The following is a 72,089-nucleotide window of genomic DNA, read 5'->3' on the forward strand; positions in this document are numbered from 1 at the left end:
AAGAGTTTGTTTTTTTTGTTTTTTTATCATGAACAGTGTTGATGTTTATCCAATGCTTTTTCTCTATCTATTGGGATGATTATGTGGGTTTTGTCTTTTCTTTTGTTGATAAGGTGTATCACATTCATTTGTGTATTTTAAACCATCCTGGAATGAATTTAGTCTGGTCATGGTCTTTGATGTGTTGTTGGACTTGGTTTGCTAATTTTCTTGAGAATTTTTGTATCTATATTCATCAAAGATATGGGCTGTAATTTCCTTTAGTATCCTTGTTTTGATATACATTTGTTTCTAGTTACTACCTTTGGGCTATAATGAAAAGTTCCCTGAAGATGGCCTCTAAGCTGACATATCTTTGGATATAAAAATTCCTTTTCCTGCTTACCAGCTTTCTCCAAAGTAACTAGCAGGTAAAAGACTTACTAATATAAATCCTTGCTACTAAAAGTACAGTTAATGGACTAGAAGCATTGGTTTCACCTGAGTGCTTCTAGAAATGCAGGCATGTGGAGCCAAGAAAGTAGGAGCTGGACCTATGCAATCAGAATCTTCATTTCCACAAAATCTCAGGTAATTTAATTTCCATGCATGGAGAAATATAAAAGCATTACTCTAAGTGGTATTTAATGAGAACTTTTTTTGTTGTTCCAGAAGGAAAAAAATTCTTTTGTTGAAAATTGAAATTCAGTAATGACCACCTTCCATTTAAAAAAGGTGAAAGATATAATCAACTGAATGCAGAGTTTTAAAGAATAGCAAGGAGAGATAACAGAGCCTTCTTAAATGAACAGTGCAAATAGAGAAAATAGAATGGGAAAGACCAGAGATCTCTTCAAGAAAATTGGAGATACCAGGGGAACATTTTATGCAAGGATGGGCATGATAAAGGACAGAAGTCATTACCATGACTTAACAGAAGCAGAAGAGATTAAGAAGAGGTGGCAACAGTACACAGAAGTATACAAAAATGGTCTTAATGACCCAGATAACAATAAGGTGCAGTCAGTCACCTAGAGCTAGACATCTTGGTCTTCAAAGTCAAATGGGCCTTTGGAAACTCTACTATGAACAAAGCCAGTGGAGGTGATGGAATTCCACCTGAGCTATTTCAAATCTTAAAAGATGATGCTGTTAAAGTGCTGCACTCATTATGCCAGCAAATTTGGAAAATTCAACAGTGGCCAGAGAACTTGGAAAGGTCTGTTTTCATTTCAGTCTCAAATAAAGGCAATGCCAAAGGCTATTCAAATTACCTTATGACTCCGCTTATTTCACATGCTATTAGTAGAAATGTCATGCTCAAAATCCTTCAAGCTAGGCTTGAACAGTACATGAACCAAGAACTTTCAGGTGTACAAGTTGGGTTTAGAAGAAGGCAAAGGAACCAGAGATCAAATTGCCAACATTCATTGGATCATAGAAAAAGGAAGGGAATTCCAGAAAAACATCTACTTCTGCTTCATTGACTATGCTAAATGCTTTGACTGTGTGGATCACAACAAACTGTGTTAAATTCTTAGAGATGGGAACACCAGACCACCTTACCTGTCTCCTAAGAAACCTGTATGCAGGTCAAGAAGCAACAGTTAGAAACAGGCATGGAACAATGCACTGGTTCAAAATTGGAAGAGGAGTATGTCAAGGCTGTATATTGTCACTCTGATTGTTTAACTTGTATGCAGAGTATGTCATGCAAAATGCTTGGCTAGATGAATCATAAGCTGGAATCAAGATTGGCAGGAGAAACAGAACAGCCTTAGATATGCCGATGACACCACTCTAATGGCAGAAAGTGAAGAGGAACTAAAGAGCCTCTTGATGAGGATCAAAGAGGAGAGTGAAAAAGCTGGTTTAAAACTCAACATTCAGAAAACTAAGATCATGGCATCTTGTCCCATCACTTTATGGCAAATAGAAGGGGAAAAGTAGAAGCAGTTACAGATTTTGTTTTCTTGGGGTCCGAAATCACTGTGAACAATGACTGCAGCCACGAAATTAGAAGATGCTTGCTCCTTGGTAAGAAAACTACAACAAACCTAGACAGCATATTAAAAAGCAGAGACATCACTTTGGCAACAAAGGTTGAGAGTCAAAGTTATGGATTTTCCAGTAGTCCTATACAGATGTGAGAGTTGAACCATAAAGAACACTGAGTGCCAAAAAATTGATGCTTTTGAATTCTGGGACCCTTGAAGAGTCCCTTGGAAAGCAAGATCAAACCAGTCAATCCTAAAAGAAATCAATGCTGAACATTTCATTGCAAGGACTGATGCTGAAGCTGAAGCTCCAATACTTTGGCTACCTCATGGGAAGAGCTGACTCATTAGAAAACACCCTGATCTGGGAAAGACTGAAGGCAGGAGGAGAAGGGGACAACAGAGGAAGAGATGGTTAGGATAGCATCACCAACTCAACAGACATGAATTTGAGCAAACTCTGGGAGATAGTGAAGGACAGGTGAGCCTGGCCTGCTGCAGTCCATAAGGTCACAAATAGACATGACTAAGCAGCTGAACAACAAGAACCAAAATATTCTTAATTACTTAAACTCCATCCTTTCCATTTCCCATTAAGTCTTTACCGAAACTAAGTCTTTTTGGTAAAGACTTACATCTCCAACCATCCCAGGCTCCATCCTGCAAATTCTTTTTATGATCTTCATATTTTTCATTTGGTACTTTCTAAACTTACCCATTCAGGAAAAAAAGGTGCTCTGTTCTTCCATTTAGACCCCCTCTCATTCATTTCAGCAGCTAGCATGGTGGCTTGAACACAGTAGCTTTCAAATGTTTGAGTACACAAAGCTTTAAAATGGGAGTAAACATGAAACTCTGACAGTACTTAAGTTCATTTTATTTTACGTGCAAACTTTGTAAGGGATTTGCCCATTGAATCAAGCTATTTAATATTGTTTATCAAATTTTGGGTTCTTATATAGTCAGAAAAGAACTCTAAGTGGCTACAAAGCTGATCAGTTAAAAATCATTGATATCTGTATTAATATTAGTATAAATATCAGTGTTTGGTTTATATGTATCATTACTATTATTAGAATCAGGTAGTCAAATTGCTGAATTTGTCTGAGAATTTGACTGAATTTGGCCAGAGAAAAAGTAATATTTTAATGTCTGTTCTTTGTAGCTTAACAGTACAGTTTAAAGAGAACTTTTGACTCAGATGGTAATAATTAAGACTACAGAACTAGATGAGACCAAGAGGCATCAGTGCGCATTCTTTCTCCATGGTGGTCTAGTCTTAACCACATTTTTGAAAGCATCGTAGACGCCTTTTCAGGAAAAGAGAATTTTAGCCTAATAGATTATATGCTCTAATTCTTTTGGATCCTGTTACTTATCAAATCTAACCCAAATTCTTCATGTTGTGGTTCAAGAAAATAAATCACTAAAAACATGTTAGGCAAAATAAATACTTTATTAATTTTTTTTTTAGAAATCAGCCTTAGTGTGATGTGATAATTCAAACATTTAAAAAACCTTTTAGATATTCTTTCAAAGTATATTGTTAACCTCTCAACCACTTTTGATTAAAATTTCACACAAAGAAATATAATAGGAGTTGAAAATTATAAATGCTAAAGAATAATTCTAATAACATCTGGTTGTTACTTTACACATTTATTTAACATATACAAAACCAAATAGGAAACTACCTTCCTTTCCCCCCGACCCCGCTCCCCCCATAAAACAAGCAGTTCTCACTGGTTAAGAATGAATTAAAATTTGTTTATGAGAAAACAAAAATCTAAATTACTTCCATTATGAAAAAACAAAACCAGCTTATTCATTTCTATCCATTCAAGTCACAGGCCCCATTATTTTGGCAATACTCTACTATTTAGTCTAAAAGAAGAAACATGTCCTTATAATAAAGAAGTCTGGACAATGCAAAAAGTACATAGTGTTTAACATAAGACATGTTTCCAAAACAAACAAACAAACAAAAATCCCCAAACTACATAAGCTACAATAAAATTACAATTGTCTTGGGTAAAATAACAATGCTTACAGTGTAAGAACATTAAGTAGTTTTAGGTAACATAAATTCTATCCTACTGCTATTAGTAACCTCCTCAAGAATTAAAAGCAGTTTTTACAACAGGATAATTTTTCTTCTTGGAAGTGACACTAATTAACAGCAGTGGAGGGAGTATCATTGGTTGTTTCAAGCTCTCAAAAAATGAATCAGTTATTGCACAGTAAATACCTCATAGAGGTCAGTGTTTTAAGAAGCTAGTCTGAAGAAATATGTTATTTATAAGTTGGTTAAGTTTGGAAGTTTTCAAGTTTTAAAATTAATTCTACCTAGGCAATCAACTGGAAAATACTGACATACAAATAAATATTAGGTTTTTCAAATGACTACGGTTTTGATAGTTTAGAAAAGAAATAAAGTCAGCAAAGTGCCTATGTTTCTATGTTTTTTGAAAAGATATGCACAGAAGAAATAAACATTGTATACAGTAGCGCAGCTCAGCAGCAAGTATCTTCTGAAGCACAAATGACACCCCCACCAGTGTATATCCTTGATAACTCCAGTATCACGCAGCTAATAGGACCCACACAAACCTTAAAAAAAGAAAGAAAAGTAAAAATTAAGCATTTTTCAGTTACTACTGAAAAGTCTTTAAAAGGAAGGATGAGAATAAAGATCCTCCATTATCTATTACGACATGATTAGATATGAGACCTAATGTACTGTGTACAATGAGACCTATGGGATATGTTTCTTTAAAAAACACAAGACACTAAAAATTTATGATTAAGTCTTAAAATCTTGGACACAACTGAAGCAACTTGGTATGCATGCATGCTTGAAATCTTGATCCATCTGAAGTAATATTATAATCAGGGTAGTGCTATCAAAATTCAGGTTTGAAGGTCCCAATTTCCCCAATTCCAGAATTTATTTACTATAATGAAATTTCAATAAAATGATAAAATATCAATATCACTTGGAGGTTTGAGATAATGAGATTTGACTCACTTACACTTCAAATGAGGTTATAAAAGGTTTTCACAGTGTAAAATAACATGTTACATACTTCCTAAAAATAAAAATTTAGCTAGGGGAACAGACCTATATACTAAGAAAAAGCATTAAAAACTAAGTACTAAGTTGCTGCTGCTAAGTCACTTCAGTCGTGTCTGACTCTGTGCGACCCCAGGGACTGCAGCCCACCAGGCTCCTCTGTCCATGGGATTTTCCAGGCAAGAGTACTGGAGTGGGGTGCCATTGCCTTCTCCAAAGTACCAAGTTACATTTAGCTAAACAAAGAAATTCAGAAAGATTTACCTATAAATTCCATTAGTGACTATCTTGCTTAGAATTAGATGCTTTACTTGAAGATACTGCTGCCAGAAGTCCACTTACAATTTCCCGTCTGATTTCCCCAACAATAGACTCTTTAATCTAGAATGGAAAAAGAAGAAAATGAGAACTTAACAGTATCACTATAATCCATTTTATTCTGTTATCAGAAAAAACAAGTAAATAACATTTAATTTCTACAGTCAGCTAAACTACAGAGAAAACTAAACCTTCGTGTAAATCCTTCATGAAATAGAGACAGAGATCAGGGAATCATATCCATCTATCCTCAAACTCAGATCACGTTCTGAGATCTTGTCTGTTGCTGCTGCTGAGTCGCTCCAGTCGTGTCCGACTCTGTGCGACCCCATAGATGGCAGCCCATGAGGCTCCCCCGTCCCTGGGATTCTCCAGGCAAGAACACTGGAGTGGGTTGCCATTTCCTTCTCCAATGCATGAAAGTGAAAGGTGAAAGTGAAGTCGCTCAGTCGTGTCCGACTCTTAGCGACGCCATGGACTGCGGCCCACCAGGAGATCTTGTCTAACATAATTCAAATAACTCCATTACAAAATAACACAATTCTCAAGTTGAGAGCATTAACAAATGTTAAAACTTCATAGAAAATTTACCCTATGACACAAAATAACCTGAAAGAACTGACTAAATATTATGTTCACTTTTATGTTTTTTTCTTTAATTAATATCTATCTACCTAATGGCAGAAAGCAAAGAGGGACTAAAGAGTCACTTGATAAAAGTGAAAGAGCAGAGTGAAAAAGCTGGCTTAAAACTCAACATTCAAAAAACTAAGATCATGGCATCTGGTCCCATCACTTCAAGGCAAATAGATGGGGAAACATTGGAAATAGTGACAGACTTTATTTTCTTGGGCTCCAAAATCACTGCAGATGGTAAATGTAGCCATGAAATTAAAAGATGCTTGCTCCTTGGAAGAAAAGCTATAACAAACTTAAGACAGCATATTAAAAAGCAGAGACATCAATTTGCCAACAAAGGTCCATATAGTCAAAGCTATGGTTTTTCCAGTAGTCACGTGTGGATCTGAGAGTTGGACCATAAAGGAGCCTGAGCATGGAAGAATTGATGCTTTTGAACTGTGGTGTTGGAGAAGACTCTTGGGAGTCCTGTGGACAGAAACGAGATCAAAGAGGTCAATCCTAAAGGAAATCAACCCTAAATATTCACTGGAAGGACTGATGCTGAAGCTGAAGCTCCAATACTTTGGCCACCTGATGGGAAGAAGTGACTCACTGGAAAAGCCCCTGATGCTGGGAAAGACTGAGGTAGGAGGAGAAGGGGACGACAGAGGATGAGATGGTTGGATGGCATCACTGACTCAATGGACATGAGTTTGAGCAAGCTCCAGGAGACGGTGAAGGACAGGGAAGCCTGGCGTGCTGCAGTCCATGTGGTAGGAAAGAGTCGGACATGACTGAGTGACTAAACACCACCACCAAAACAACCATAAACTCTAAGTCAGTCAGTATTTAGTTGTACGGTACGTTTGTCCCTGACTGAAAATTTTGCTTTGGATGAGGATTTACATGTCATTTTATTTTTTGGAAAACGCAAACAGATCTAGAGGCAATGACAATTCCCTCGAGATTTTCGTCTCCAGGTGCCCAAACACTACACATGCACACCTGCATCTTTTTCTCTCTGATTTGTGACCCCATGGAGTGCAGCCCACAAATCTCCTCTGTCTATGGGATTTTCCAGGCAAGAAAACTTGGGTGGGTTGCCATTTCCTCCTCCAAGGGATCCTCCGGACCCAGGGATCAAACCCACAGCTCCTGCATGTCCTGCATTGGCCACGGATTCTCTACCACTGAGCCACCTGGGAAGCCCAGTGCATCACCCCTGAGTAACCCTTTCTGAAGGCTTTACATGTGTGTTTCCTCAAATAAACTGATAATGCCTTCCTGAATCAGCACTCAAGACACACTCAACCAGCTTTTAAAAATTCTACATTTCCAGTTTCCTGCCAGCCTGATCTCCTTCCTAAAATGTTCCTAAGTACATCTTGAACACATCTCAATGGAAGTCTTTCCAAAAATGGCTCTGTAATAATGTCATGCAATATATACATTACATAATATATATATATATATATTTATACATAAATATTCAGAGAAACAAATGTTCCTTAACTACCAGCTATCTGTACTGAAACATATTTAAATAAATAAAATCTTCTCATTTTACCTTCTACCAGTGTCTCTAAATTTTAAACATCAAAGGTCTGTTAAGTTCACAGTCCTTAAGATTTGTCTTTTAAACAAATACATATTGGATACAAATATGATACCAGAATTTCTGTGCCACAGCATACAAGTACAAATGCAGCGTGTTAAATTAGATCCTCTGTAAATCCATATTTACAAAAGACAATGAGTTAGCAGAGTCTTTCAGTCCTGTTGTCCAACGCACATCTCATCACACTTCACTCAAAAATTTTTTTTCATTCTTCATCATTCAAAAACAAACTAGCCCAAAAGTATTACCTATAAACCAAAAAAGTGTACCAATATTTGGGGGGTGGGGATGGGTACAGACATCACTGCAGTAAAACATAAAAAGTCTCTACCAAGGATGTTATTATCTAGGTGGACCCAGAACAAACATTTCATAAAATATTAAAAAGGAAAAAATGTTAACTCATTAGTGATGTAAGAACAGAATAAAAAATGAGAGACTAGTGTGGGATAAGAGAGGAAAAAGTTATCAGAGAATAGCAAATTTTAACACAGTGAGATGAAAAAGTAAGGCCAACTGCAGACAACAGTGAGGACGAGAGCAGCAGCAAGAGCACCGTAAGAGAGCAGAAGGGAGCCCAGCTGATAAGACAGTTCCCACTAGTGAGAGAGCAGACGGGAATCAGAGCAGGAAGGGAGCGCTCGAACCGAAGTTCATCAGTGTGTGCTGGCACATGGTGAGCGCTCAATGAATGTCTGAATAAATGCCATCAACGAGAGAATGAAAGAGTATCACACAAAAAAAAGAACAGAAAGTGAAAAACAAAGCACTACATATAAGCACTGGAAAATGACAAAATGCCTTTGATAATTTATTGAAGTAATAAATGTATGAACAAATAAATTAGTTCCAAAGTCTCCCACATTACAGAGGTGGGGAAGGATAAGCAGTGAGAAAATCAGTGGAATGGAAGGTGAAGTCCATTTTATAACTTCCAAAAAGTAATATCCACTGAAGACAGACTACTTGAGATCAAGGAAGGAATGCACATTGGCATATTAACAAGATGACAGCAAACCTAAAGTGTGGGACAACACATCCATTTATTAGCCTCTACTGAGTGCCTCCTGTGCGGCAGCCATTATTACAGAGATCACTAATAGCACTGTAGTAAGAACACAGGCAAGCTGTGTATTTACCAAAATACATATAAAAGTGTGCCAGATGAAATACACTTACTCAGAGGCATGGACCAAGCCTAGGAACTTCAATGAACAAAGAAGAAAACTCTACACAGAGCAATCTATCTTTATACTCTGACATTTAATTCTGTTCAATTTGCTTCTGTGGACACATGCTCATTTATTCTATTAAGTAATCTTTTTTACTTACTTTTTCTTTTGGTGTTCTCTTTCAAAAGAATTCAGTATTATAAGTAATGAAAGCATTCTTTTAAAAAACTTCACATACGGTGAAATAAATGGAAACAAAGGCCTGACGGACATCGTTGTTTTCACGCACCCATGAGAACAAATAAGAAAACTTCCCTGGAAGTGTTTGCCAAACATGCTTAATCCTCACCAGCAAAACTGTTCAACCCAAGCTGAAATCTTCCCTGCCTGAATAATGGCTTTGTTTATGGGGTTAGAGACCCAGAATTTGCTGGGAAGACAATTCTGTTTTTCTTGGTAGCTGATACAATAAGTGTTTAAAAGAACTGGAATTCAGTACTATTATATTTAAGGAAAATGATCACCCATTTTAAATGAGCAGAATCAAGACTAATCTGAATTTTAAATAATTTGCAAAGTTTAACAGAACACCATTGTAACTGAGCTAAAATGATAATAACCCAAATGATTTTTTAAATTATAGATGACATTAGACTAATTTATCCGTTAACATATGCTTTTAAAGTGCTTCAAAAGACTGTTGTTTTTTTTAAGGACATCAATGTTCCTCTTATGCCCTGTTTCATCTACTATACAATTTGCTTGGTAAGCTTTTTTGGAGACAGTTAAAAGGGTCAGTGTTAAGCTAAAGTTCCTCCAAACGATGTCAAATTCTGAATCAGGAAGTTTCTAATTAACAGTAACAAATTCTGAAAAATTCTTCAAACATTTGTCTCACATGTCAGCCCTTCAAATTATAAAATCTCCCATATTTAATAGGGAGGTTCTTATAAATGATTAAGTAATTCTCTAGCACCACCACACTATGATGGGAACAACCAAGTTTTCTGTATATGCTAAGTTCTACCAGCCCAAAAAAATCAATGTTCTGGTTTAGGGATGCTGTGAAAGTGAAAGTCGCTCAGTCTTGTCTGCCTCTTTGCGACCCCACAGACTATCCATGGAATTCTCCAGGCCAGAATATTGGAGTGGGTAGCCATTCCCTTCTCCAGCAGATCTTCGTGACCCAGGAATCAAACCAGGGTCTCCTGCATTGCAGGTGGATTCTTTATCAACTGAGCTATGAGGAAATCACTTACAGCACATATCAGGCTCCATTAACAACATTAAAAATGAGGACTCAAGCGTACATTAAGAGCGTATTTATGCCAAATGACTATATAAAGTTCAGTTTCCAAGGAAATTTTTCAAACCAGAGCAAGCTAAGGGAAACAAAAATACAACATTTTGTGTCAAGAGAGATGCCGCTGCTGCTAAGTCGCTTCAGTCGTGTCCGACTCTGTGCGACCCCATAGACGGCAGCCCACCAGGCTCCCCCGTCCCTGGGATTCTCCAGGCAAGAACACGGGAGTGGGTTGCCATTGCCTTCTCCAATGCATGAAAGTGAAAAGTGAAAGTGAAGTCGCTCAGTCGTGTCCGACCCTCAGCGACCCCATGGACTGCAGCCTTCCAGGCTCCTCCGTCCATGGGATTTTCCAGGCAAGAGTACTGGACTGGGGTGCCAGATAGGGAGTACCTTAAAACTGATTTCCTCAGTTAACAAATACGTTGTGGAGAAAAATAATTACTGCAGTTCAGTTCAGTCACTCAGTCGTGTCCGACTCTTTGCGACCCCATGAATCGCAGCATGCCAGGCCTCCCTGTCCATCACCAACTCCCGGAGCTCACTCAGATTCACGTCCATCGAGTCAGTGATGCCATCCAGCCATCTCATCCTCTGTCGTCCCCTTCTCCTCCTGCCCCCAATCCCTCCCAGCATCAAAGTCTTTTCCAATGAGTCAACTCTTCACATGAGGTGGCCAAAGTACTGGAGTTTCTACTCAAAAATTGACCTTTGACGTGAAACACCATCAGTCACACCTAACTAACTGAGCAAGGTGGCTGTATAGAGACTGCTAAATATTAGCCAGACACAACCAACCTACAAAATAATTACATTTATAGGACAAATAAATTTATAGAATTAAGATCTTTTAAATTTCAAGTTGGTAATTCATGTCATGAAAATAAATTACGTACATGCAGTGTCTTCTGCTATTGACAGAATGCTTGTTTTGTAAGTGTTAATTTGTCTGAATGTCAGCTGAACCTAGGAACAGAGTACCCAACACGTACAAACATTAAACAGCTACTAGATTTCTTAGTTCACTGTGTTATGAAGCACACCTAATCTGCATCTGGCATTACAATTTCTGTTGGATTTCATTATCTCCCCCCTCTACCACTTCACAGTAACTCACAAGTAACTTATTTTGCAGCCCTTCCAAAATCCAATTCCAGAGGCAAATTTCAGGTCTTTCTCAAGGCAGCATCACACTATTGAAGCATTTATTTCTTAACAAAACAGTGTTACTGTTTTTATTAGGTTTTCACCTTTTCAAAAATATATCACTGACAAAAGTTTTTAATGTTATACTTCTAATACTACTTTCCCCATGAGCTCTGTAGTTTTTACCGCACAAATATGCATAGCATGATTTTTAGGAATGCCTATATTAATGTCATAAAGAGCAAAACTGACTGTATTTTCAAGGTACTTCTCAAGCTGCTGTCATGCAGCTGTAAATGATGGCACCTCATACATGAACTAGTCTCTGGACCCAGAGAAGCAATGGCTCATTTGAAAAAAAACATTTTGGTATGTTGCCACCATTCTTAAAAAACAAACAAACTTAATTTTGTACTGGGTACAGCCCATTAGCAATGTTGTGATAATTTCAGATGAAGAGTGAAGGGACTCAGCCATATATATACATGTATCCTCTTTCCCCCAAACTCCCTTCCCATCCAGGCTGCCACATAACATTGAGCAGAGTTCCATGTGCTACAAAGTTACCATTTTAAATATAGCACTGTGTCCATGCCCATCCCAAACTTCCTAACTATCCCCCTCTCCCCTCCCCCTGCCAACCATAAATTCAGTTCTCTAACTCTACAAGTCTCTTTCTGTTTGTAAGGAAGTTCAATTGTATCATTTCTTTACAGATTCCACATACAAGGGATGTTATCCTATATTTCTCCTTCTCTGTTATTCACTCAGTATGACAATCTTTAGGTCCATGCATGTTGCTGCAAATTGCTGCCACCATTCTTGACCTATAACCACTAAAACTTTGTTCAATGTTACTCACAAATTAATTCTAAAAATGTGTTACACTCACATTACTGAACTTATTGGAAGTACAAAGATTAAAAAGAACGAGCTTTTAGAAGATAAGCTGACTCTTATCTCTCTGGTTCATTTTGGTATTTTCCATTTCTAAATCCTTCCTTCTCAATACATTATACTAAATGCTTTTCTGTATGATTTTTCAACTGTTCCTTGAGTTAATTCTATTTACTTTCCTACTAGACTTTAGGCTTAAGGATTTCATGGTCTTACATCCATTTTTCTTTTCTCCTTTACAGAGCAGGTACTCATTAAGACACTTGTAAACCATTTTTTAAAAATACAGTAGGCTATTCTTCTTTTTACTAATGGAAAGAATGAATGATCCTTTTTATCATGGATTTTAGTATCCCAGTTGGAAAGAACTATGAATAACTGCAGTTCTTCCTCAGAATTACTCTTAAGACAGGGACAGAATGAAAAAATAAATTCAACACATGTAATTTTTATCTTATGCACTCTACTGAACTTAGCATCCAAAGACACAATGTGATTTGAAAAAAGGAAAAAAAAGTCATTCATAAATATGTATCTATAGCAGTCTCCTTTTTTAAATGATATCCATACTGTTCCTTACTATGTGATCCTGGTGCCAAAAGCAACTATTTTACTAATTTCTCAAATATTTTGCCTTTGATAACTAGTCCTCCTAAGTTGCTGCAGTCCTTTCGGTAACCTAGAACTATTGCTAAATGTTTCAGGTCTGCATACTGCTAATCACACAGGGTAAACTTTAATCCTATATTTCTATCTTTGAATGACTTACTTAACCTTAATTTCTACAGGTTTCTACTCACTAAACCAAGTAGATTAAATGCTTCATACTTCTTAAAATCTCAACTGACATTATAAAATGGCAGATTTTAATCTTGGAAGAGATCTAAACTATAATCCTTAATTTTACAAAGGTGGAAACAGAGGTCTAAAGTCCTCGTCACATGTTCACCTATTTTGAAACCTACACATACCTTCTTCACCAGAGTGAATATAGAGAGTCACAATTATTTCACATGGGAGTATGAAATTTGCAGAAACAGCATTACAAACATAATTGACATGAGCTGGATCAATGGGAAAATTACTGAATACAGTGAATCAGAGGAGTGTCTTATAAATAATTAATGTTAAAACCTATTCAAAATAAATTAATTAAGCATAGATTTTACTCACCTCCCTTATGACTTGCTGTAACTCATCTTGCTCCACATTTTTATGCACTTCCTCAGCAGCTGGCAATAATGAGACTTTTCCATGTTCTTCCTCCACTTCAGATTTAGGTCCTACAGCTTCTGAGGTTTCTTCAGTTGCTCCAGCTTCCTCAGAACCTTCCACATCTGGAGGTGTCTGCACAGATCCTGTTCTAGAAGGAGCAGTTGGTGTTAGGGCCACTGATGCTCGGAATAATTTCTTGCTTGGTACCAGATGGGTTTTGGGTTTGCCCACTGAGTCAACAGGAGGTACTCCAGTTCTTCTACTGGCATGAGAGGGACCAGAACATACAGAAGATGACTCTGATGTTGCTTGGGAAAAAACAGATTCTGAGCTTTCTCCAGGAGGAATTTCAAATCCCATTTCTCCATGGCCCAGGCCCAATTCAGACTTTAGGTATGACTGTTCCCGCATCAGTTCAGTGACCTAGAGATCAGAAAAACTGTAATTCTTCTCTCTTTAAATTAAGATTGGCAGTTAAAAGAAGATTAATATCCTCGATGCTGCCCCAAATCATTTAACTTGTAGAGACATGATTCGAATGCACTCATTTAGTTACTAACCAATTTCATTTGCAAAAACAGCATGAAAAATTCAAATTCACAGTGAGATCAAGCCATAAAATGTTTAACTAGGCTATAGCTGGATGAAATTTTACTTGGTTCCACATGGGTGTCCAAATTACTTACAAAGAAAAGTAACCAGTAAAAAAAACTCATAATGCCCTCAAATGAACTAATTTATTTAAAATACAATAAAAATCAATCTTTGTTCAAAATGTAGTCATCTTAAAGATCCAATTACTTAAAGAACCTGGAATCAGACTGTGAAAGCACATTTCCTGAAATATAAATTACTTTTTATGATGCATTATTTCCTTTAGGCCATGAAGATAAATCATTATTGCAATTAACTGGCTTTCTAGTGGCCAAAGATGGCAACAGACTTCAAGAAATGCCAGACTCACTTCTAATCAAATTAACTAACTTATCAAATTGTGTATTTAAATTTTTTTTATCTACATTAGGAAAACTGTGTGTTTATGAAATATGATATCATTCCCTTCCCCAGTGATTTAAAAGGAAAGAGGCTTACTGGTTCCATTACATTCAATGGAGAAGGGCATGACAAGTTATCAGCGCTTCTACTGCCACACATTCCCTGAAAAAGCAAAACAATATATATATATGTGTGTGATATATGTGCGTGTGTCTGTGTGTAGTTTTTTCAAATTGCAAGTGCTTTATAATAAAATGAGCTAATTATTGCTCTAAAGCAGTCCTTTGTGTCACAAAAGTCAGCCTCATCTGTCACAGGACCCTATAAAATGTGTTACTGTGACTGAAAGTTGCATAGAAGATGTTCTGATTCTCTGATCTCACCAATGCACATTTCTCAGATCAAAACTGTCGATGAGATATTCATTGACAAGATATGCTTAGTCTGTGCTATACATATATATACACACACACACATTCTTTTTCTACTTGCTATGTGTGCATATATACATGTGTGTTCAGGCAATTGTTTTTAACAAAATCAGTTATGTTCAATTAACAAAGAGAAGAGTTCACTGTTTCAACATTTCAAAACAATATATTCTACAACTGAAAGATTTTGGCAAAAATAAGAACACAATTGTTGAAGTTCAAATTGCATGAAAAGGAACATTAGGAGTAAGAAGAGTGGTACAAAATAAAGAGAGAGAGTGTTTGTCTCTATTCTCGTTTGTATACGTGTTTTTCTGCTTTTACAAAGATCTTATTTGATTTCTTAAAAAACATACAGAATGGAAAAGAATCCAAAATAAAGGAAAAATGTAAAGGGAACAGTTTTTTTTTCCGAAGGCAAGAAAGGAGGGAAAAAAGGTTACATGAAATATATATGTGTGTGTTCTTCAGTTATACACAATGAGTAACATCTAAATTAGTCATATGCTAACCTATTATCATTTTTCCCTTAAAATTCTTAAATTTTTGCATTGCTCTTTATTCTCTATTATTAAATTACAATTTTTCAATGTATTTATATATATAAATAGGTTAAATATTTAAGAGGTTAACCACAAGTTACACATTTCACTGATTTGTGGGAAAGGCTCATTAAACATTGCATGTCTCTAATGCCATTAAAATACATTGTTTTTAAATTAAGGCATTTGTCCTAAATTGTGTGGAATGCTATTAACAAGTTCTGAGTGAAAAAACTGTAACAACCCAAGGTAGCATACCATGAGTGCCGAGGGGCGGAAGGGTGAAGGCACGTGCACAGGGCGGAGCTGCTCCTCCAGCCCCAGAAGGCGCTCCTCCAGCTGCAGCTCCAGATCCTGCAGTTCCATTCGGACTGAATTTCTCAAACTCTGCAGCTGATCAACTTCATATCTATTAGGAGGCACAGAGTTTGAAAAAAGCAGTTTGGAAACTCAGTATCACAACTCCCACAAGCTTTTGGAAGTTACTGAAACTCCAAGTTCTATAGATTAGCACAACAGCGTCTGCAATGAGTATAACCATTATAACTGCTTTTTCTTCCTCTAGCTTCCATCACAAATATTCCAGACAATAAGAAACAGATTCCAATCACTGTCTTCCTCAGTTCAATGAAGGCAGAGTTTACTTAGCAAAACACTGTGCCCAATTTTATTTATACTGGTTCACAGACTAGATAAAGGGTACACAGCAGTGAAAATAAAATTCAGCTTCCCAAAAAAAAGTTAACAATGCTTTTTAGAATGAAAAATATTTTAAGTCAACATTAAGACATATGAACTTTTACCTTTCCTCCTCAGTCATATGATGATAAACCATGGTTTGCTGACGCAGCATTGCCAATTCTAAATCCATCATTTGCGTTCTAAACAAATTCAGACTCCGCCTCATTACTTGGAGCTCCTGAAAAGTATTCTAAAATGCAATATAACAGCATTAACTTCTAAATCACACAAATTATTCTGTAACACAGAGATTTAAGTAACAACTTACTTCATAAAGAGGTAGAACAGATGATTTCTGAGTACTATACGGAGCAGCAGCAAGATCAGGTCCTCTCATCATAGGGTACTTCAAAAGAGTGAAAGTCTGATTAGAAAGCAATGTTAAAGTGACTAGTTCCACATCATCTAGGCAGAATTTGGGGAGTACATATGTTTCTCTTTGGGGCATAAAACAAAACCTAAAATCACTTTATGTTATAAGCTGAAATCAGATAAATCAGTCACCAGTACCACCTACTATTCCTATCTGTTTTAGTTATAAGTCAGTGTATTTGGAACAAGAAAGAGGCAAAGGAATACATATAGTTTAAAAGCTATTAATATGTCTTACAGGACCTCCTTCTTGCCTTGAGAAAGTAGAAAAATAAAAACAAAACTCAGAAATATAGACGCAGTAGCAAATGTCATTCTGAGATCACAGAAACTACTGACTTGGCTGAAGAAAGCAGCAAGCAATCACCATACTCGCTCAGATATCTGAGTGCCTACTATGCATCACAAGGTAGTGAGAAAGGTAACAGGAAGATAGAAGGCATTCCCAGCCTTCAAGCATTCTCACAGTGGAGAAGCAAGGAGAAAACAGAAGTAGAAATATATACATAATATTGGCTGGGGTTGGTGTGGGGACTGCTATGATGAAAACAATAAAAAATCCAGATTAGGTTAAGTGTTCTCAACAGTGGCCACACTTGAGCTGTAACAGTAATTAGGGCTTGGTCAGGTGAAGAACGGCAAGGGCAGGCCATCCCAGGTTAAAAAAAAAAAAATGCGGCCATGTATTAAAAAAAAAAACAAAACAGACAGCTAGGGACACACACCTAGGTCGGAGCCTGCACGCGTACATGGAGCATGCTCACAGGGAATGGGCCTGGAGACACAGGCAGAGGCCAGGTGATACACAGCACCTGTCTCCCGAGGTGGGGTGGAGTGAGGACGGGGAAACCAGCTGAGTTACTGGTGAACGCTGAACAGAAAACCACATCAAGAGCAGAACAAGCTGGTCGGGACAGGTGGAACATGAAGGTGTAGGTAGACAGGACCCCGGGAATCCCCAGCTTCCCGTAACTGCAGCTGAAAGGTTAATTTCTCATTTGTAGACAGAACTACATTTTGTAAGGAGGAAAGAGAGACACCCACTTTCTGGTTAGACTGAAAATCATTAGTAGAAGACAATCATCATGAGGATAAAATCTCTACTTAAAAGTGTGTTTTACTACGTAACTTGAAAGGTTTCCAACTTTCATTTTTACTGTCAAAGGGGCTTCCTGTCTACTACATCATCATGAAAAGGAACGGATCATATTCACTCTAGGCTTCTCGACTCTTAGCTGAACACCCCGTTCATTACGTTGCACTATCATTTTCTTCGTTTCAACTGCCTCATCTAAGTAGCTTAGAAAGAGATTTAGAAAGGGAGTGTGAAAGGCAAACCAAGAGACAATTCTTTCTCAAAACTTATTTTGGAAATTATTCCCATCCCACTAACAAATCTGAGAGCAGTAACTTTAAAAGTGACAAGACACACAGACTAGATTCACACGTTTACCTGATTTTTTTCTCTTCTTTTAACCCAGTGGAAGCAGACTAATTCTGTACCAGGAGACCAGCATCAGGAGTCAGCAGATGAAGGAAAAGCTTAGTCAGAGAGCAACGGGTGGAACCAGGAGAATACACGGCCACACAGAAGCCAAGGGAGGAAAACTTAGAAAGAAGTGGTGAACACTGTCAGATGGAAGAGAAAAGGACAGACAGCGCTTGAGAAGTTTTCTTTTTTAATGACAAAGACAGCTTGACTAAGACAGAGACAATGGAGGAGAGGCTAAAGAAAGGAGGACACCTAGAAAACAAAATCTCCTCTCTAGAAGGGAGGGAGATTGTGAACAGAGACATTCACCTTGTTCAGAATGTTACAGATTCTCCCTTGAGCTAGGAAGGAAGAGGCTGGGAGGAGGTGGGGGGGGGGGGGGGGGCAGGTACAGATAAATTTAGGGATGTAGGAAAATGAGGCTGAGGCGGTTACGTCTGATGGCTCCTAGCTTTTCAGTGAATTAAGAGGTACTCAGACCAATAAGAGAAAACAAGAGTAAGAAAGATACACTTGGTTTCATACCTGTGAAAGATTCTGCAGTGAATTTCTAATATCATGCAACACTCTTCGCAACTGCATCTCAACTGCAGAAGGGGGGTTCATAGAGCACGGTCGGTAAGGGGAGGCAGCGTGTCTGTGTGAGTAAGGACATCCGAGAGCGGATGGGAAGGCACTGCAGGCGGTGCCTGCTATGCTGGGAACGCTGTGAGTGCTCAGAGTCCTCATGTGTTCACACAGGGGCCTCTCCTGCCACTCGGAGTGGAGAGAGTGCAGGGAGCAGGCGGACTGAGCAGACAGCGCACAGGCCGGGGTCCTCCACTGATGGCACTCCTCCAGCCGGGTCACTTCGCTCGGGGCGGTGGCGTCCTTCTTCCCAGATGTCGGAGAGATGAAAATAGTGGATTTGACCGAAGACTGACCATCGTGCTCTATCACTTCTCTTTCTAGTCTCTGTTCCTCCTCCTGTGTATACTTGTAGGTGAAGGATGGTGGGCTGCATCTGGTCTCTTTTCCAGGGGACAACCGGACATTGACAGATGACACAACCCTTACGGGGCTCAGCAAGGTGGTTGGTAAAGACTGAGACCTCCTTAGAGGATAGCCAGCTTTTGCAAACAGGTACCTCTGTTTCAACAGATCTTTTGACTTTATCAGACTACGCCCCACTCTTTGATTAGACAGACTACAAACCTTCATTTGCGCTCTTTGTAAAGCTGTATTAACTCTGTCCACAGAAGAGGGAGACCCCGTTGTATTTTCAGCCCCTTTCTCACTGCATTTAGCTTCAATAGAAGCCAATGATTTAAGAATATGGTGGGTGGTATACTGGACAAATTCACATTCACTGCTTTTATCCACATCACGTTCAGCACTTGCTTCCCTTAGTAATTCCACAGGCTGTGCTGGAGACACATCCTCTTTCCTTCCAGTGATTTCAGTAACGTGATCCCCTGCACTCCAGGTGGACTGCGGATGTCCTGTGTTCTCAACAGTCTGGCACTGCAGGGAATCCAGGCCGTCTGACCTTTTCTCAGCAACTGCTGCTGCCTTTTCTCTTTCCATCTGAGGACACGTGAGAGACTCCTCCTCTGACTCATTAAAGTAAGGCTGGTCTTGTGCTGTTGGTGTGACAAGGTCTTCACCAAAAGATGTGACTGTTGTCTCACTGTCGCAGCTATCTGCACTACTCCCCATGGCCTGCAAGGACTCATGAACCTGCGAAAGGAAAACAGGTAGAAGGACGGGGAACTCAAATGAGTTAATTTTACTTACGCTGATAAGCATTAACAAAACACCAAACTGCTATGAGGCTTCTACACTTTCGGGGCCTCCCACCTTGGTTTTGGCGCTGGTGCTGCTCGAAACTGCTCTCAGTGTCCTTGATCAACAACTCTGCTTTCTCACAAAAAATATTCCAGATCTTCACTATTTTCCTTAAATACCCCCTTTCAACACCCATCTCCTTTCCTTCCTGGAAGACGAAATGGCAACCCACTCCAGTAATCTTGCCTGAAAAATTCCACAGACAGAGGAACCTAGCGGACTACATTCCACGAGGTTGCAAAGAGTCGGGCATGACTGGGCAACTAAGCATTCCATTCCTTCCAGCATATGACACTGACTCAGAGAAAATGGACAAAAATATCTCAACTTCTTCCTCAATACCTACAAACTTCCCTGTACCTTACCCCATCATTCCCTCCTCTCCATTCTGAAAGAAAACTGTGTCTCTTTTCAAAGCTAATCCCTCCAATCTGTACTTCTGACCACCTCCTCTCAAAAGTTAGGGTATTTCTCCAGGTTGATCCCAGACTTTTCTGCATCAAGCTCTCTTTCTCTTAGCCAAACAACTTCCCTAAATCATTACTGTATAAAAAAGACAAAAAGACCTATAACCCTTAGCTATCATCCTTATTTGAAAAAAGAACATAATTCGTATCTTCTCTGTCACTGATTTACTCTCCAATCACGCTTCTCATTCAGTGCATCAGAACTACTCACTCAAGTGCTCAATTTCAGAATTAAACAAATTTTCATCTTTTCACTCCAATGGCTACAGCTCTCCTTTTAACAGTTTCTCCTCCATCTCTCAGTTTTTATGGCTGCTGCGTTACTCTGAGTCTCCTTAGAAACTTCTCCTCACTGTCTACTCCTTAAATGCTGTTTCTAAGGTACTTTTTTAGGTTCTTTTTTTCTCTTATTCCAGTTTTCTTTAAAATTTCCTTACAGATGTTTTAAACACTTTTCATGTACATTATGTACTGCACACATAAACTATAAGCTCCTTGAGGAGAGTTTAAGACATGCCTGATTTCTGGATTATCTAACACACTATAGCATAAAAGTCAAGTAATATTGAGCAAGCTATGGATCCACAGTTTTAGTTAGTTATTAATTAATTATTATAAAATACTGAAATACAGGCACAGATTGTAAAGAATCTGCCTGCAATTCTGAAGACCTGGGTTCGAGCCCTGGGTAGGGAAGATCCCCTGGAAAAGGGAATGGCTACCCACTTCAGTAATCCTGACTGGAAGATTCCATGGACAGAGGAGCCTAGCAAATCCACTGGGTGGCAAGGAGTTGGACAAGACTGAGCAACTAATATTTTCGTTTTCTTTCATTGAAATACAATGATGGTAGAAATTTTTTTAAAAAAGACAAAATAGGTTAAGGATTAAAATACTATGTTTACTGGTGGTCCAAAAATGAAGGAGAAGCTTTTTGTTGTTGTTGTTGTTTTTAAATATTCAGTCAGAGAAAGATGAAGAATTAGTGTAACTTAAAATTTATAGACAAATGCTCAGATAATAAGACTAAAATTCTAGAATGCAGATGTTATCATTTGAAAAATAAAGATTGCACAGATTGTCTTAAATATATAGACAGTGAAAAATCACCTAAACATAAAGAAGTTAATAATAACGCCTACTACGATAGGAAATATTACCTGAAGATGATTAAGCGAGAGGCAGTCTGTCGAATCTTCAGCAAAACCACTGCTATCAGAGTGCTGACTTGCAGTACGTAATAGTTGATCTACCAAAAAAGAAATGCAGTTATACAAAACTGCTATATAGGGCTTCAGTGAGTACCTTTATTACATGATTTCCAAAAGATACACAGTACACAACAGTGACTCTTTCTTAGAAAAGTATGCATTACTTATGCCAAATTGTGGCTTCAAAGCACAGGAAGTGACTTGAATTCAAATAAAACTGAATCACATCAGAAATTCTCAGTGTTTAGCTCCAAATTAAGCTCTAATTATAATGTATTTTGGTCTTACCCTTGGAGAACAACCTGCTGAAATGAAAAATGGCTCTAATAAAAATTGAAGTCCCAAATAAACCATTTCCATTATGTAAAATATGTAAAGACACTTAGGCGAAATCAGAAGTTTAAATGCAGTGTATAAAAACACCTATGAGCCTCCCTGGGGCTCAGTGGTAAAGAATTCACCTGCCCATGAGGAGACAGTGTGAGCCCTGGTCCACAAAGGCCCCACACACCACGGAGCAGCTCGGCCCAGCGGCCACAGCTACTGAGTCTGTGACCTAGAGCCCATGTGCCACAACCACTGAAGCCTGCATGTCTATAGCCTGTGCTCCGCAACGAGCGAGGCCACTGTGGTGAGAAGCCCATGCACCGTAGCTTTCAAGCAGCCCCTGCTCGCCACACCTAGAGACAGCCTGCGTGTGGCCACAAAAGACCCAGCATGACCAAAAATAAACAAATAAAATTCTATGTATTTAAAAAACACCTATTACCTTCCCAATAAGAAAATAAAAATACAATTAGGCCAACAAATTAATAATTTATATACAAGGAAACTTAAATGTCTCTGATGTTTCAAATGATGCAAACATTTGTAAGTTATGAAACAATTATTTCTTAGCTGGATGAAAATCACATAGGTTCAACTAGAAGGTAATATTGTTAATTTTTATCATTCCTGGTTAGTATAACCTAAAAAAATTTTTTTAAGTAACTAAAAAATCCATGATCACATGCCCAGTCACACTGTGAGCACCACAGTGGGGGAGACTTTACAGCTGTTACATTTACTGAGGATGACATTTCATGACACAGTCAAGTTCTGCAGAAGCAACAGGCTAAATAAACTGTGTTTACCAAGTCGACATTCATTTAAGATTAGAATGATAGGAAATATTCCACAATATGTTTGAATAAAATCCGAAATTAATTATTGGTTGCCTGACTTTGAAAAATATTCTAATTACCTTAGGTTCAACCTGGAGCAACATGAAATGGAATAATATTTTTCCCATTAAAAATGTAAAATAATTCTGTAATGTTTTAAGTCAACACAACTGCATAATTAAATATAAGGAACTGATCCATATCTTGATAAGTTTAGGTAAATTGTAATAACTATGAAACTGAATTAGAGTAAGCTGTTACCACAGGTACTAACCACGCAGTATATTATCTGAGAAAATGATGAACATGCCACAGGAGTCATCACCATAATTATATGTTTGCCCATCTTTTTAAAAAGAAGAACTAGATTGTCAGTGTTCCGAAAACAGAAACCTTATTTACTCCTCTTTGTATCCCAAGTAACTAGAGCAAGCCAACAATAAAAACGTATTTGCTGAATTAATCAATCTCCATAAAGTTATCTCCATAAAGCAACAACAGACTTAAACAGTTGCTTAGAGGATTTAGAAGTGGAACTGCCCAATCTGCCTGGGCAAAGGGCAGTTGCCAAAGAGCCCAGGAAGCCCTGACCAGCTTCCCTCCAGTCCTCTCCCCTGAGGTCTGTCTTGGCCACCGTGAAGCTCGGCCCACGCCAAGCGCACTCCTCCGCAGTCAGCCCAGTCTGGATTCACACACACAGCAGGTCAAGTGTAGACTGCCTAGGCTTCAGAGCAGACGTCAGGCAGCGGAAAGAACAAGGAGACCGGGGACAAGTTCTGGCTTTATCGCCATAAGCAGTAACTTCTCTCCACAGAAAATGAGAGAACAGTTCTCCTACCTTACAGTGTTGCTTCATAAACTAAGTAGAATGTAGGTGAAAGCATTTTTGTAAACTATAAATCACAACTGAGATTCTTTAGTCAGACATTTCCATTTCACAAAAAACACAGTTTACCAAAGAAAAAGGCAGAATTAAAAAGAAACAGACTTTCGTCCTAACTGAAGAGGTAAGACATTATTTCTTATTAAAAACTAGGAAGTTAAAGCAAACGTTAAAGTGAGAACACAACAAAAGGTGTAAATTCTATTTATCCAGTATCACAGAGAAACAGTACACCTGTATACTCTGCTAGGCCAAAGAAAATATTGAACATCTTTGGCAATAAGGAACCTGTTGGGCTGTCCTTAACATACCCACTGAACGTTAACTTGTGACATGAGTTGCGTCACTAAACCTCTATTGTAAATCCCGGGACTGGATCTGAGATTTAGATTACTGCAGCTTCAAAAATTCTATTACCAAAGTGGGAAGTATTTTCATACATGCGCTGTGTGCATTTTTACTAACCTTGTGAGATGAATATATTACCAGTGATTCAAACTCTGCCACTAGGATTAACATACTTGCATATCACATCAAAATTTGGAAGGCTACTTTCAAAAAAATGACTAAAACACTATTGTTCTTTCTCCCTCTTTCATGCATATACACAAAACTATTTTACTGTTAATTTACAAAGATGTGATTCAAAAAAATGTTACCATTTTTAGTTATGCCACCAGAAATAAGAGCTCCTACAGCAGACAAGAGGAAGAAACTCAGATGTGAATACAAACCACATTCCATCTTTCCCGCTACAGGAAGCTTACTCCTCAAGGATCTTAAGGTAATTATACTGTTTTTATCCCCCCTTTGACACAGGGCAAGCTGCTTTATCCAATGCATCCCTTTACCTATCTAAAGCAAAGATTCCTGGATGGCTATGAACTCTGCCTTACAGCTCAGGAACACATATATTTATGGACTCACAAAGGGAAAAAAATTAAGCAGTAAAGTTCATTTCGTGTCTGACTAGAACTGTGGCGACCTAGGGAGAGTGGGGATCTTGTTTGTCAGTACTGTACGGCAATAAAAAAAGAAAATTTATATGCAGATTGTTTCATACGGAGTCACTCCAGAGATCAGAAGAGAACATGTAATTTCCTATTCTAGGAACATATATATGAATCTTTGCTTTAAAAAAAAACACAAAAAAAACAGGGTGGCTCAGCATGTGTGAAGTTTTAAAAATAAATACTCCTACCTTCAGTGGTCATTTAACTTCTCTTCTCCTTTCCTTTCTCCCTAAATCTCCAAAGGTTTACAGCTTTAAAGATGATCAGACATGTTTTTCTTGTTGCAAGTTAAAAGTGAAAGACATTGATTCAAAGGGTCTTTGGTCAATAATTAATAACTCAAGAGAAGAACAGTACCTACAGCAACTCACCTTTGATCTAGTTTGAATTTAACTAGCTTTAACTATCACTGAGAAACTGGTGTTTTCTGCCAGAGGCACATTCATGTATTATACCTAGGAGCTAGATTTAAGTAATGAAAAACCCAGAGGTGGTTAATACAAGTCTATATCTCAAACATAAGCATGTAAAAAGTAGGCCTGACTTTGTTGCTCTATCACTTCCCATCTAGCCCTTGTGTAGAACTAAAACATTATTTAGAATACACATAATTGTGCAAGGAGGTCATTACAAGATAAGTGAATTAAAATTACTTTATGAGCACGAAAGTCTTCAGGAAGATACCAAAGATTCTACAATCAAACCACGATGAAGCATGCACACCTATGTTCTTAATTTTCTTTTTATTTTTATAAGCACTGCAAACACTGATCGATAAAAAAAAATACCTTTTCCACATCACCCAAAGACACTGCAGTAATGTGCTTAGATACCAGTGAGTATGGGTTTACTTACCTCTTTTTGACTTGTTAAGACCTAGCTGGTAAGTGGTTGGAACATGAGGAGCTTCCCCCTCTGTACTTTGGACCTATAGAAGAGTTTTAGGTAGTTAAAACTTGAAGAATCTGTGGCAAAGAAGACTACTTCTTAATAATCATTTACTAACAACCAATCTAACTAAGAAGGTACCAATGCTTTATGTATTTAAAAAGTGCAATCTATCTCAAAACTTTTATAATGTCCCACATCTCAATTTTGTGATCTATTTTTCAGTTAACAACAGGACTTTAAGTTTATAGCTAACAAAGAAAACTAACTACATGTGTAAAGTATAATACTTCATTAAAAATAAGTTGCTATTAAATGAAAGACAGAGCCATAAGAAAAAGTTCTTCTCTAAATGTTAAACTTAGAAGTGTAAAGTCAGTCCCAGAGAAACACTAATACACTCACTGCAGTACACTGGCACACACTTAAGGCAATTACAAGTCTTGCATCTTGAAAAACAGCACATCATGCTCCCATTGCAAAAATCTTACAAAAGTCCACACATTTTCAGGTTTCACATAACCACTGATGTGTCAGACAGCTTTGTCTTGACATAAATGTTCTTTTAAGACACAACTTGGAAGTTGTACGCGGACAAGCAGGTTTCATTACAGAATTAAAATGTGAAAGATCTCAGCCATAAATTCTCCATGAAAATTATGTTCAAAAAGATACCAAACCCACAGAAGCTGTCCTTTTATGCTGTCTTTTTGTTTTCCTACCTAACAACTACGTAATTTAGGAACTGCCTGATTCTTCACTCATCATACCCACTCCTCCAATATTCTATCTATCCTAACAACTTAACTGTATCCTAAAAGTAAATACTTGTGGGAGTGTAATACTAATGCCCAACAGTTTACTCTGTAATGATTTGTACTTAAAATACTAAACAACATCCTAGTAAAGTGGGAAAACTCACCAAACATTTGGGCTTTTGGCCTTGAACAAACTGGAAAGTAAACAGCAAACAAGTTTTAGACAGAACCCCATTTTTGAGCTATGAATCCCATTCCAGAGTAAGAAATATTCCATAGGAATGAGAGTGGAAAAGCCAACATGAAAAACTTGAAAGGTTAAAGATCTTATTATCCAGTTTTAAAACTGCTCTGATTTGTGCTTTGTTCTTAGCAGTAGCAGCAGCTACATAGTTGAACATGAATCCATGTTTATCTATCTTCTGAAAACTGAAAGCATACTGGTCATTTAAAACCATCACCTATAATTATATATAAATTAGTTTCTACTATTCTTTGTTATTACCAAAAAATTATATTCTTCAAAGCAGCAGACATAAGTTCAACAGGAAAACCATTGTTTTGTGTGCAAAGAAACAAAATTCATTTTCTTTTTATAGTCAACAGAAGGTCTATTATTAGCCTCTATTCAGGCCTAGCCTACTTCAAAGAGTTTTCTGTAAACCAAATATCAAACAGACTGAAAAAGTGTAACAGAAATCCAAAAGTCTCCTTAATTTTATTCTAAGAATCTCAGCTTAGGCGAAAGATTATGATCTCTCATTTTTAAATGCAGAATTATCACGTATTCTATTCTTTGTGTGTGTGCTCAGTAGTGTTCAACTCTTTGCAACCACATGGACTGTAGCCCTCCAGGCTCCTCTGTCCATGAAATTTCCCAGGCAAGAATTCTAGAGTGGGTAGCCATTTCCTTCTCCAGGAGGTCTTTCCAACATCAAACATCTGTCTCTTGCACTGCAAGCAGATTCTTTACCACTACACCATGGGAATTCCCTATTCTTTAGATTTATAAAATTAGTCACAAGATAACATGACTTTAATGTATATGTATCCTCAGTGAACTATCCTTCAAGATGCTACTTCAAAAAAAAAAAAAACTCCCTCTCTCCCTCCACTACAAATTCCATAATTCCATAACTAACAAAGAAAAAAAGAACAGGGTCCTTAAAAATGAGCTGACAGTATCATATTTTACTAATAAAGCCACTAAACTTAGGATCCTTCCTCCCACTTACGCAAAATCATCAATCACTTGGAAGACAGAAAAAGACTTGCTAGCAATAATGGTTGAATTTCATAGCTTATTATGTTTCATTATTAGTTACAGTTGTGCAGAGGAAAGCATTCAAATTCAACATGGGGTGCCCCACAGAAAATTATAACCCAAACACAGACCTTGAGATTTATTTGGCAAGATTTTTCCTATTCCATGGTTTTAAATCCTCAGTGAAATTCTGATCATTTGCTACAAGTTGATCTTTTATCAACTATAGCTAAATATTGATAACTGAATTGAGCGATGGATAATGGGTATTCCCTCTACTATTTGATCTCTGGGTAAGTTTGAAGCTTCTCATTAAAAAAAAAAAAAAAAACACCACTAAACCAAAATGATAAAATCACTGGGTCTCAGTGTCTTGGGATTTAAAGCTGTAGGAAAACAGCTTTAGAATAATCCACACATTTGAGTTACTACATTTTAAAAATGTCTTAATCAAACAAAGATTTCTTTTTGAATCAATGTCCTGCTACCATGCAGATACCTAGTTTGGTTTTTCAAAGCTTGTCACATTCATCTTGACTGAAACACATCTTCTTAGGCACAATACTGTTGTGCTGTGTTTTATACAGCAGCAACACATAGAATGTTCTAACTCAAAGAACCCTTCCTCTAAGATTTAAAAAAACTTATACAGTGAAAAGGTCTTCCCAGGTGGCACTAATGGTAGAGAATCCACCTGCCAGTGCAGGAGATATAAGGGACATGGGTTCAATCCCTAGGTCAGGAAGATCCCCTGGAGGAGGGCACAGCAACCCACTCCAGTATTCTTGCCAGGAGAATCCCATGGACAGAGGAGCCTGGCGGACTACAGTCCATGGGGTTACACAGAGTTGGACATTACAGTGTCTTAGCATGCAAAAAAACAAAAACCAACTTAGTACAGTAAAAAAACCAAATTGAAGCTTCAAAAATCACAATCCTAATTTTTAATGATACCTCAAAAAATTCAAAGGAAAGCGTTATTTTCCCAAAGAAGTGGCAAGAAGCTGCGCATTGCATGACTTGAGTGCTTGCCAGTGTCTGACCCTATTAACCAGTCGGACTGTACAAATTGTATGGCATAATCAAAAGGAGTAGGTTTGTACAAAGACCCAAATTCAAGTCTTATTCTGAAAGACCAATGGAACAACTTAACTGTCAGGTATTTGACTGGTTTGGGATTACTTTAACTCAGGCCAATAAATGTAATAATAAGAATCCTGAAATTTAATGGCTAAAAATAAGTAATGAAGTACATAAGTTAAATCAGTAATCAGTGTGAAGACAGGATTAGAAACATTTACTAAAGCGTCAGTAGGTTAAAAAATTGCATATGCAGCCAATAGTATCTTAATTTAAATATAAACTTATTTATAAAGAGACACAAGGCAACTTATTAACAGAAATATGTAGATAAAAGCTCTCTTTCCTTTAACGTTCAAAGTATAAGAAATTTTTCCTTTACACCTAAAAGATGAACAATTGCTTATAGAGTAAAATCATTCTGGTTTAACTGTGAATCATTCATACTACTAATCTGTGGCTCTAGACAGTTACCATGATGTATCTATTCAAAATAAATTATTTTAAGAACACAAGAATAATCCAAGCAAGTCATTAAGAATTAGAAAACTCAAGAGTAGGTCTTCAAAACTTTCAGATACACTGAAACTAGCCTGCAAGATAGTTTTTATAAGGCAAACTGATTTTTAATTGAAGATAGTGTCTGGCCTTTTTTTTTTTTCTTAAGAGACAGTCATTTTCACTCTCCAAGGCCTGGCTCAGTCTTGTCATCTATTTAACTCCTTTTACATTTAAATAGTTCTCTCTGTTCCTGGTGACTGTTAGATCTTACCTTCTGCCTCAAGGGGACCAGGCAGCTTCATACACAGAGCCACATCTGCAATTTTTTCTCCCACCTAGTTACCTAGAGCAGTTGGCATTCAAGTAACCTGAAAACTGGCTTACTGGGAGACAGTGTGTGTGCTCTAGCTTATATTTATTCGCTGTTTTTACCAAAGGAAGAAAGTTCCCAAAGGAATCAAGCCTCAGGGGAAAAGAGTGCAAAAGAAAAAGTAACAACCTACTTTGAATGGGATCTAAAAGTTTGCTTTAATAAGATTGTTCTCTTCATTTGTCAGTATGATTCAACAAGCTTGGGAGAAAAGGAAATTAAAGAAACACACTATTTCCTTTCTTTATCCATTGTTCTACAAGCTTTCTTTAAAGTTCCCAAAGGGATTAAAAACACAATTCTAAGAGGTTTTTATCCATATTTGAAATATATCTGAAGAATAAGGATTATCCTTAAAATTCCCTGCATTTATAACATAGCTATGATTGACTATGTATTATTTTTTGAAAACAGAAATCTTCAGTTATTCTTAAACCATCCGTGCCTGTAATCTTGGACTTCAAAAAAAATACACTTCCATGTGAAGTTACTTTCTTCAGTAACTGCTCTTGCCAGCAGAGGGAGCAAAAAAAAAAAAAACCCCTGCCCATAAAAAAACAAAGTACATCTATCTGGCACTTAATAAACATTGTAAAGAACTTTTGTGTATGGTATCAGTAGCAAAACTCTGGCTTAGAACTCAGGAATTCTAGAAATTAAAAAGCAACATGGAAGAGTGTTTTTTCATCTGAGTCACTCAATCAGGTCTACAAGTAACCAGCAAGTATTTGCACTCTATTCGATTGTCATAGAAGAAGGGCCCTAAAGGAAGGCAAGAAGTTACGCTTTACGAATGCTAGGACAAGTTTAGACCAAAACAAAGACAAAAGAGTAACTGAACAATAAAACGGAACAAAAGGTTCTATTAAATTGTCATCTTCTGTTCTTTCTAGTCCCATACTCAGCTGCCAAGTCGCTTCCGTCGTGTCCGACTCTGTGCGACCCCACAGACAGCAGCCCACTAGGCTCCTCTGTCCCTGGGATTCTCCAGGCAAGAATACTGGGGTGGGTTGCCATTTCCTTCTCCAATGCATTAAAGTGAAAACTGAAGTGAAGTCACTCAGTCGTGCCTGACTCTTCGCGACCCCATGGACTACAGCCTACCAGGCTCCTCCATCCATAGGATTTTCCAGGCAAGAGTACTGGAGTGGGGTGCCATTGCCTTCTCCGAGACCTAGCCTCAAAATCTTCACACTTTCCCTTCCACTGAGATAACATTAAGAAAAGCTTGCCCAAAGGCACATAGCAATTCAGTGGCCCAAACAGAACTCAAACCCATCTGACTTCCAAGCCTGTTATCTCTAACTGTTATGCAATATTGATCTGAGTTTGAATACACTCTCTCAGGGCATTCTCACAGCATCCAGCTGTTAAAACTGAGAAAGAAAAACAATGGAGACAGAAGACCTAGAGGAGCCATTATACTGACACCACATGGTCCAGTGACATCTCGGTTTGTGAAACAAAAAACCTGAGAAGTTAAAATCAAGATGATTTTTTTCTAGCATACATCCATTCACCACCTTTCATCTTAAAAACATTTGGCGGCACTGTTTTCCCTAACTCACTGTTTGAAACAGTCCTCAGTAATTTTCCACCTACCTCTTCCATTTCAAAGGAGTCCTTCTGCTGTGCCATTATGTTTCTTATGGATGGGATCATCAGTGGTGCACATGGCTCTTTTTCAGGTGTGGACAAAGGGACATTCTTCAGCTCCCCGCCATTTTCCAGCTCACTATGACTGGACATGTTGAAATCACTACCTAAATCAGATTCTAGAATACCAGATTCCTCATCCAGTTTATTCTCATGACTTTGAGTTTCTTTACTTTGCCCACTTTCAGCTTCATGGTTAAAATTACTATTTGCTTCACCAGAAAGTCCATCAATGTCAGAATTCTCCATAAAAGCTGCTGAACCACCTGATACCTCTTCTTTAACTGTAGCCAACATAGAAGACGACTCTTTCTTCTTCATAATTTTTTGAGACTTCTGATCGTTTTTATTGCCACTTTCTTCCATCACTGAAATGTTTACGATCTTTCCTTTGTCAACGGCCAGGGAAGGAGTACTACCTTCTCCTTTCTCTGTTTTTTCAACACATAAGTTTAGTTTAGATAGTGTTTTCATTAAGCGATTTGCAGTGTTACTTCGGGTTAAAGGTGGAGGCGAGTCTGTTTCCTTGTTAGAGGTCACTGAGGACATACTTCCAATTCTCTGCAGGGGAGTCCCAGAGACTTGGGAATATAAAGAAGAAAATGCGTTGGCCACAGTAGTAAGCACTTCAATTTGACGAAAACGGCCTACAAAAGTAAAAAAAAAAAAAATATATATATATATATACTACACACATATTATTAATTAAACCATTATTATGGTTCAGAATTTCAATAATTGAACTACTTAGATCACAAAGATTATGAAACTAGATTTTTTTCTTTATCTAACACTTAAAACCTCTATATTTACTGTGGAGAGGGAGAAAGATTTTTCACTCTTAAGTACTAGAATTAACGTTTTAAAAAATCAGAAAGAAGGACAAAGCATAATGACAACACAGAATAAAACGGACAGAACTGCTACTGATCTATAGCTGTGACTCTCTTTTGAGGTGTCGAACTCTCCCAAATATTAAGTATATAGAGGTATATATTTTATACCTAATGGGAGGGAGCTTAGATTTACAGATCTCTTAAAACTAATCCAAGGACCACGGAGGTTCCCACTGTTGGGGATTTCTGATCAACAGGAAAAAAAAAAAAGGCAGATTTACTGTGAAAAATCATCAAATCAGCCATACCTTTATAGATTTATAGGAAAAGCATCTGAAAGTGACTGACCTCAACTAATAGTAAAAGGCCTCTCCTTTATTTATTTTCTTTTGGAACAAAAGCAATCTGGAGATATGTATAAGGTTCCACAGGTAAGTTACATTCTCTAATGTAACACTTAAGTGGAGAATGGGGTGGGGGGATAGGTAAATTAACTTCTATAAATAGAATAATAAAAATTTAGAATAAGCAAACAGCTATTGTATTAACCTCAATAATTAAATTTCCACAGTTATTCTTAGAAATTAGTAAGGCTTTAAAAACAAGACCACCTTGCTGTGTAGATGCCATAATTTCAAAAACAATATGCTAACATTTAAAAACCTTACTTGTTAAAGCGTAATTTGGATTTTCTACTTCCATCCGTTGCATTTGTGCACTCAGAAATACTTTAATATCTATTCCTCTGGCAAATGATGATGAATTAAAAAATCTGGAAGGAATTTTGGAAGCAATATCTGGTTCATCTCGTCCAAATCCAAGATTATAAAGAATTTCTTCAGGGTCTTCCTCATAAAGTTCCAACAATTCTGAAACACTAAAAAAGAAAAAAAGAAATATCAAGATGTAAAGTAAGGTTATAGTCCACATCATACTATAAATGAATTCACATCCCTACTTTCCTGTGAAAAGATCCTCTACCCCTTCTACTCTTTAAACCATTATTTATTTCAGTATCTTTATACATTATGCTCCAAATGCGATTAATAACCCTTAAAAGGAGTCTGTTCTTTCAAGCTGTTAGTTTTGAGAAAAAGAGCTAAGCCCTAAGAACACCCTCAATAAAGAAACTGTCTGATTCCTCACCTTATTTTTTTTGTCATTTTAAGAGATGTCCAGTAAAGCAGCTAAACAATTAGAGGAGAGATGAGGGAGAATAAAGAGTAAACAGATTAAAGAAAAAATGAAAGTGGAAAATGGACTAGGAAGTTGGTACAACTTTGGTACCAAGGGACACCCTGCAGAACTTGAGTTTTTCTGCTATCTTTCGCTGTCCTGGAAGAGGCAATACAGGTAACAACTGATCTCAGAAAGGTGAGGGAGGAGCTTACTTTCAACTTTTTTCTAACCACTTGCACCCAGGAAGCAGGAGGAGTAAAGTAAGGAGAATTTGGATTTCACAGGGATCAATTCCTGCTCTAATTCTGTTGGGAACTGAACATTCTGTAACCCTTATCTCTCATGCCAGTGATAATCCAAGCTGAGACTCACCAGAGAAACGAGGAATGTTAGAGACAGAACGTGAGCAGAAGGAAATTTCAATTTGTTTCAGAGAAAATGTTCAAATTTCAAAACAATAATCTGGACAATAAGTTGGTTGCTTATGCATATGTATTTATTTTTATATTTTAAAGATCTTTGGTTTTATATGAAGATAAATCTATGTTTCAATATCAAGTTTTAAATTAGAAAGATTTATTCTGATATTTATATCAGAGTAACTCAAGACTCTAGCAGAATGGAAAATTTTGGAAGTAGAAATTATTCCACTATGGAGTTCCTCTCTCACAGGGCTCAAAATACTCATTATGGATTCCAGCAACATTATTAACATATTTGTTAACTTTTACTTAATTAAAAAAAAAGATACTTCTGTCACTTATGTTGATCTATGAAACACTCTGGATTCCTTTTGACTTCATACTGTCAAGCCAAATCCAAGGCTGAAAAAGTGATCAGATTAGGTCATCTACAACACAATGTAATTGCAGTATAAGCTCAGAAGTACCTTGAGACTGTCCCACTACTTTTCCCAGAGCCAGTGGAATTCATACTCCTCCCTTTCTGATGAAACTGCAGTCTTCTCTCTTTGGCCAAAATATTACTGCTGTAAACAAAAGTAGATTATATAAATTTTACCTCCACAAATATTCCTAATGTTTAGAAAGGAAAAAAAACAAACAGCTACATACCAATTATCAATTTGAGCATCAATTTCATGAAGGTGGTTCGCTAAAGGTAAAAAGAATAAGTGGAAAGCACAACTGTTAGCAAGACAATAACTACTGTGATACAATCATTTAAAAAGCAAATTAGCCAGATTATTATTGCTAAATGTCTAATGTACCAAACTCTTGTCCTGGCACATTAAATCTGTGTCATTAAAGATAATATACAGATAGGTAAGAAAAGAATCAGTGGCTTGTGGAGGGTGCTTTTGGTTTTGTTTGTTAGCAACATAAAACTACTTCCACTGAATGTTTAGAAGACATATAAATAACCAATTAAATGTAATAGTTTGAAATAAGTAGTAAGAAGGTATGTGGTATGTGTGATTCTAATTACTAAATTTTAAAACTGTTAATAAAGAATACCTAACAAGTAAGAACATGAGTTAGCATTATTTAAGTGTTCAATAACAATATCTATTTCTAACATGGCTTTTTTAAGGCTAATAATTCACTCCAGTTACAGCCAATTTTTCTTGCATCTACTTTGAAAATTTCTACTCATTTCAACATATGTTTTCCTATAAAAGTTGCCTTTCAAGTTTATCCTAGACTTACAAGTTCTAAACAAATAAATGCTATTAATGTTTAAGTCTAGAGTAAGTTAAATTTACTGTATTTAAATTTTATGGACAAATATAAAGAATGAAATTATTAAAAGTGTATCTATTTTCAGCACATCAGACTTTTTCCTTTTTTCATTTCTGATCTGCAGAGCCATGGCAATTTCTTATCCAACAGAAATGTGTCTAACACATAGCATTCAATAAATATTTACTGAATGAATGACAATAATCTTGAAGCAATTTTCAGTAGAACAGCATAATAGCTCCACTTTTCTCTGAGACATCCTTTTTGGGTCTGGCTTCCAATAAAATCATTCAATATGGATGAACAGGCAGAGCACAGAGTTTTAGGGTAGTGAAAAACACATTATATGATATCATAATGATGGATAAATGTCATTACAATTTTGTCTAAACCCATAGAATGTACAAGACCAAGAGTGAACCCTAGTGTAAGCTATGGATTTGGGGTAATTATGATGCCTTATTCTAGGTTCATCAACTGTAACAAATGTACTAGTCCGGGGCAGCGGGGATGTTGACAACAGGGAAGCTATGCATATATAGGGCAGAAAGCATATGGGAAACCTCTGTACCTTCCCCTCAATTTTTCTGTGAAAAGAACTGTTTAAAAAAAAAAAATGAAGTCTTAAAAAAAATTCCATATTGTGAAGCTACTAAGATAGTTATTGAGTGCTATTTACAATAACATTGGAAATGTATTTTAATACTGATTGGGGAGCAGTAGGTTTAAGCTTTACAGTTTATTTTATAGAGTTCATTCCTGGAAAAGATATTAACAGAAATATAACTAACATATTCACATATTCTACAGTTTTCAGTGTTAGATGGCTCTTAATAAGTAATCTATCATACAGATTGACTTCAAACAGCAAAAGATCAAGAATATTAAATTCAGTGGGTAAATTCACTATACATCAACTTATAATTCAAAAAGATTTAATAAAATCCTTAATTCTTTTTTTATAAAAAGCACTCATTAATAACCCAGCTATATAGTAACCAATAATTTCAAAATACCAATAAAACAATAAAAAAAATTCTTAACTTTACATTGTGAAAGCTTTATTATGAATCTGCAGGAAAAGATAATCTGTGAAAATTTAAACATAGCACAATACACTTTTAAAATCCTAATGCAGCTTTGAACCGACATCAGTACAATGATTTCTAATTAACTTCTAGTAACTCTAATTTGTCTTTTCCTTTAATCTTCTAAAAATCTGGAAAAAGAGGAAGCGAGGAAAGACAGGAGGCACTTGAATGCAAAAAAAAAAGACAAGCTGCAGCTGTATACCTCACACTAAAATAAGTTTCACTGCAATTTTCTCACATATAAATATTTAAGCTTCCTTTTGTGGGACAAGTCTTCCCTCAGTTGTATCACCATTATTTGCCCCAAACAGTTCCTTTAGAGCATTAAAGTCCAGTGAAAACCTTTGAGTATTTCACAATGGTTTTCCAGAGCCATTTCTTCGGGTCTCCAAAAGGCTCTCACTAGATTAACACATAAAAGTTTCTGTAAAATGTATCTGAGCCACTTTCAAGAACTTTAATTGTGAGGGTCATAAACCTGAAAACATGTCACTTTCTCTTTTTTTCTTTAATTTTAAAACTATATGAAAATACAGTTCTTCCAAACATACCTTCAGCTCCCAATGACAAATCATCTTCAAAACTTCCCCCATTTCTCACAAGCACACCTGAAAGAAATATCAGAAGATTCATCCCAGTATTCTGTCCTTCCTGACCCCCCACATAAAATCGCTGTTTTAATTTAAACAAACTGACCAAGCAAAATATAAGACAGAGTAAAGCATTTCAGACATGAATGTCCTCATAAGTTACTCTCCTTATAATTGCAGGAAGAAGACACACGTTTCATTGTGAAAGAAACCAGGTAAAATTGCTAGAAGCTAGAATCTACTGGCTATTTTATACTTAATAAGCCTTTAAGATGTTGAATTAGATAATGTATCTTACCCAACAGTTTCACTGAAAACCAGATTCCGATACAGTCATTTCTTTTACCCCCTTATATTAAGTTGGGAGCTCAAGCTAGATTTTCCTGATACTGTAAATAGTTTTTATATACCTTGCCACTACCTGCACATTCTTATTATACTTTGAACTTTGGAATTCCACCTTGCACAGGTGGTAAAACTTCAGGTGTGGCAATTTCAGTTCATGTAAGCAAAGAAATGCTACACTAAAGCTGACCTAATTCACTCAATATATATTTTCCCTATGTTTACATATCACATTTCTATATTTAATTAGTCTTTATATTATCTAACTGAACAATAAAAATAACGAGTTTCACATTGTGCAAAGGCTTAGTAATTTGTTTAAACTCACCACAGTTTTTATGGTTCATGACAAGGTTTCTCCCTTTCGGCTTTTATCTTAGAACTGCATATTTTATAAACATGAACATCACTTTTATAATTTATATATACACATACACATTCACTTTCACTCCCAGGACAATAAAGTAGGACCCTCATAAAGAACAGATTTAGAAAGGTAACTTTCTCTTACCCTTGAGAGTACTACTGCTTTGTTCATCCAGTGAGGCTCCCAATGGGGTACTGAAATCACATAAACATATCAGCCTTAGTCTTGAAAAGCTGTCTGGAGAGCTGCCACTGCACTGCCCGACACTTTAAAGGGTTATAGCTAAGCAAGCTTCTAATCACAGTTTAACATTTCTCCCAAACACACAGGGAATGCAAGTGGATTACATAAGTAATATGCTACCAAGCAAATACTGCTACCAAGCAAATACCTATCATCAAGTCAGCTCACCAGGAATGATTTAATCACATGTCTGATGTGCCAGCAATTAAGAGCAAGAATGGCAATTACAAATGATATGAATTGGCATTTTCTTTACAAAAACAGAAAAAAGAGAATGACAGTAGGCATTTAGAAAATGTCTGCTCCTCCCAATCCAATCCCTTCTCTAGAAATAGGAAACAGAATTAAAAGAAAACAAATCTTTATCTCAATAAAATTAAAAAGTCAGAGTCTAGTTAGAAATAAGGCTCAACAGTTTTCTTAAATCTCATCCAGCATTTTAGAGCGCCACTCAGTCCCTCCCTTAGCCCAACTATTATCTTTTCTGATACAGTAGAGAAGTTTGGAATTCATTTTATGCTTTTAAACTGAAAAAATACATATATTCTTCATTTAACTCTGAAAAGATTACTAAAAAGTTGGCTGAAGAATCTATCGTAAGAATTAGCCATTACTAAAATTCTTTCACATTCTTATTGTTCAAACAAGTCTTTTAAATGCAAAATATCTCTTTCTCAAAACTAAGCTAAAGAAACAGATTATTTTATTATAAAAGTTCTACTTTGTGTCATAAGTCTTTTGTCAGTAACAATTTATACCTGTTATAGATTCACCCCGGACATGGAGTCTATCATAAAAATATCAGTTTCAAAAAAATATTACTGAAATGCCAATGTTAAAAGTTTCTACAAACAAATATACAAGCAATGGCAGTTCTTTAAAAATCAGTGTTTTTGAAATCTAAAAGGATAAGCAGTGACCATAAAAGCTCTAAGTTTTTGCACATATTTTAAAAAGCTAAACTTTATGCCTTCAAAAAGTCATTCCTCTTCCATGATGGCTTCTTGGGTAGGACAAAACATTGCATTACTCCTGCAGATATCTCTACTGGCCTGGGCACCAACATAAGATAGCAAATGAGCAGACTATAACTGGCATTCTGCTTCAGAAACAAGTCTCTCACTCTCATAATTGCTCTTACAAATCTTATCAAAAACTCTATCTCTTCTTAGATGCTACTTTATTCAAGCAATGTGTTTCCACTTAGCTGGTGGGGGGGGGGGTGGATTTTTAAAATAAAGACTCCCTTTAAGGAAAAACAAGAAGGTATCTTTATTCAGGATATAGAAAGCAATAAGAAACAAAGATTACTTGAGACCCTATCATGGGGGAATATGCTGTCTTTAAATCACCTGTACCTAATATACAAAGTAGACTAATTCTAGGAAGGATCCTAAATTGTTATAGAAAAAAAAAATGCAGTCACGTATACCCTACAGTCAAATCTGTGATGATTAAAACTCACAGTAAAAGACTGTTTGTTCTAGCTTTTCAGAGTACAAATGAATGTCCCTTTTGTACAGAATAGGTGCAACAGTAGGGAACAAGAAAGAAATTGATGAAAGAAATCCATGAGGGAAGACGCAAGAGAATTTAGAAACAAAACTTCAGGAATTTTCAGAGATCACATGTCCTAGTGAATGTTAACATCTGCCCATTACATTTATCTGTAAAGATACACTTATTTACTGTCTGCTTGATGTGATCTCATACAATCTTAATTTCTATACGTCATAAAAAACATGATTCTTCTCTTGCTCTTAAACATTTTTTTGTGTATTTTTACAAAGAGGATCCATATATCTCATATTTCAGAAGGGTCTGTGATATCCAGAATAAAAGGAGTCCAATAATAGAGTGTTCAGCAAGGCTCCAAGCAATTCACCAAAACAGGATACCAACAGAGCAGTGGCCAGTATTTTGTCTCTTTAGGGAAGAAAAACAAACTGGCATATATAAGAATCATTTCTCTCTCCTCTCCCAAAAAAGACTTCCCAAACTCTGGTACTTGGACAAAAAGGTGAAGAAAAGCCCCAGCTGAGATGGCAAAAAATATATACAGAAGAAAATACCTTAACAAAAGTTAAAAAACCTACATTCTTCACAGCAGATTTTGTAAGTAGCAAATAAGTTGGAAAAAATAATTAAAATATGAAACAGGCACATTTTACTGTAGTAAGACATGATCAATCTCCTCTGTACTTTCAAACATTTCTGTACCAGCTATCAAACCATGTAATTAAACTGATTTATGTAGCCTGAATGTCTTCAAAGCTCTATTTCCCTTCTGTGAATTCCAAGGCCATCTGACAAATCCACGTCCAAGGTGTAAACTAGAACAAAATTAGCTAGTTTTAATAGCTCTCCAAACAGAATTAAGGCACCAGCATAAAGTTAAACCCCAGTTAATGTAGTTAAGTAAATTAAACTCATTTAAAACACATTTGAAAGGGAAATGACTCTATGCCAGATGTACAGATGTCAAAACAAATGCAAAATAAAATACTGTGTGAAATGTGACAAGCCTTTCAAATAAAAACGGGCCAGCATAATAATATGACATGACTATCTGTTTTAGGTTTCTGATGTCTGATGCTAACATCATGCTCCGGAACTGAAGTCCTAACAACTGTAAAGTCAACATGGTCACCAAATAATCGGCGCTCACAGCACTTCCATTTCTAATCGTTTAAAGGAGGAAGCTATCCGCCGGCTTACTTTCCGGTTCAGAGCTTATGAGGTTCACGGGACCCACAGGGACGGCGGCCCGAGTCACTCCGCCCGGCCGTCCCAGCTGAGTGGATCTCCCCCCGGACGCGAGCGAGGACTCACCGGCAGTCCTTGAGCCATATCGCGATCTTCTCGTTGGGCACGTTTCCTGCAGGACAGAGGGGACAGCTCGTTACCGACCCCCGGGGAACTCTGACCACGGGGTCACCCTGGATACCCCCAGGGAGAATCTTACTAGGGACAAAATGCAGCCTAAGCCACACGTCGCAGTGACCACCTGAAGGGAAATGATGGCACCGGGGTGTCTGTGTTGACGCTGGAGACGCCTTGCCAAGTGCGCGCGTTTAAAGGTCGAAAGTGTCCCCTTCCCCCTGCCTGGAACCCAGGAGGTCTTCCAGAACTCAGAGCAGTCGCCCAAGGCGCACGAGACTTTCCTCCGCCAGCCCGCACTCCCCCGAGCTCCCCGCCCGCCGCTGCCCGGCCGGGCGCACGGACCTCTCCCCGCGGCGGCCGGCAGCTTCGTTCCGGGGAGGTCGTCCTCGTCCTCGTCCTCGTCCTGCGTCGTCGCCTCTGTGGACAGGTCCTCTGTCTCCGACGCCTGCCAGGAGCCGCGGCACTTGGCCCAGGCCTTCCTCCTGCGACTCGCCACTTGCCACTCGAGTTCCTCCTCCGCCTCCGCCGACGCCACCAGGGGCCGGTCCATGGCCACACTGGGGGCTCCGCAGCCCCAGCCGGAGCCTGTGAAAGACGCGGCGGCGGCAGGGACCCCCGCCCCTAGCTGTCAGCGCCCCGCCGGGCTGGGGGCCCCGGGGAGCCGGAGCCGGCGCGGGAGGAGGAGGAGGAGGAGGAGGAGGAGGGGACGGGAGGGAGGGAGGGAAGGAAGGGGAGGGAGGGGGCGGAGGGCCAGCGCTTCACATGAAGCCGGCCGGGCGCGGCGCGGGAGCGCGAGTGGCCCGAGCGAGCGCGGCTGGGAGCCGAGCGCCTGCCAGCCCCCTTCCCGGCTCCCCCGCCCCCGCCTCCGCCTGACGCCCAGGGGCCTGGCCGGCAGCCGCGCGTCAGCGCGCCCCTCCCTCGGCGGCATTCCACGCCCCCTTCCGGCCGGAGGCGCGCGGGGCGGGCGCGGCGAGCCCGGAGCGGGCAGACCCGCCCCCGAACCCCCGCCCTCCGCCCCCGGACCCCCGCCCTCCGCCCCCCGCCGCGGCTTTTTCGCCTGTTTGTAGGTTAATAATCTTTGCTTCCTCTCAAGTTCTCCTCGCAGCCTAAAAGAGAAGGAATGTGGAAAGGCCAAGTTTCCCTGAACGCCCTTCTTCACCTCAAAACAAGTGTCTGCTTGGGCTCCCTGAAAGTTACTCTTCGAGGAGTCCAAAGAATTGTGTACAAGGAATTGTGGAGAAAGCTAGGGAAAAGAGGCGCATAATTGGTATTTGTCAAAATGTCTAAACAGGAAAGACTAGACTTCGTGGAGTGCTACTTTATGCTTAAGAATGTTATTTAACGTGGCTGTTATGTGTGAAATTGAATTAAGAATGATTTAAGCAGGAAGTTCCACGTTGAAATTGGACATAAAGAGGTGAAGGAAAATAGTGAGAACGTCTGAGGAAAGTAGAAATATTTGAATTTGGGTGCTACTAGATACAAATGCTGTCAGGGTTTGGAATTACTTTAAAAACGAGTTTGAGCATTTCCTTTTGTTGTTTTTAAACTCTTACTAGCAGAAAGACTATAAAATACTAATCAGTATCATATCCAAGATCCAAAATCGCTTTCCAGAGACATCAAGGTATCATTCTGGGCCTTCTACTGTAAAGTTATGGGGGAACTAGAACAGGGGTACTGGTATGTCACTGCCTTGAAATTTCACCATTAATCTATTCTTTGAGTCTCAAAAACTTTTGTTTTCAAGAGCCCTATAACATACTACAGCTAACAGTTGAATTGCCCTGCAAAATAGGCCAGAGTCTAGCTGCCTGTAGGAAAGGTAAGCAGGAGAGCCAGCGTGGATGGTACCTGGAGAGAAGGCATTGAAAGGGCTGGTTCAGAAGTCCCAGAGAACCAACCTTGCTGTGTTCAGTTTCATCTGGGGCCCAGAGGGACCCCAACTTACTTAGCTCTGTCATTGCCACATGCTGTTGTTGACTCTATCCTAGCCTCTCAGTTCATTCCTTTTCTTTCTGTCCAATACCTCCATGATCTTCAAGATCCAGCCAAGTCAGAAATTTTTCTGGACTGCATCTTTCCACCACCTCTGGTCACATCTTTTCCACAGTTCCCTGGTATGTACCTGAATGTCTGTCTCATTTATTTTGGGACTGAACTTGTGCAGTAAATAATATGACTGGCTTCTAAGGGTATGTCTGGCTTCCTAGGCAGCCTGTAAAGGGAGACACCAAAGAACACTATTCTATATTCTTCCTGCATCGTTTACACTTTTAGCACAGTGCCTATCCCATGAGGAATATTGAGTTCTCAAGGTAAATTTTCTATGCTTCACATTCCTCAGAATGGACAGTCAAATGGATAAAATACTTGACTCTATGTTGTATCTCTTTGGCCTATTATCTTTAGTTTTGTTGTTTAAATACTTTTAAACAACGAAGAATTTTTGAGGATAATGAACCACATTTTATATTTAAAAACCCAGCCACCAGGACCTCCCCTGGCGGTCCAATGATTAAGACTCTGCGCTTCCGAAGCAGGGGGCACTAGTTCCACCTCTGATTGAGGAGCTAAGATCCAACATGATGCATGGCATGGCCAAAAAGAAAAAAAAAAACACCAACCAATTCAAATAATAAAGGGGGGGAAATGCCAGCGGATAAGCTTAGAATAACATTAGATAATAGCTTTAGTGCAACAAGTCTTGAATTTCTAATCCCACAATCATGTTTTATTCTACATGATGATTTTTAACCTAAAACACTGAGGGTATAGAAGTAATAGAGAAGGAAATCCTTGTCACAGCTATTTTGAAAAGTAATGACTTTTAATTGTATTCTCAACTTTGAGATTTTACAAAATTTCCCGTGTTTCATTTATTCAAAAATGAATAGCACACTACACATGAGGAGAGCTGGTCTGTTTGCTTGCTTCTTCAAGGATTTTTTTTTTTTCCCAAACAGCTACTATATTGTAGACCAACTGCCACTACATTTTGCAGAAGTTCTACATAAAGAATAATGTTTGAATTACTAATCCCCATGGGCTTCCCAAGTGGTGCTAGTGATAAGTCCGTTCAGTTGTTCAGGCGACCTCATGGACTACATGGACTTCATGGAGTGCAGCACTCCTGGCCTCCCTGTCCATCACCAACTCCCAGAGTTTACTCAAACTCCTATCCATTGAGTTAGTGATGCTGTCCAACCATCTCATCCTCTGTCGTCCCCTTCTCCTCCCACCCTCAATCAGGGTCTTTTCAAATGAGTCAGTTCTTTGCATCAGGTGGCCGAAGTATTGGAGTTTCAGCTTCAACATCAGTCCTTCCAATGGATATTCAGAACTGATTTCCTTTAGGATTGGCTGGTTGGATCTTCTTGCAGTCCAAGGGACTCTCAAGAGTCTCCTCCAACACCACAGTTCAAAAGCATCAATTTTTTGGTGCTTAGCTTTCTTTATAGTCCAACTCTCACATCCATACATGACTACTGGAAAAACCATAGCTTTGACTAGATGGAGCTTTGTTGGCAAAGTAATGTCTCTGCTTTTTAATATGCTGTCTATGTTGGTCATAACTTTTCTTCCAAGGAGCAAACGTCTTTTAACTTCATGGCTGCAGTCACCATCTGCAGTGATTTTGGAGCCCCCCAAAATAAAATCTGTCAGTGTTTCCACTGTTTCCCCATCTATTTGCCCTGAAGTAATGGGACCAGATGCCATGATCTTAGTTTTCTGAATGTTGAGTCTTAAGCCAACTGTTTCACTCTTGTCTTTCACTTTCATCAAGAGGCTCTTTAGTTCTTTTTCACTTTCTGCCATAAGGGTGATGTCATCTGCATATCTGAGGTTATTGATATTTCTCCTGGCAGTCTTGATTCCAGCTATGCTTCATTCAGCCCAGCGTTTCTCATGATATACTCAGCATCTAAGTTAAATAAGCAGGGTGACAATATACAGCCTTGATGTACTCCTTTCCCTATTTGGTGGTAAAGAAACTGCCTGCCAATATGGGAGACTTAAGAGACAACAGGTTCAATCCCTAGATCAGGAAGATACCCTGGAGGAGGAAGTAGTAACCCACTCCAGTATTCTTGCCTGGAAAATCCCATGGACAGAGGAGCCTGACAGGCTACAGTCCATAGGGTCACACAGAGTCAGACACGACTGAAGTGAATACTAATGCCTACAAGGTGGAGGAAGAAAAATATTTATACTAGATGCAGATAATCCCATCCAGCATGCTATAGTGGAAACAGTAGAGTCTTTGGTGTCAGACTGAAGTTTGAAATCTGTTCCTATCTCCTTCTGTCTCTTGTATGGCCCGGGGGTAAAGCAGCTGATATCTCTAGCTATCACATTCCTCATCTTTGAAATAGTGGTCATGATAACTGCCTGCCCAAAGGTGAAGTGAGGATTACATGAAACAAAGTAGATGTTCAGTGAAAGTAAAAGAAAGTGAAGTCCCTTAGTCCTGTCCAACTCTTTGCGACCCCATGGATTGTAGCACACCAGGCTCCTCCGTCCATGGGATTCTCCAGGCAAGAATACTGGAGTGGGTTGCCATTTCCTTCTCCAGGGAATCTTCCCGACCCAGGGATCAAACCCAGGTGTCCCGCATTGCAGGCAGACGCTTTAACCTCTGAGCCACCAGGGAAGCCCGCAGATGTTCAGTATCACTACTGAAGTTGGCATATTGCACAAGACAAAAATCAATCTCATGTGGGGATTTATTCTTATAGTAAATAACATCTACGTGCTTTTGCAGCTGAAATTTTTAAACATTATAAAGTCAGGCTAGGACAGAAAACCAACTCCAGTTAATTTAGCCAATTTTAAATAGAAAGCATATATCAAAAGTGAAACATTATGCTCAGTATAATTCATTACTGATAAAGAAGGCTGAGTGCGAAAGAATTGATGCTTTTGAATTGTGGTGCTGCAGAAGACTCTTGAGAGTCCCTTGGACTGCAAGGAGATCAAACCAGTCAATCCTAAAGGAAATCAACCCTGAATATTCATTGAAAGAACTGATGCTGAAGCTGAAGCTCCAATATTTTGGCCACCTGATGGAAAGAGCTGACTCATTGGAAAAGACCCTAATGCTGGGAAAGATTAAGGGCAGAAGGAGAAGGGGACAACAGAGGATGAGATGGTTGGATGGCATCATCAACTCAATGAACATGAGTCTGAGTAAACTCTTGGAGACAGTGAAGGACAGGGAATCCTGGTGTGCTGTAGTTCATGGGGTTGCATACAGTCAGATGTGACTTAGTAACTGAACAACAACAAGGCCTTAACATATTCCTCCAAATTACAAAACAAGATTTACTAGTAGGAAAACTGGCTCGTAGCTCAGTTGGTAAAGAATCTGCCTGCAATGCAGGAGACCTGGGTTCATTCCCTGGATCGGGAAGATCCCCTGGAGAAGGAAATGGCCACCCACTCCAGTATTCTTGCCTGGAGAATCCCATGGACAGAGGATCCTGGCAGGCCACGGTCCCTGAGGTCACAAGACTCAGACACGACTTAGCGACTAAGCCACCAGCCACCATACTAAAGCAGTTTGGTTCTAGTTAAGGTATTGTTTCTTCAGTATTTACATAATTAAAAATTTTATTTTGTGCATCAAAATCTTAATAATTCAGAATCTGATCAGAAAGTGGTATAGTGTTGCAGTTTACCAAATTGAAATATAAAATACTGCACTTTTTATTTAATCTGCCATTCTATTTACTTAATACCTTCCAGATCCCTTTGTCATAATAATAGAATTATCTGGAGGAAAGAATTCTGTATAAAGTAAGTTTGGTGAACTCTGCTTATTCTCATCTCTCCCAATCCCAACCCAGTCACAATGAATATTAAAGACCTGAGAAGTCTTCAAGTTTTTTTGTTTTTTTTTTAAACTGTTTAAAACTGTTTAACTTTGCTTAACCCAGCCTTTCTAAAGTTCATTTCAACATGAAATCTTTGGACCCCCTGAAGGAGAAGGCAATGGCACCCCACTTCAGTACTCTTGCCTAGAGAATCCCATGGATGGAGGAGCCTGGAAGGCTGCGGTCCATGGGGTCGCGCAGAGTCGGACACAGCTAAGCAACTTCACTCACTTTTCACTTTCATGCATTGGAGAAGGAAATGGCAACCCACTCCAGTGTTCTTGCCTGGAGAATCCCAGGGATGGGGGTAACCTTAGTGGGCTGTCTATGGGGTTACACAGAGTCGGACACGACTGAAGTGACTTAGCAGCAGCAGCAGCAATATAACTGTTAACATTTCCAGGGATACTAGTTTAATGATTTATAGTAGGATAAAGAGGATGAAAGGAAAATGTTTCTGAACCAGTGACTTCTTCAAAAACTTTCAAAGATTTGTTTACAAATCATATAATTAAACTATGCAGAAAGGTGGTTAGTGTGCCTTAGATTGTTTTTTTATATATATATTTTAAAGTCATTATTAGCCATTAAAGTATTTCTGGTTATTATATATATTTAAAGTAATAAAATTGAGTATTTAAGGTCTATAATCTAAACCTATTACCTTTTGTCTGGTTTTTTCCGCATTAGCAAAAACTCTTACTATACTAGTTTGCTGTCCTCATAAATACGTATTAACATAGCAAAATAATCTATTTTGATTTGCCTCATTTTCCTGAGTATACATCAGAAGATACAGGTGTTAATATCACTGGAACTTTGCCTTACAAATTATTTATATAATCTGAGTAAATTTATATACTTTCTAATTTTGTACAAATTAAAGACTTGTCATTTAGCGCTCATTTCACCATTCCTAGGTTACAAGGTCTTCAGTTTGCCACACAGTGCTAAATTTACCCTCTCCATGATAAAACCTTTTAGTCTTCTTGTTTTCTTTTCAGCGGCTCAATTTTCTGGTGTTTCTGAGCAACAGGTAATAGATGGCTCATCTATTCTTCATCAACAATGACATGAAGCAAGATTATATAACAGAATAAGCTTTATTTGTTAAATTCATGAAGGAACTCAAAGACGGTTTTGAAAATTTTCGTAACTGGACATAGTAACACATGGGAAAGCCAATATGTATTTAATCATTTGTGAAGCTTTAAGATCAATCCTTTTCTTCATTTCTTTTTCAGTCCTGCCTTAAAATATTGCTTTTAAAGGACTCTGATGTTTTGAATCGTGAAAGCTTTGGAAAAGGTATATTTATTGATATCAAATGCTCAGTCTTTGCCACTTGAATTAAACATATTTCTATGGTACACAACAAAACAGGAGGACGTCATTATTGCATTTTGCAGTTTTCACAGTTCTTTTATGTGATCAATTTACTGATATGCATTTTCTTCCTAATTTAAGATTAATTACTAGCTCTTATGTTACCTATATGATTCTTCCTATTTAAAGGCATTTAAAACTTTTAAAAAATTATTTCACTATGCGTATATTTGGAATTATATGTTTATTATAATTGTAACCTCTCCTTCCACCACATTTTATGAGGATCAAAAAAACAGGTTGGTAACTAGATGAGCCATGTGTCTATATAATACTGATAATCTATAAAAGCTTTAAATGGTACAGACCTCACAAATGGTTCTTTAAAATATACAGCCCCCCCGCTCCCCCCACACACACATACAGTCCTTTTAAGAAGTAATTCTGATGTGTTCCTGAACCTGAATAAACTATAAACTGCACTGACCTCTCCTACCACATTTCCCCTCTCTAATCTCCCTTTTGCAGCCCCTTCATGCCCATCTCAGAACAATCTGCATTCAGAACAGGACCGTTTACAAGTTGAATGGAGTTATTTTGGGTGAGTCATTGAAAACACAGTACAAAACCTTTCCTCACTCACCAGAAATGCATTTTCAAAATAAAGCCAAAGAGAACAAGGCTTGGCAAGTTTGAGGACAAAATGGGGAGAGAGCGGGGTTTCTGCCAGACTCAGCCAGGATTTTGCTCAACCATTTTTGGCTATTCTTTACGTTCAGCTCCACCAACTTTCCTTACCATCACTAACCAAAACATACAAGATTGAGCAGGTAAGCCATCAAAACTAGGACATTCAGTTTCAACCAGCTCTGCACTGGTAGATAGTAGATCCCTGAGAATTTAGTGACAGTTTAAAATCCCCCCTTTTGTCCCCCTGAATTCAGAGGTTACATACTTACTTAATAACTTCTTTTCTCTGATTAAATCATTTTGACAAATAATGATTATAGGCAATTTTTAGAAAGTTGTGTATCCATTCAGTATGCAATCTTTTAAAGTAAGAGAAGTTTTATGAGAGTTAATCCAAGAATAAGATATTAAAGGAAATAGAGCTATAGAGACAGAAAATAATAAGCTAGTTCCTAAGAACTTTTAAAATTGACTTAATATAAGTCTATACAATGACTTGATAAATTTGGGGGCTTTAATATGCAGGTATTCAAGATTCATGCAACAATGTAAGGTCTTATTTATTTATCTATCTATAAAACATGTCACTCACCTTTTATCCTGCAGAGTGCTTTCTAGCTGAAATACAAGTGATTACTCTTCTACAACCTATTACAAATCAGCTGAAGCTTACATCTCATAAATGAAGAAAAACCTAGAATCTGCAAGGAGACATCCTTAACATAAAACGGTAATTTAGAACTCTTTCACTGTAAAATTTGGTAGTCCCTGAAAATCATGTTTGACAAAGGTTGACCCAGTACATTACTGTGTGCTAATTAATACATCCTGTAGAGGATCCTACTCTTAAAAGGGGTCCCTGTTCACAAAGAGTCTATCCCCAAGTGGTGGGGACAAGCCAGGCTCTAGTGGATATAATTATGCAAGTATTCTTGAACTCCCTGCAAATTATCAGTTTCCACAGTCAAGGTGACAATTATTGGTTAGGCAGAGTGAAAACTCCGTGTTTGCAAGTTAAGCTGGCTATGGAAGCATGAGGGTCATAATAAACAAACACATATTTCCTGCTCTAGTTAAAATACAGTAAAGAACTCTGGTTTCCCACATTTTTTCCTTTTGTGATTAAACAATTGCTTTAAAGTTATAAAATAAGTACTTACATGACCTTCAAAGCTTATCTCTCCTATCTAAGAATGAGTTCATTGTATTTAATTGTATTGAAATATGATCTACATATGATCAAAGGTTAAAGGACCAAATATCTATTGGTGGGAACCTCAAACTAAGAACTTCTTCACAATCTTATTTCAAAACAGAAAAATAAACCAAACCTCCACTAAAAATTTATTTGAGGCAAGAAAGTTCATTACTGTTGTTTCAGTGGCATATTTGGCCTGGATTCCATTAGTATTAATCAAACAGCTTAAAGTTGTGTTTGTTAATAGACTGTTATTAAATGAAAGAACTACAGGGTAAAGGTCAACACACAGGTTGTTTTGCTTAATTTTTAAAAATTCCCCTGAGCCTGTGTCTTTCCAATCTTTTTAAAAACAACTCAGCCCAAGTTGGCACCTTAAACCTTTAAACACTGTAACTACACTAGTGGATATTCAACTTGAAGAAATGCTGTTAGAGACCATTTATTTCAGTGGACCCAAGGAAATAACAGTGCTAAAAATGGGTACTTTTGATTGAGCACTTGCTTTGTTTCAGAGACTGTGTTTATACCTGGATTTACAGTGTCTGGTTTAATACAACTCTATACGAGTTTGTCCTTGGAGAAGGAAATGGCAACCCACTCCAGTATTCTGGCCTGGAGAATTCCTTGCACAGAGGAGCCTGGCAGGCTACAGTCCATGGGGGTCACAAAGAGCTGGACAGGACTAAGCGACTAACGCACACATACGAGTTTATAATACTTTGACTTTACAGATAGGGAAACTGAGCTTCAGAGAGGTTAGTGCTTGCCTCAGGCCACATACTAGTAAGGGGCAGAGTGGAACCAGGACTTTCCCCCTGCAGAGCCAGTGCTCCTACACAAGATGTGTGGATGTCTTAGATTCTCCAAGTCTAGTTAGAGAAACCTTGGCAACCATTTATTCTCGGCAAACCGAAGGGCCTCTGCACTTACAGTTGATGGGCAGAGGAAATCAGTAACCTGCTGCTGCTGCTGCTGCTGCTGCTGCTGCTGCTAAGTCGCTTTAGTCGTGTCCGACTCTGTACAACCCCATAGATGGCAGCCCACCAGGCTCCCCCATCCCTGGGATTCTCCAGGCAAGAACACTAGAGTGGGTTGCCATTTCCTTCTCCAATGCATGAAAGAAAAAGTGAAAGGGAAGTTGCTCAGTTGTGTCCAACTCTTCGCGACTCCATGGACTGCAGCCTACCAGGCTCCTCCGTCCTGCTACCACTCCTTAATTTTACAAAGGAGGAAACTGAGCTGAGAAATTTGCCTGCCTAAGGTCAGCCATCTTAGTTAGTGACAGAATTAGTTATAGATAAAAATCCATATCTTAGCAGTCCTATAAACATAAAGGCAGAGATTTTTTTGTTTGTTTGTTTTTATCTCATCAATCTTCTGAAAAACTCAGAGAATGTAAAAACAAAGATTTGCGTATCCAGGCTTCTTAGCAGCATGTAACATGACAGAAGTAAAGTTGATACTTCAGGCCCCGAATCTGTAGCTCCACCTAGCCATATTTCTGGAGAGGACTTCGGGTTAGAGACAGTGAGAATCTCTGCAAACAAGTATGTTCTTCAGCTTATGTTTGCGTCCTTTCTTCTAGGATAACATCCTGTTCTCTATTAGATGCAAGACTAAACCAAGACTAGCCCAAGACTGTAATACCCTTGGCCCAGCCGCTTTCTTGCTCTCAGAGGACTTTCTCGAAGGGAACAATGTTCATGATTAAAACAAGGGAGTTTTTTCTTCTCAACCTAAAATCTGGTCTTCCAAGCAAGCTTTGACTGCCCAGTATAGGACATGACATTTTAAGGCTTCGCCTAGTGACAGTCGCTCAGTCATGTCTGACTCTTTGCGACCCCATAAACTATACAGTCCATGGAATTCTCCAGGTCAGAATATTGGAGTGGGTAGCCATTCCCTTCTCCAGGGGATCTTCCCAACCGAGGGATTGAACTCAGGTCTCCTGCATTGCAGGCGGATTCTTTACCAGCTGAGCCATAAGGGAACTCTTCACCTAAGAACTATTTTAAACTCTTTTATGAAGAGAAACAACTTTTAGAAAGATTTTGTAAAGAAACTTCAGTCACTACTGTGACTATCTAATATATGATATGTGGGCATTTTAATATATTTAATCATGATTTAAATACATGCGTGCGTGCTAAGTCACTTCAGCTGTGTCTGATTCTTTGTGATCCTATGAACTGTACCCGCCAGGTTCCTCTGTCCATGGGATTTTCCAGGAAAGAAGTGGAGTGGGTTGCCATGCCCTCCTCCAGGGAATCTTCCCAACCCAGGGATCGAACTCGCTCCTCTTGAATTGGGAGGCAGGTTCTTGACCACTAGTGCCGCTTAAGCAGACCAGCAAAGAGCTGGGTGCCTTGTTAGTATCAAATTATTTTCAAGAAAATGGTTTTTACAAAATCACTCTATGATTTGTGCAATGGCATCTGCCTATATTGATTCTCAGTTTGAACAGTGACATGGGATGAAATGTGCCATCTCTAATAAGAATCTTGTTAAGTATATCACCCTGTATTCTTCATAGGAGAACCTCAGGAGAAATATCCTTTTACAATATTTGTTCCAAGAAGAGTTAAAATTACCAGGACATTTTTATTTAATCCCACAGGCACTGGGAGCTGGATAACTGACAAAGTGTCTGTTTTCACATTGGCAGCTAGAAAATTGAGAGCCGAATGTGTGGCTCACTCATGGTAGATGAGTAGGTCATCATGGTTATCATCTTAAATCTTATTCATGGCTCTATTCTGTCCCCACCCCTTTTTTTTTCTCTTTTGTCTATTTCTTTTCCTTATAATAAATTGTATAATTTTTGTTATTTCTTTTCTGCAACATGGCAAGGACTAGCTAAGTAAAATATGTGAGAATATTATGCAAAATTGTTTGTTTCCTACACGAATATTTACATTCTTACGGGGACATTAGGAGGGATGTAAACAAAGATAATCTGTTAAGTGATAATATTATGGCTAATATTTGTCCAGCCTTTTAGAAATTGTATTTACAATTTAAGGATAAAAACTTATTTGAACTTTAAAAGCTCTAAGTATTCCAGAGATACAAATGTGGGAAGTATGTGCCTGACCCCATGCAGTGTACTTCAGTTTGATTATGTTAAGGCAAGTGGGGAACTGTCATCAACTAAGGTTGAAATGGTAGATGACAGCCAAATTTTAAGGGCCCTGATGTGCTATTCCAAGGGAGTGTGGAAATGCCAGTGTGAAGTTGGAAGCAGCTTTCCGTTTTTAACTGAAGTGTTTTACTGAAAGCTATATAACTATAACTATATAGTTGGAAGAATAGGGCATGAGAAACCTCAGGCAAGAGAACCAGTTAGGAGGCTAATTAGTGGCAGGGGTTGGAGGATGGAGGTTTATAAAGACTAGAGTTAGACAGTGGAGATGGGGCTGCAATCAGATTTGGCATATTAGAATCAGAAGGAAAGTTATGACCAACCTAGATAGCATATTAAAAAGCAGAGACATTACTTTGGCAACAAAGGTCTGACTAGTCAAGGCTATGGTTTTTTCAGTGGTCATGTATGGATGTGAGAGTTGGACTGTGAAGAAAGCTGAGTGCCGAAGAATTGATGCTTTTGCACTGTGGTGTTGGAGAAGACTCTCGAGAGTCCCTTGGACTGCAAGGAGATCCAACCAGTCCATTCTAAAGAAGATCAGGCCTGGGTGTTCACTGGAAGGACGGATGCTGAAGCTGAAACTCCAATACTTTGGTCACCTCATGCGAAGTGTTGACTCAGTGGAAAAGACCCTGATGCTGGGAGGGATTGGGGGCAGGAGAAGGGGACGACAGCAGATGAGATGGCTGGATGGCATCACTGACTCGATAGACGTGAGTTTGAGTAAACTCCGGGAGTTGGTGATGGACAGGGGGCCCTGGCGTGCTGCGATTCATGGGGTCACAAAGAGTTGGACACGACTGAGCAACTGAACTGAAGTGATGGATAGGGAGGAAGAAATAGAATGACCTCCAAGTTTGCTTTCTACTTTAGGTAAATGGATAAGTATTGGTGTCATTTAACATGACAGAGAATTTAGAATGATTAGTCCTGTGGAATTAATTTGTTTGAAAATAAAAGAGAATAGAGAAGAAAGGAAATGAGTTCATTATTGGACATATTGGATGCAAGGTTAGAAACATAGTACAAAGTTGGAACTATGGATGAAAAGTTTGGCTTAAATATTGTAAAGGTGTATATGTGTGTCTACGTGTACATGTGTCTCTGCATGTTTGGAATCATTATACAGACAGCCTTTTTTTTTTCCATATCATTCTGATCAGCCTTCTTCCTATTTCGTGGGTAAGCAACTCCAAGCCCACTGAGGCAGTAGTCATCAATGAGTTCTGAAATATCAAATCTAGTGGATCCTTTCAGCCCTCATTTTCTAGATTTCTTTATAGCTTTTGTCAGGATTGACTATTCCTCACATTTCTTTCCTGATCTTACATTTGCATATTTTATTACTTCCCAGTCTCCTTTACTAACTTTCATCCTTTTACTAATACAAACTATTAAGTTCTTATACTCTCTCTGACTAAAATGGAGAAGACTAAAGATGGAGTAGTTCTGGGAGAAATAAAAGTTTGTTCAGTGTGTTAAGTTTGAAAACCGATTAGACATCCAAGTGGATATATTGAGTAGGTATTTGGGCATTATGAAGGTTTACCTGGTGGCTCAGATGGTAGAGAATCCACCTGCAGTTCAGGAGACTCGGGTTCAATCCTTGGGTCAGGAAGATCCCCTGGAGAAGGGAATGGCAACCCACTCCAGTATTCTTACCTGGAGAATTCCATGGACAGAGGAGCCTGGCTGGCTACAGTCCATGGGGTCATAGAGTTGGACATGACCAAGCAACTAACTCTAACACTTGGCTAAATGAGTATAGAGTTCAAGGGGAAAATCTGGACTCGAACCTCGGTTTCGGAGTCATCAGCATATAAATGGTATCTGAAGCTACAAATTTAGTTGAGGCCACCAGAGGGGAATTGGTAGAGAATGTTAAGATGAGGTATTTAAGGATACTGTCTTGCGGTGCTTCACATTTTCAAGGCAGATAAATGAGAAGCATCCATCAAAGGAGGCTGAGAAAGATCAACTAGCAAGATAGGAAGAGAACTGAAAGTGGTATTCAGAAGGCTGCTGCTGCTGCTAAGTCACTTCAGTCATGTCTGACTCTGTGTGACCCCATAGACGGCAGCCCATCAGGCTCCCCCGTCCCTGAGATTCTCCAGGCAAGAACACTGGAGTGGGTGGCCATTTCCTTCTCCAATGCATGAAAGTAAAAAGTGAAAGTGAAGTCGCTCAGTCATGTCCGACTCTTTGCGACCCCATGGATTGCAGTCCACAGGCTCCTCCATCCATGGGATTTTCCAGGCAGAAGTACTGGAGTGGGATGCCATTGCCTTCTCCAGCTGGGAGAAAAAAGGTTTTAAAGAAGAGGAAATAGTAAAGTCTACCAACTTCCTGAGAAGTTGATTAAGATGAAAACTGAGAATTGACCTCTGAATTTGGAAATTGAGATGTTATTGCTGACCTTGACAAATAATTGTGGTGGGATGGTGAAGAATGAAGTCTTGATTGTAGTGGGAGTCTCTAGGGCTAATTCCTTTTAAAAGAGGGAAACAGGAAATAGCAGGGGTATTCAAATGATAACAATTAATTGGTTATGCCAGAACAAAAGAGCAGGAAAGCCATTACATATAAATATACAAGCATTCAAAATCATGAATATCTATCTATGTCTGCTAAGGTTGGGGAAAAGCCAATTCTAAAGTTTTGATCCCTTGGAGTTTATTCCCACTTGATTTTAATATTAGACCTTCTTATAATTATACTATTATTTCTCAGTAGCACAGTCATGAGAAAAATAAAGGTAGGAACAGGAAATGTAGACGTCTGATGAAGAGAAGGATGAAGATAGGAAAATAGCTAAAAGGAAATGTTGAAGGATTTTGGTTATTTTTTTTTTTATAGAACTGCATGGGAATTAAAACAAGTTTACTGGTTAGAAACAGGAACAAGTAGACAGAAAGGTTAACTATACACAGAAAAAGTTAGGTATTTGAAGGGATAAGATCTTGAGAAGAGGAATAAAATTAATTTTAGAAAGTGATTTCTTTCTTTTAGAGGGGAAGGAGATATAAATGCACCAGTGTAGTTAAATTTCCAGAGTAAGATAATTTAGAGGAATTCACACCGATTGTCCTATGTGTACTCTGAGAATATGGCCAGATCATCTGCTGAAGTGATGGAGTGTGAGCCATAAGAAAGTAAAGGTTTGGAATAGTTGCTATTAACAATGTAATAAAACTACAAGAGAAGCAGAAACTTCTATAAGCACCTTATAAATATTATCTCATTTATTCATCATAGTATCTCTATGAGATGTGTTCAGTTATTATTTCCTTCTTACAGATGAAAAAAAGGAGTCGCACAGAGATTGTGCTATTTTGCTATGGGTACCCAGCTGGTAAGTGGAGGAGCCAAGATCTCAGCTTTGGTGGTCAGGCTCCAGAGTCCATGCTTAGGTACATTGGAGTGGAATTTCAAGAGACAACATTTTGGATTCCTCCAGGAGAGGATTTCAGCGCTTAAGTGTGATGACAATAGAGAGATTAGTTGATGAGATAAACCACAGAAAGAGGGTTGGATAGAAGAGGTAGGGCAGGGATGAAGAAGCAGGGTCATAGAGGGACTTAAAGATGTGAATCTTTGCTATTTTCTTAAGGTTTTGGATTATTTATGAAGCCTAACTGTTAGTTTGCTAGAAGTAAAGAAGAGGGATAGTTGAAAGGAGCAGGAACTCAGATTAAGGTAGTATGATTGTAGAATGTAATTAAGAGAGGTGAGGCGTTTCCGGGAAAGACGGGGTAGCGGTGGCAGTAGATCACTGAAGTCCAAAGGAGTTAAAGGCCTGGGCAGTAGAGGCGGTCAAGAAATGATGAGTCCAGGGTGTTGGGTGGGGCATCCTATAAATACTGAAGTCACATAGGAATCACTCTAGATGAGACAGGAAACAAGTGGAGAAAATGGCTGCAGAAACCAGCAGATGACAATGTGAGTTTGATGAGAGGATGAGAAATGGCCTAAGATGAGAGAGCAGGCTGACAACATGAACAAACTCCAGACAGTGGAGTCATACGGGCCAACCAAACTTTCTTGTAGCCACCTGCCTCTGTGAGTATGACAGGGAAGCCAAAATGGCCATTACCCCAAGATGTGTAAACTGGCAGCGTTCCTGAAGAGCTTTTTAAAGGAGTTGAACTTTTGAAATGATTAAAGCCTTAAATTACCTCAGAGGCTCAACACATTAGCAAAGTAAATATTAGCACAGTTAGTCTAGCCCATATAAAACCATTATCATGTAAGTACAAATAGGGCCCTAAGGATATGGATATGTTTTAAAAGGTGGGAGAGTGGAAGGAGGAAGAGAACACAGGAAATTGAGGTTTTGGCCATGGGTGATGTGAACTAATATAAAGGAAGAAGAAAGAGCCAGCAACCATGTACATGGAAAACCTCTAACATGTGCCCTAGGAATGATGTAGAAAAGGGGAAGTATGCAAATGAGCCATTTCCTTCTCTTACTTCAGAATACTCATTAAAACTTTTTTACTCATTTTATATACAGTGATACGGGCTTTCCCTGTGCTAATGAAGTAAAAAGCCTCAGAAAACAAAAAAATAAATTTTTATAGATTAAGGTCCCATCCCTGAATCAGAAGGCAGGCTAAGTTACATAGTTATAGAACTGACTACCTAATATTATAGGAAATTATGTTTCAGTCAACAAAAATTCAGATTTGCCTTGGTGACCTGACAAACCATCACTGTTCCACTTTCTTCCTTACCAACAGAATCCTTTCTATTCCTGGATGTTGGCATCTACATATGATACTACATTGTATATTAGCCATCTTATACCATGAAAAGAAAAAATCTTGGTTTTCTGCAAAGAAAAACCAAGATTCTGATAAGTTTCCTAGATTTAGGAAATAATAATGCAAGGTCTCCATTAAATTTGAAATTTCAGTTAGCAATATCTCATGGGCTATACATTATTTAACTAAAATTCAGATTGAACTAAGTAGGTATGTAATCTGACAACTTGTTGATTCTCAGGATGAAAGCATGGAAAGTTGGATAGATCCTAAGTCACAGATTAAGTAATTGAGTGCCTGAATAGCCAACTCTGTATGCATGCTAAGCCGCTTCAGTTGTGTCCAACTCTTTGCGACCCTATGGACTATAGTCCACCAAGTTCCTCCTCTTGTCCATGGGATTCTCCAGGCAAGAATATTGGAATGGGTTGCCACGTTCTCCTCCAGGGGATTTTCCCGAACAGGGATCAAACCCGTGTCTCCTGCATTGGCAGGTGAGTTCATTACCACTAGCACCACCTGGGAAGAATATTTTCACATTGGGCATATCTTCCTTACTGGTAAGCCAATTCTTGTTGCCTTTTCTGTTACAGCCCAAAGCATCCTGACTAATGCAGTTTTATCAGCCCTCTCATTTAGCAAGTCAGTAATACATATCATTCATCCTTACATATCAACTTACAAATTCTAATCAGTAGTGTCAAAAGGGTTCTTTGTGAAAGCTCTTCATTATGAAGCCCAGGTATATTTTCTGAATGTATAGTTTTACATCTTTGTGTAGTTCTCCATAAAAATTATTTTTGTGTAATGCATAACATGTAATGTTTCCCTCTGCACAGTTAGCTGGATTGGATCTTCTCTAAGATCTATTCTAGTTCAGAAAATGTTAATTATTATGGGACAAATGAAAGTGTGATATAAACATGGGCAGATATTTTCTTACTTGGTAAAGCACCTATCAATAAAGTCATACAACAGAAATTATTCAGTGTTAAAAGGAATTATATAACAAAGTGCTTCTTTTGACAGTAGTCACTTATTTTAAGAGTTAACAGGGCTATATTTGTAATATTTGATGAAAAGCAGTAATTCAACAACTCTGACATGGAGTTTCTTGAGTTATGAAAAGAGATTAGAATGAAGTCCTTTATGTAATTACAGTTTTGATTCTTAATATCTCAGAGTACAATATAACTTGTGGCAAAATAAAACAAGATAAATAAAGAAAGATTTCTAAATTATTATAATCACAGGCTAGGTGGCCCTGAAAGCACCCAAAATTCTGAATTTTCTATCCATTTCCAAAGCTTTACCAAAGGGCCAAATCAGTTTGTAAATGCTCTTAAAGTTCTATTTTCTACCATGAGTACAACCACAGTGTTTTATAAACAGTAAAAGTTTTGCTTTAACTGACCTCCTTCAGTCAGTGTGGAGATGGCTTAAGCAGACAGGTGCTTTTTATGTGGCGATATATATCTGTGTGCGTATGCACAGGGCTGTGTGTGTGTATGTCTGTGAATGTATATGTGCACTTATGCTTGTGAGCCATCCAGAGGTTATTACATCAAGAAACCTCTGCTCTAACTCCCATGTTCATCCTCAACGCAGATCCAGCTGCACAATACCAGAGCAGGTAAAGTCAGTTTTCCTAAGATCTACAGGCCTGGGTAATGGAGGGGGGCTACCAAGGAGATTATAATCAACACCTTTATCTGGCACATCAGTACTCTTCAGAATTATGCTCTTATCTGAAACTAGTCATCTCATCTCTCTCCCCTCCCTTTCTTTACACAGTTCTATTCAAATGTAATTCTGCTCTCTTTCCAAGCTTGCCTTCTAAACAAACTAAAACGATGCAGTTATAGACACCGTTTATTTTAGAAAACTGTCCAATTACCACTGCTGTCACTCATACACACATTTTGATGGACTTCCCATGCACACCCCTCAACAAGTATATCAAAGTATCCAGCAAAACCGAGTAATTCCTAAGAAGGAAATTATTTTTCTCCTTACAAAAATAATTTTATTTATCCATATTGGATTTTAGAAAGAAGAACCATGGTACATGCATGCATAGCCACACACCTCCACAATGGACTTGAGGGGAAAAAAAGAAAGAAAGAATAGAACATTTAGCATTCAATGGGGTGGTCCAAAAACACTGGAGATTGAAGAAATATATTTAGAAGTTAAAAGTATTTTCATAAAAAAATTTTCATTTAAGATTGATTTTAACCTATATAACAAGATATGTTGCTTCACTGCCTCCCCCTAAAAATTAATAATCATACAATATAGGGACCATTCATTGAATTGACCTTGGAAGGATATTTCTAGCTTACTGTTTCCTTCTTTGTATTATTTATTTATACTAGGTAAAATTTTGTCTCCATGTCTCACATAAAGAAGAAACAGAAATATAAACTATCAATGGAAAAGAACACTTCTCCAGGGTCATTTGAAAAATTTTTAAAGGGAATTTCCTTCCTCAATTTTAATTATCTAGTAATAGCCTTTAGTTTTCTACTGTATCCACATAGTATTGCTACTCTCAGAGGTACAAGTTGAATTCAAATATCATTTCTCAAATAAATAGTGCTAACCACTAAATAGAACTTCTTAATTTGTTTTCCAAATTATTTTTAAAAGATGATAAAAATTTAAAACTATTGCATAAATATGACATGAAAGATACGGATGAGGTCATGGTGTAGGCTTCCTAAATAGCCATATAGAGTATTCATTTGGGTCTACTATTGCATATGTGATTTTATTAAAAATTTTTTTAATTGGAGGATAATTGCTTTACAAACTTGTGTTGATTTCTGCTGTACAACAATATGAATAAGATAAAACTATATATATATACATATATATATATATACATAATTACATATATATATATCCCCTCTCTCATGAGTCTCCTTCCCCTATCCCATCCCACCCCTCCAGGTCATCACAGAGCGCCAGGCTGGGCTATCTGTGTTATATAGCAGCTTCTCACCAGCTATCTGTTTTACACATGATAGTGTATATAGGTCAGTGCTATTTACTCAGGTCGTCCTCATGCATCAGTACAGTTCAGTTCAGTCACTCAGTTGTGTCCAACTCTTTGCGACCCCATGGAATGCAGCATGCCAGGCCTCCCAGTCCATCACCAGTTCCTGCAGCTTGCTCAAACTTATGTCCATCGAGTCAGTGATCCCATCCAACCATCTCATCCTCTGTTGTCCCCCTCTCCTCCTGCTCTCAATCTTTCCCAGCAGCAGAGTCTTTTCAAATGAGTCAGCTCTTCACATCAGGTGGCCAAAGTATTGAAGTTTCAGCTTCAGCATCAATCCTTCCAATGAATATTCAGAACTGATTTATTTTAGGATGGACTGGTTGGATCTCCTTGCAGTCCAAGGGACTCTCAAGAGTCTTCTCCAACACCACAGTTCAAAGGCACCAATTCTTTGGTGCTCAGCTTTCTTTATGGTCCAACTCTCACATCCATACATGACCACTGAAAAAACCATATTTTTGACTATATGGACCTTTGTCGGCAAAGTAATATCTCTGCTTTTGAATATGCTATCTAGGTTGGTCATAGCTTTTCTTCCAAGGAGCAAGCATCTTTTAATTTCATGGCTGCAGTCACCATCTGCAGTGATTTTGGAGCCCAAGAAAATAAAGTCTGTCACTATTTCCATTGTTCCCCCATCTATTTGTCATGAAGTGATGGGACTGGATGCCATGATCTTCGTTTTTTGAATGTTGAGCTTTAAGCCAGCTTTTTCACTCTCCTCTTTCACTTTCATCAAGAAGCTTTTTAGTTCCTCTTCACTTTCTGCCATAAGGGTGGTGTCATCTGCGTATCTGAGGTAATTGATATTTTCCCCAGCAATCTTGATTCCAGTTTGTGCTTCATCCAGTCTGGCATTTTGTATATTGTACTCTGCATCTAAGTTAACTAAGCAAGATGACAATATACAGCCTTGATGTATTCCTTTCCTGATTTGGAACCAGTCTGTTGTTCCATGTCCAGTTCTAGCTATTGCTTCTTGACCTGCATACAGGTTTCTCAGGAGGCAGGAAAGGTGGTCTTTAAGAATTTTCCACAGTTTGTTGTGATCCACAGTCAAAGGCTTTAGGGTAGTCAATGAAGCAGAAATAGATGTTTTTATGGAATTCTCTTGCTTTTTCTATGATCCAACGGATATTGGCAATTTTATGTCTGGCTCCTCTACCTTTTCTAAACCCAGTGTGAACATCTGGAAGTTCTTGGTTCACATAGTGTTGAAGCCTGGCTTGCAGAATTTTGAGCATTACTTTGCTAGCGTCTGAGATGTGTACAATTGTGCAATAGTTTGAACATTCTTTGACATTGCCTTTCTTTGGGACTAGAATGAAAACTGACCTTTTTCGACTAGAATGAAAACTGACTTTTTCCAGTCCTGTGGCCACTGCTGAGTTTTCCAAATTTGCCGGTATATCGAGTGCAACACTTTCACAGCTGTATCATCTTTGAGGATTTGAAATAGCTCAGCTGGAATTCCATCACCTCCACTAGCTTTGTTCATAGTGATGCTTCGTAAGACCCATTTGACTTCGGTCTCCAGAATGTCTGGCTCTAGGTGAGTGATCACACCATTTTGGTTATCTGGGTCATGAAGATCTTTTTTGTATAGTGCTTCTGTGTATTCTTGCCACCTATTTTTAGTATCTTCTGGTTCTGTTATGTCCATACCATTTCTTTCCTTTATTGTACCCATCTTTGCATGAAGTATTCCGTTGGGGTCTCTAATTTTCTTCAAGAGATCTCTCGTCTTTCCCATTCTGTTGTTTCCCTCTATTTCTTTGCACTGATCACTTAGGAAGGCTCTCTCACCTCTCCTTGCTATTCTTTGGAACTCTGCATTCATATGGATATATCTTTCCTTTTCTCCTTTGCCTTTAGCTTCTCTTCTTTACTGCATATGTGATTTGAAATCTCTAAAAACAATCTAGCATCTTTGAAAGAACCATGTACATATTTTCTACCACCAGTAATTTAACACAGTAATAGAAATGTCCTTGAATATTCAGAACACACTGCCTGCACGCCTCTAGTACTTCTTTTGTTGAGTACCAAAGGTATATCATTTTATTATCCTTATGCCTACTTTAAATGCTCCTCCATTGCCTTCAGCGTGCCTCTTCAATACAATCCTGTTTTACCAATTCAAGCTCATATCACACTGACACAACCTTCTCCATTTGGTTTATCTTCTTCCTCTTCAGTAAATGTGCTCCCCCACTGCCCCCCCCCACCCCCGCCACCGCCCCACTTCATCTCCTTGTTCTTGCCACCAGGAATGCATTCTCCTTTACCTTCTACTATTACTTGAGTGCATCTTTTCCAAAAAACTCTTCCTTAGTGTTTTAGTCCATATGGTGCTCTTGTTGTCATTTAATATTCAATTGTTCTAATTCCTGTTAACTAGTTTATTCTTAAGCTTTTCTGTAAGCTCCACCCCTTCTTGCATTCTGAAATACATTGGAAGTTTCTCTATCAAACTTTGTTTACTCATTGTTCGTTTTTGTACAATTCAAATTTCTAGAAACGCTGTCAACAAGTACAAGGAAAAAAAAAAAGAGGGGGTTTAGTTGTATGAAAAACTACATTCAGGATCCCTTTCCCTTATTTTGGAATGTAGTTTCTAAATCTTTCTCATGCTGGCTACTAACAGGAATATCATTTCAAGTTTGGATCTGCTATTCCCCCTCTTCCTTATGGTGCACAAGGTAATACAGTGGTTTTCAAATTTGTCTTTTAGGAAGAGTTTTTTGTCACACTCATTCTTACTCAGAATTTCAAATATGTGAAAGGGTTTCAGCAGAGTAACTTTTCTTAAAGAACGTAGTGTGTGAGGGGTAAAGTGAAGTCCTGCCTACTTGACCCTTCCACAGCCCCCCCAGTGGCTCCTGTGGCTCCCTGGAATTCTGGAGGCACCATATAGAAACAGCAGAAACCTTTGTCTTGGCTCTGCTCTCTTTTCTTTGTTCAGGATTGAGCAAGTCTCCACAACCTTAAAAGCAATGAACTTGATCTTCAGAGACCACTCCTATGAACTGCAAAGTCTCACAATGCAAGCAGTACTCAAAACAAATGAAAGATTCAAGCCTAGTCTATTGTATTCTATTATTGTTCTCAATCAACATTTTTAGATACTTTATTATTAAAAAAAACTAGTTGATATTTGATAAAAAGTAGTATCAAGGATTGATTAAAGATTTGAACAAGTCAGGTGGTATTTAGATTCTGGTTTGTACGTACCTTTCATTATCAGTAAATTTCAGTTTCAAAAATTCTACTTTGAGGTAGCATTTCATAAAAGAAACCAAAGTGTGTGTTCAACATTCACAACGTCTAATCGTCTGTATTCCTTCAAGGAAGCAAGCAGTGTAACACAGTGTTCCTACATAGAAACAATCTGGTATAAATATCAGTCAGATATTTGCTTTGGCGTCTGTTTTCACTTAACAGAATGTGTGAAGAAATACACAAACCTAGTGTCAGGCAAATGCCATTGAAGAGTACTATCATTCCAGTTAATAAAATATATTGGTGAAATTAGGCCATTTCATTTTGGCTATATTTAAAAAACTATTTCTACAGGGCACTGATTCATTTGTAAATGGAAAAAAAGTCAGGCAAAATACCAAAACAGTAAGTTCCATTTGATTCCGAGCAACCTGTTAAATAAACCATCTCTGCTTTCAACTGCAGAGTACTTAAATGTGCCTGCCAATGTCTGTAACTTTTCTTTTTTTTTAGAATTCCTGGTTTCCCCATCAGATAAACTTGATTCAACTATCAATATAAAAGTCCTTTAGCTGTCAGTTTGGCTTGATCAAAACAACTTTTGAGACTACTAAATCTTATTACTAAAACTTTTCATTTTACAAAATAGATTTATAATGTGAAAATCTAAATGAAAAACCCAACTCATCCAAGCGTGTATATATATGAATATATATATAATTTTAGAACTATTGCTAAATATAGTTATTTCTAATGAGTTAAACTTTGCAAATAAAAGTAATACAATTATAAAACTTACTGAAAATTTAATTTTTTACCATATAACCCTTATTACTAGGTAAGTAAAAATTTAAAAACACTTAATCAGTCTATGTACATTTTTGTTCATTCAGTAAATAGTCGTATCACGCTTTTTGTACAAGGAGATACAACCAGATAGGAACTGAGTACTAAGATTATGTTTCTGGTACCCAGAAACTTGCAAACTACTGAAAGTTATAATGAGGAACTTCAGTAATCAGGTAATTATCATCTTAATTGTATGCTGCTGCTGCTAAGTTGCTTCAGTCGTGTCCAACTCTGTGCGACCCCACTGACAGCAGCCCACCAGGCTCCCCCATCCCTGGGATTCTCCAAGCAAGAATACTGGAGTAGGTTGCCATTTCCTTCTCCAACACGTGAAAATGAAAAGTGAAAGTGAAGTCGCTCAGTTGTGTCGGACTCTTTACGACCCCATGGACTGCAGCCTACCAGGCTCCTCCGCCCATGAGATTTTCCAGGCAAGAGTACTGGAGTGGGGTGCCATCACCTTCTCTGCTTAATTGTATAGGCAAATACTTTAAATTATCACTTTAAAAAAATGTTGAAAAGCAAGTAAGTTCTGAAAATGAATCAAAGGGGAACAGTTTTGCCTGGAGAAGCAGTGAGAGATTCCTGGTCATACTTTCTCTCCCTTTTCCCGTAGAACCAACATTAACCAGCTTTAAAAGCTATAGGTTATAAACAAACAAAAAAAAATTCTGGCGAGGGTGAGGAGAATGATTTTGACTTGGGAAAGCCCGATGGAGAAGGGAAGAGAAAAGATATAAGAAAGAAATGGAACTAACATACACTGAGTACTTAGCAATTGAACTTTTGTGTCTATTATGACACTCTTGTTTCTGCTTAAAAGGAACCAGTTAGAAAGCAATTGAAACTACTGAGGTATAAGTAGGAGTAGAAGATGAGCACATAGGATTTCTTATCTTGCTCTATTTAACTCTGTCCCAATTGGCCAGTCCTTGAGGGAAGAATAGAAACTAACATAAAATGTTAAATAAGATTTTCTTTCATGTATTCATGACTTGAATTTAGTGATCATCAATGTTTTTATTTGGTTTAATTAAGCTATAAGTTACAAGGGAAGTGGGTAAATAAAGGTAATGCTCAGAAGAGATATTATGAAATGAGTTTTTGGAATAGATACTACCCATGAATATAACTGCTACTGATAAGGCCCACAAGAAGTGTAATATAACCATGAAAAGACACTTGAAAGTAAAAAGATATTGAGTTTGGGGTCTTTAAGGGAAAGAACCCATTATTTTTCAATAGCTAAAATACATCAAAATAAAATCCCAAAGCAAAGCATTCTGACAGTTAAAATGTTGTAGTTTCATTTTTATTATTTAAAAGCAATCTCTAACTATACATTTGTCTTTCATTTATCTACATCAGTTCTTTTTTTTATGTTCCAAATAAATTTCCATCAAATTTCTAGCAATAGTAAATGGGAATCTGGTTGTTCCTATTTCTCCAAAGTTAAATATCTTAAGAGTAGAAAGACAAGAGGCAGGCAATAATTTGAAGTTATGTATGCCTTCCAGAGACTCTATACTTAGTTCATTTTTATATTTAACTAGTGAGAATCTATTATCATTGGTATGTTTTTATATCACATATCATAGAATTAGAGTGCATCTTGTCTGAAGACGAGGTTTCTAAGAAAAGAGCCAGATATTTGTGCTCAGGTGTAAAACTCTCTGGTAAGAAATGATGACCAAAAGTAAGTCAGCCTTAGTGTATATTTTAAAAATAAGAATTATTTGATAATTTCTTCTGTTAAGAGCTAGTTACATGCCAGCTAACCTAAAATATTGATAGGAAAGGACTTGCATGTCATACTAAATTACAACTGTATTAGTTCACTTTAAGAGGAAACATTTTTTGAACTTCTCTGGTTCAGGCTAGTCACAGCAATATCAATAAATCAAAATTCCCATAGTTATTTTATTGCCAACATGCCTGTCTCAGTATGCTGCTTCCTATATTATAAAGTAATAGCATTAAATGCTGTGAAATTCCATATTTTACTTCTTGTGGTATGCAAATTCCTCACAGAAAATGTACATAAAATGTTCAGACATTATTAATTTTGACAATAATTAAAAGTTTTAATTTGGCTATTTAAATATGGTTCTTAAGGAAAAATTGCTATAGAACAGGATCTGAAAAAAAATTTTTTTCATTGAGAGGCCAGATAGTAAGTGTTTTAGGAATTTATGAGCCTAGTGGTCTTTTGTGACTAGTCAGTCCTGCCACTGTACCACAAAAGGAGCCATACGCAGTATGTAAGTGACTGAGCAGGGATGCCTTCCAATAAAACCGCATTTTCAAAAGCAAGTGGTGGGTCAGATTTGGCCTCTGGGCCACAGTCCACTGATCACTGTTATAAGACATATAAACCTTTTATATAAGATGATCGAACCCCCCTACATTTAATATGTATTATATATTATTAAATATATTGAGATTTTTGAGGATCAAACAAACCCGTGGGGAAGGACTTTAAACACTAAAAGTATTGATCAAAGGGTACAAATGTTTAGTTTAAGATAAGTAAGTCCTGGGGACCTAATGTATAATATGCTGATTATTGTTAATAATACTGTATTATATACTTGCAAATTGCTAATTGAGTAGATCTTATATGTACTTACCACAAAAAATGGTAATTGTGTGATTTCTAGAGGTATTAGCTGACAGCAGGGGTGGTAATCATTTTGCAGTGTACTCTAAGCACCAAATCAACACGTTGTACACCTTAAACTCACACAATGTTAAATGTCAATTGTATCTCAATAGAACTGAGAAAAAGACTAGAAGCATCTCTAAGTGAAAGGCGCTATGATTTTGACCATGAAGTATTCAGATATTAATGTTAAATGAGCATTATCTGTTGTTGTTATCTAGTCATTATGTCCAACTCTTTTGCAACCCCATAGACTGTAGCCCTCCAGGCTCCTCCGTCCATGGGATTTCCTGGGCAAGAATACTGGAGTAGGTAGCCATTTCCTTCTCTAGGGGATCTTCCTGACCCGGGGATCGAACGAATCTCCTTCATTGGCAGTTGGATTCTTTAACCACTGAACCACCAGGAAAGCCCATCTAGCCGTAAACATATCAGGACACCTTTTCTAATGGTAGAGTCAGTGAGAATTATTTCATGTTTCTAACACTCGGGAAGATTTGGAAATATGTATTATTTATGATCTTCTATTATGGTTAATTCTATTATAAATAGGAATTATGTTTGAAACTAACTTGGCATTTTTGGACTTTGTATTTCAAATACATGGAACCAGCAATATTTCTTTTTTTCTACACCTAAAAACTAAGGTACTGATTTTTTAAATGAAATATAGTCTCATTAATATGATATAAAATCAGTATCATTGCCATATGATTATTCGGAATGAGGAAACTAGGGAAAAAAAAAGAAATAAGCTAAAGAAGTGACAGTATCAGCACTGTTGCCAAGGGAAGCTGATGTCACTCTCATATGGAAAAGTAGAGAAAATATTGAATCTGAAATTCTCCATGTAAACTGGGAAATATAAATTCTGACCTAGCTAGACAAAGATACTCCTTTAAATTATTTTAATGTAAAGACTGTTTAGATTAAAAATTGTGATTTACCCATAATAAGTTATCCATAATAGATGAGGACAATTTATTATGGATTGAAGAGGGGTCCCCTGGTGACTCAGATGGTAGACTCTGCCTGCAATGCTAGAAGACCCAGTTCAACCCGTGGGTCAGGAAGATTCCCTAGAAAAGGAAATGGCAGCCCACTTCAGTATTCTTGCCTAGAGAATTCCATGGACAGAGGAGCCTGGTGGGCTGTCGTCATAAGAGTCAGACACAATTGAGCGACTAACACTTTCACACATTCAATAGACTGAAGTATTCAGATTGCAGTGACAGATGACTCACAGATTTATTACTTTAAAATGTTTCTGCTTCAAAGACAACCAAAAAATTGCTTCAGAGTTTTAGAGAAAGAAATATGTTTCGGTGTTTTCAGACTCTCCAAAGAGTCTTAATTGCATAAATTATGATACCACATTAAGTGTTCTTAGGAATAACTATCACACTTTAGAGAGTGATGACTTTAAAAATATCTTGTACTAATATTACATAATCTAAGGAAACATTTCCAGTTAAGCAGGTGCATATTACATAATTTGCATTTTTAGAGCATATAAGGGGAGACAAGGGTGTTTCAAAAGATAGGGGAACTAACAATTCCAGTAACATCATCACTCATTTGAATTAAGATTAAACACTAGACAAGTTAGTGCTAATCAGATGGTTTTCTGACCTATATAAAATGATTCAGCTCTCCCACATCTAGTTACTAGTGAAAAAAATTAATGAATTGTTTGCTCCAGGTTTGGGAATGTTCTCTCTAGATTCTCAAGCAGATATGAATTTGATGCATACTTCTATATTAGTACTTATCATATTACATCATAGATATTTTATATTTGTGCATATAGACATTCCTAGTGCTTAATACAGTGTTGGGCACTCAGTCACATTTTATTGCTTAAATTGAATTAAAGACTACACCACAGGAGTTCTGCTGTCACTGATATTAATAATATTAACAATGTGAAGATGGATGATTTCTCAATTTGCTGGCACCATGCAAATCACTTTTCTATAGACTATCCAGGGAGTCGTTAGATGGACAAAGCTGTCTTTCAGAGTAAGAAAGGTACTGTGTTAAAATTTCCTAAAGTGCCCAAGTAACTTAGATTTTAATTACTTCTTAATAAATGGTTTCAATAGTAAACTTGTGCTATTAGGACCCACTATTATTTTGAGATAGTCTACTGTTAGGAGTATCAGAGAAGAAAATGGCAACTCACTCCAGGATTCTTGCCTGGGAAATCCCATGGACAGATGAGCCTGTCCTCTGGCTAAAGTCCGTGGGGTTGTAAAAGAGTTGGACCTAGTGATTAAACAACAAAGGCTGTTAGGAGTAAAGATTAAAGGGGCCCTAAGCCAACACTCTCTGTAGCCCATCCGTAGGAACAAAAATGCTCTATAGATGATCCACTGCTGTAAGAATGGTTTAGATTGAAACACCAAAATTAGTATATTTTCTTCACACAAGAAATCAGGAACATGTTTTCCCTTTAGAAAGAAAGAAATCGTAATGTATAATTCTAATGCAGATAAGTTTCCTCAGGGAAGAATACCTGGAAGAGGGAAGTGGCAATTTCTCTCAATCGTTCATGAGGTCATTTTCCCTGTAAAATATACACTGCCCTTCCCAGACCTGAGGCATACATTATATTTAAAAGTATTTTGACTTATGCCTCAAAATGAATGCGTACTAAACTGTCCATCTAAGGGTACTGAATGGGGCCTGTGCATTGCATACAAGCATTTGTGCTGCCTCTTCGTGACATGTATCTTCGTGATGTGTATTTTTGTGACCACTTCAACTTCTCCTTAAAACCAGGCCCCAACCCTACCCCAAACGCCACATTCCAGATGAGCTGATCTGTTGTAAACGCTGAATGTTTTGTGTCTTCTCTCATAGCCCTGTGGTTCCTTCTCGTGCTGAGCATCCTCTCCACTCCATTGTCTACCGTTTCCTCTGCCTAGGATGTTCTCCACCCCACCAAAGCCCACAATCTAATTCCTGTCCACACTTCAAGGCCCGGTTTAGCTGTAAACTGCTGTAGATGCCATCCCCAGTCCTTCCAGATGAGTTAAGCATCCTTTTACCCATGCTTCTGGAGCACCTGTGCAGAACCATCTATTCACTGTGTGTTTTTCTCTCTTTTAATAGTTAACCGTGATGACAATGTCTGCTCCATTAGCTTGTCTCTAGTAACACAAAAGCAAGGAGGCAGCATGGAGAAAGAGCTAAGATTTTGGAGTTTGTTTAGGCTGTGGATCGTAGTGTTACTTTAGGCAAATTGCAATCTCTCTATGGCTTGATTTCATAATCTGTAAAACAGATATAATACTGTCTACTTTGCAGCATTCTTAATAAGCTTTCAAATACATACTTGCTGCCATTTTTTAAGCACTTTACCTGCATTATCTCATTTATTCCACAGCACAACTCTATGAGGTAGGTAGTTTTATTATCTATCTTCTATAGTTAACAAAACTGAAACATAGAAAAATTAAATAACTTACCCACAAATACCTGGCTAATAAAGGCATAACCAGGATTTGAACCCAGGTGGTCTGACTCCAGAGCACTTATAAGTTATGTACTGAATTTCCCTTTATATTAAAATTCTAGAGTGTGGTTCAATTAATTGGTTTGAGTTGCCAGTTCTACTGGATATCATACAGCTATTGTATTTGAGGATCTTCATCTTCATGTATTTTCAGCTTTTAGGAAGTCTCACATGTCCCATAAAGCATCCCTGGTGGCTCAGCAATAAAGAATCCTGCAATGCAGGAACCACAGGTTCGATCCCTGGGTCAGGAAGATCCCGTGCAGAAGGGCACAGCAACTCACTCCAGTATTCTTGCCTGAAGGATCTCATGGACAGAGGCTCCTGGCAGGCAATGCTCTACAGGGTTGCAAAGAGTTGGATACTACTGAAGCAACTTAGCATGCACACATCTCACAAGGCTTTCTATTTAAAGTATACTTAAAGTAAATTGTATAGATTGAAAAAAGAGTGTAATAAGGGCAAGTCCTTCTTAAAACATGTTTTTAAGGTATGTTATTCCAATTTAAGGAGCAGTATCAAATATTGAATATTTACAGTTTCTTGTGTTAACTCTAAGTCTTTTCTAATAGGCTTTAATCAAATTCTTGCTTCATTTCTATCTGACCTTGATATTAAATGCTCTCATGTGAGATATTACCTCCTTAGGCTTCCAGAGTATCCTAGTGTGTCTAGGAGGCCCCAGCCTCACTCAGACAGGAGGCCAAATCGCTCTGCTTTCTGCCCTTTTTATTCCCTTTGTCAATGTATTTTTTCTAAAAATCTATTTCCACAGTTGTTTGTTCTTATTCCTGTTTGCAGAGAAAGATGATCTCCCAACAGATCTACAGATATGAGATTAAACAAACTCTATTAAGAATCAAAACTCTCCTTACATTAAAATTCTCAGTTCTAAACTGTCCCTCTTCAATTTCAAAACACAGCAATTTAACTTTTCTTGATGGAATCAGAGAGTTGTGGTGGGTCTTGAATGTGCAGGGTTTAGACTTCATCCTGTATTCCTTGAAAAACTACTTATGATACAGAAGCATGGTATAAAACGCTTTACGGAGATTCAGCAGGCAGGTTCCAGGGGGAACTTGTTAGAGAATTGAGACTGTAAGCGAACAGATAGTTGCAATATTGCAAATGCAGGATGTTTTCACTTGGGGAGAAAAGTCAGAGGGTTACTTTTGAAAAAGAATGTGAGGCAAGAATCCACATACTGTCTGAGAGGAGAAGGGAATGCAGGAAAAGAAGGAACAGGAAGAGCAAGGGTTTTCTCTGTTGTATCAATAAAACTGGGTGACCAAACAAAGGATGCTGTAAACAGAGATGGAGAAAGCTGATTCTGGCAGCAGGTGTAGGAAGTGGTTTAGGGTGGTAGACAGGAGACAAGAAGAGGGATGAGTAATTCAGCTACAGACTGTTTCATGTAAAGGCAGTACAAATGCATCTTATATGTTACATACAGGATTCTTTGTGCTGAAATGAATATATTCTAAGGACCGCAAAGACTTATTCTTAAATTCTATTCCTCTTAAGTACTTTCTAAATCATT

The 72,089-nt window shown here is 38.0% G+C and overlaps 1 protein-coding gene across 1 annotated transcript; it reads right to left on the minus strand.

The window, feature by feature from the left end:
• Window positions 1-3,733: 3,733 nt before the first annotated feature.
• Window positions 3,734-40,778, minus strand: ITPRID2 (ITPR interacting domain containing 2). The gene is made up of 17 exons (XM_052659370.1): window positions 40,571-40,778; window positions 40,178-40,223; window positions 37,247-37,296; window positions 36,352-36,408; window positions 34,083-34,122; window positions 33,899-33,997; window positions 32,499-32,707; window positions 30,941-31,641; window positions 25,333-25,405; window positions 21,368-21,456; window positions 18,439-19,632; window positions 16,318-16,395; window positions 16,112-16,239; window positions 15,567-15,717; window positions 13,298-13,762; window positions 5,314-5,430; window positions 3,734-4,586 (listed from the first exon to the last, which is right to left on the minus strand). Exons 1-16 carry the CDS (start codon window positions 40,776-40,778, stop codon window positions 5,326-5,328), a joined length of 3,693 nt encoding a protein of 1,230 aa, XP_052515330.1. The 3' UTR covers window positions 3,734-4,586; window positions 5,314-5,325.
• Window positions 40,779-72,089: the final 31,311 nt, after the last annotated feature.

Source organism: Budorcas taxicolor, chromosome 2 (genome assembly GCF_023091745.1).
Source record: "Budorcas taxicolor isolate Tak-1 chromosome 2, Takin1.1, whole genome shotgun sequence".
In the NCBI taxonomy this organism is placed as follows: Eukaryota; Metazoa; Chordata; class Mammalia; order Artiodactyla; family Bovidae; genus Budorcas; species Budorcas taxicolor.

Bases quoted from the DNA above. Each gene is read 5' to 3' on its own strand.
- ITPRID2 (XM_052659370.1), bottom strand. From the start codon at position 40,778: ATGGACCGGCCCCTGGTGGCGTCGGCGGAGGCGGAGGAGGAACTCGAG. The intron at 32,708-33,898 runs GTACTTCTGAGC...TTTCTTTTTTAG, and splicing joins AGTAGTGGGACAGTCTCAAG to TGTTTCAGAATTGTTGGAAC. The intron at 21,457-25,332 runs GTAAGTAAACCC...CTTTTTTGGTAG, and splicing joins TCTTAACAAGTCAAAAAGAG to ATCAACTATTACGTACTGCA.